The sequence below is a fragment of the Coloeus monedula genome, assembly GCF_965178545.1.
Source record: "Coloeus monedula genome assembly, chromosome: Z".
NCBI lineage: Eukaryota > Metazoa > Chordata > Aves > Passeriformes > Corvidae > Coloeus > Coloeus monedula.
In genome coordinates this window covers 8,384,050-8,456,138 of record NC_138822.1, presented here as the reverse complement: position 1 = coordinate 8,456,138, position 72,089 = coordinate 8,384,050, and the positions used below count along the sequence as shown (strand labels likewise).

Below are 72,089 nucleotides of genomic sequence, written 5' to 3'. Positions count from 1 at the left end.
AGCAGAAGGAAAACAATACCTAGATCCTCAGAAAGGGTAAATCTGTAGAAATCTGCTGAAGTTGGTAGGTCTGTGCTGATTGTACACTCTCTCATTTTCTGTCTCTGGGACAAATTGCTCAGCAGATGTCTGCTTTATCTGTGTTCAGTTGTGTTGCCAGTGTCAAGATGTTCTTGTGATAATATATAGTGGAGATACTTCCAGCCTTAGACTTGAACATTAATTTCTGTATACCTTTGATAAGATATTGTTGTTGTGAAGAAGAAGAGATTTTGGCTTAGAAATTAATTTGATTACAGGAACCAAAATGAATTTCAATCCAGATTCGTGAAAACAGAAATGGAAAAAAGTGTTCTTCAATATAGCAAAATGTAACATGAGCAAAATTTTCAGCTGATAGTAAATTAGAAAATGCCATAAGCATCACACGTGAGGGGAAGCAATAGAAAGAGACTGAGGGAAATTAGAAGCATGATCAAAAACTAACACATTAAAATTAATTCGGAAACTTCAAGATGAAAGATGTAACTTTCTTGGAAAAAAGCCTGCAAAGCAGCAATACTGTTTAAGACCTAAAAGTGATGATTAGCAACTTAATGAGGACTGATAACATTATAAGGTCACAGACACTATACCTTCTCTGGATAGAGTTGTTCAGAGCTACCCACGATGGCCTGAAATGCACAGTTATCTGAATGAAAACACATCAGCAGTGCTGTACCCAGGGTATGTAGCACTCAGTGTGAAAAATTAGCCTTATTTTCTTCAAGATAACATCTTTTTTTGGTGTATTGCACCATATATAGAGATATAGATACATATACACTCTTCTTAAAGCTATCTCAGGGACCTGTAATGTATTTCTGGGTGGAATGCTGTAGAAAGCTTCAAATGTCAATGCAATTTTGAAGTGCATATGGATAATACTATGGTGTGGGAACATGGCAGTCCTGATTCAAGGTGAGATGCTGAACTTCCTCAGCAACTTCCTTAGCAAGATATTTCTACCAGAGAGAGTTGAGAGGTCTCAGCAATTCTGAGACTAATTGGCTAAATCTGGATTTTAATTGGAGATGATGACACGATATGTAGTTCATTAAATTTGTTTTGCAGTCCATTTTTTTTACTGTGACCTGGTCAACAGACATTAAAAAATGTACACTGAGATCACTGGGAGTTTTTTCCTCTTACTGTATTGTTGCTCTTCTCTGCCTTCTCTCTGGTGTCAGAATCACTTCCCACATTCCTGTACTTTACAGTCTCTAGGAGCTCCAAATAGACTTGTTAAAGTATGGCACAGGGTTTGCTCTCCTTCCCTGGGTTCTGTCCTCAGCTTCTATGTAGCAGCAAGGGCTAATCATCTCAAGAGCAGAGAAATAAAAATTGCATCAAATCCTGTGGTTTAATGAGAAGTATCTCTGGCGATAAATCATCTTTGAGACTTTTTTACTCTTTATGGAGCAGTCACATTCCAAGCAATGGCTTTCTCTCTTAAGTATTAACAAGAGCAGATGAGATGCACAGATTTTGAGAATTCTTATATTCGTTTGCCTCTGGAGTCTCCACCTGTGCAATAATAGGAACTTTCATGTGCCTTTTCTCATCCCACAACCCATTTAGATTGCACTATATGGACAGCAACAGGAAGCATGATGAGTGCTCCCCCAGCACCCAGTGACTCCAATGTCAGTTGTGTTACTGCTCTGAGCTCCTGCACAGCAGCTGCCAACATGTCCAGGAAGAAATATTTCACCCAGACTGGGAGATAGTAAGTCGATATGTTACTCATTTACTGCAGTATCTACTGTATTATAGTTTCACCTTGATCTCTGATTCTTGCCACTTTACATTGATAAGCAGTGAAAAAGCTTGAATTTATCTTGTTAGGCCAAATCTGGTAAGTTAAGATAACCATCTGGCTTCTGCACCACATATTGGCTGTGGAATATCTGACGTGCCAGGCTTCTGGTTTGGTTGTGATTCCTCTTTTTCTGTTAGGAACTTGTTAAAATGTTGGTGCATAAGATGTCATGCATCCATTAATGAATGGCCCTTGCTGTTTCAAATGTATCTGAAACTAAAGCTTTTATGCAACCCTTTTTTGTAAAATGCAGGCAGAGAAAGCTAGGTCCTTTGCACTAAAGAATGACATCCTCTACAGTAGCACACAGAAATCTTTTCCTTAAACCAGCTGACACGACTCAAGATTCAGAGCATTTCACGTCTGAATCAAATTATAAAGGTGCGTATCATGTAACTATAAGGACAAATGGCATAGCCATATCCTGCTATCCAGAAAGCAGTTTTTCCCATAGAAGAGATAAATTAAGGGGTAGGAGCAGAACACATGCAAAGCAGTACTTACCATTTGAATACACAGGGAAGTATCTGTGCTTTGCAGGATAAAGTAGCTTACTTAGGATCATTGGCTGGGGGAGCAAGTGCCTTTTCAGCATAGATTGTGGAAAATGACAGCCACTTCATTGATGAAATACTGTGTCCAGCACTGATATTTTTTGCTTCTTCTTTCTGAATGGTGACATTTTCTTCTTCATCATCATCATCATCATTTTCCTCAGATGACTCACAGTCAAAAACATTCATCAAGGGTGAAAAATGTAAGAATGGGACATTCAGCCTCATTGGGGAAACACCTACAACTGCTACACTAGCCACCTCATACTCTGTATTTATATGGTGGGCACCACTAATATTCCTGCAGGTATCTCCACTGTATTCCTTTACTCTAACAAGGAAAATTGCTTTGCTCTCAATCAAATTCAGCTGCTTCTTTGCTGAGAATGCTCAATCTCATGAGAAAAAAAGCATGTTAAATGTCAGTGCAGGATCTACAGAACAGTAGCCAGAATTAATGGATAGCAGGGATGTGGCTGTATGTGTTTCTCTAGCTCTGACATTCCCTTTGCTGCTACTCTGTCATCAAACTGCCTCAACTGACTCTAGCACTCACATTCCAAATGTTGGCCACAGATCAAGATTGCTTGAATGTAATCACTAATGCTTCCTTTATCAAAAGAAACGGATCCTGTCCCTTGTCTTGGATTCAGATTTACAGCCACATATGGACATGCTTAAATTCTCTGCCTCATCTCTAGATATGAAGCTGTTCCCCATTTGTGTAGTATTGCTGGCTTGTGAAGTTGTCCTAAAACTCTGTAAACAGCATTTAATTCTGTTTCAGTGATGGTAGAACAGTGGCCATAAAGAAAATAATGAAGAAGGCATTCACATTGTCTAAAACCATACGTAAAGAAGTAAAGCAAGTGAGGTAAGAAGTGTATGTTCTTCCATTTTTACACTGGTTTTTTAGGGCTTAAGATCTTTCCAAATGTGACTGTAAATTCATATTCCTCTTTCTTTCAAACTTTGCTTGAAAGAAAGAAAAGATCGAAATTTCCTTATGTCTGTTTTACTCTTTTCTTTACATTGTGAGACAAGGTACTTGGTTTTCCAGTTACACTAAAAAAACAGGAGGGACATCAGTGAAAATTTCTGTTGTGCTGTGATTTTTGTTGATTTTCACAGGGAACTTGACCATCCCAATCTCTGCAAATTCATTGGAGGTTGTATAGAAGTTCCAAATGTTGCCATTGTCACAGAGTACTGCCCCAAAGGCAGCCTGAGTGATGTGCTCCTCAATGAAGATATTCCTTTGAACTGGGGTTTCAGGTAAAAAAATCCAACTTTTTAAAAGCTAAATGACATAGACTGTGCTATATGCTATTTAGGACAAAGTGTTAATTTTAGATAAAGTTCTTGTGTAGACAGGCCTGTACTGTGATATAAGAAACAAGAAAGAAAGCAAGAAAGCAAGAAAAGAAAGAAAAAAAATTTGAATGTCTAGTCCAAGTTTTCTTCTGTTTTTTTGAGAAATCATATGTTTAGTGCTAGCAATGCTAAGCCAATGACTTTTCAACTCTTTCTCTAGTTATACTGCAAAACTATTTTAAAACCCTTTTTTCCCATATAACTTTATTTTGTTCCCAAATATCTTAGGCATCCCTATTTAACTAAAACCCACTGCATCTTCGTTTGGGAAGACATATTGGTGAAATGGTTAGCATACCTACAAATGCTTTATTATACTTACCAATACTGGAAATGAGCTCACATTGTCAATGAAACTTTCACAGAGGCAGTGACATCGTTTTTTGAGATCGGTTGTCTTGATATGCCCATTCTGCTTTTGCTGTATGCTTGCCTTCAGCAAAGAAAAAAAGTTTTCAGGAAGGAAACCTTCCAAATAAAGAGAGGAAGGTAATAAAATTGTTTCACTTGTAAACATGTGAACATACTTCCAAGGATACAAAAGTACTGACAATTTCTAGAATAAACTCAACTGTCTTGGCCTGTGAGCTCAGGGAGATAGGGTTTTCAAACAGTCACCTTAAGTGTTTTGGAAAAATGAGCATGGGAACACAAACTGAAAGCTATAGTTTCTGTAAACTTCAGTAGGCTTTGGAGCTATTCTTGAGTGAAAGTGGATATATTAGCTCACTGATTTTTGACTTCCAGGTTTTCTTTTGCTACTGATATTGCTCAAGGAATGGCCTATCTCCACCACCACAAAATGTATCATGGACGGTTGAAATCTAGTAACTGTGTGATAGATGACCGGTGGGTTTGTAAAATTGCAGGTAAAGACTAGAAAAAAATTTCAAAACTGTCCAGCTAACCCCCTAATTACAGATTTCACACTCAACACTCCTCCCAAGTGCTTTCATGTTGACATCTCATGTGGAATTGCTGACTGTACCAGACTTCACTAGCAGTGCCTTGTGCTGAAGCAAGTTTCATGTTACATTATCAAGTCAAGTCATTTAGTATATGTCACTGGTGCACATTTCAGATCCCACAAATTATGCAGTCTATCAACATCTGAGCAGAAACCGCCTCATTCTCAGTTTTGATACACAGAGAAACCTGAGGTATGGACAGTGGTGTAAAGAACTATAGCAATGCTGACTGATTGGTAAACACAAGGTAGTTTAATGGAGAAAAGCAGACTCAGAGCTTTAAAGTCTTGTTCACAGCATTGAATTGTATGCTCCCAGAGATGGAACTACAGGTCAGGTCTGCTCTTGGTACAGGAAGACAGCCTGTGGGAAAAAGAAAACCACTGGAGAGTCTAGTTTAGTTTGCAGCTGCCAAAGGGAATTAAGGGAATGATCATCACTTCTACTATTTGCCCAGAGTAGTCATCATCCTCTCTAACCCATAGCCATCCTAAAAGCACCAGCAACAGATTTGCTTTTCAGTGGTACATCCTATGACTAAGGCTCCTACACAGGGCCAGGCCTGCTTCTCCAACTCCTTCAGTATCCTTTTGCCTTCAGAACTGTCTACTCTGCTTGAAGCCTGTTCTGGAGAAACACATAAAAATTAGACTTAGTTCAATTACATCAACTGTATCACCTTAGCACAGCTCCTCTCAATTAAATAGGATCTCTGTGAAATCACTCAGCAACTTCTGTTTTGATTCTGTTCTGCATCAAACTGTAGTGTTTTCAAATTTTCATGGTCTATTGGGATGAAATAATGTCAAACAAACCTCATAAATAACAAATGTGGGAGGTATTTTAAAAATGACCTCCACATAAAGATTCAATCCCTAGGAACATCTTAATTAGAGGTCACTCCAGGTAAAACCAGATATCTGCATCCAGCCTTTGCATACACTCAGAAGAGTGCTGTTTACATAAGAAAGATAGCAGAAGTCAGTTGTTTTTTCTCCTTCTTCCTGATTCTGAGTCATATGCTGAGAATTCCCTCTATGTTAGGCTAGAAGTATAGACAGAAAGATGTTTCACATCTATGCTGCCTTTGTTCTGATGTTGTTGGTGTTCAAGTAATGCCCACCATCTGATTTTCAGTTGTTACTCTAACTAGTAATTGCTTGAGCAGCCTGCCACCAGAGATAAGGATCAAGGGACAAAGTAGAACAGAAACCTGTGTTTACATGCTAACTCTTGCACTAGATGAGACTATTTGCTGAATATAATTTGATAAAATCATAAAATAATTCTGGTTGCAGTGGGTCACATAGTTCCATTTCCCTGCTGTCCTGCAGTCTTGCCCAAATATTTGGTTTACCAGATGCTATGTTTGCAATAGTTTAGGGGGGCAAGACCACCCAGACCCCACTATTTCTAGACTTAAGATGTGTATTTAGAATAGGGAAAATTAATTTCTTTGGACTAACTGTGTTACTATCTACTACTGCACATGTTTCAGCGAAGTATCCACTGAATAGTTTGCTTCCTGTTTTCTTCCATTTTAGATTATGGCTTGCAGTCATACAGAAGAGAAGATTCTCCTGAGGCATCAAGTTCATCCCAGCAGCATTTGATAGAGATTTACACAGCTCCTGAAATACATTCTCTTTCAGATTTTGAGCCCAATTCTATGTCAGATGTCTACAGGTAGCTATGTTTTCCTGATCTCACTTTTACTAATCTCGAGTACTCTTTAACAATTAGACTTGGTGTATTTCTGTTGTCACTCCATGTATATGTTTGATTGTATTTTTAAAAACATTGGTCCTGGAACACAGAACAGCATAGATATCACAGGATCTTCTCTTACAAGGTAGATAACCAAATACTGAATTCACTGACATTATTTAAAAGCCGAGTTGGCCCAATGTTCTGTAAGGAGTCACTTGACCAGTAAAATAAAAAGGCATAAAAGTCTGCTATTATCTAATTATCCTTTTTTTTCTGTTGCTGTTTCTTATGAAAAGCAGATTATTTTCAATAATGGTGATACTTCAAAAGTTAATAGCATCAATGTTCTAGGATGTCATAAAGCACATATGCACCCTGTAATTCTGTAATTAAATGTCAGTACATTATTTTGAGGCATATACACAGTGTCAATATTTGGTTTACAGAGGAAAAATAAAGTGAAGGGGAAAAAAATTGGATGCACTAGTGAATAGCTGCATTCCTTTCCTTTTGAAAGCCTTTATAGAAGATTGCCTTCCAGTGGCTTTCCCTGCCAGTGGTGGATTTCTTCTATCCAACCACTCTTCAGATAACCAGCATTACAATTGTAAACAAATGTCTGCATATACAATGTGCTTGAACATCATTAATTTTTTTTCCATTCTATCAAATTACCTGAGAAAGAATTTGAAGTCTCAGTAGTATTTGTTCTCATAGGCTCAAATATGTTCTTAGAATTTGCTTCAAAATAGTTCAGCTAAGGCAGTTTGAAATTCTGTTGGTATTTCTGGCTACTGTCATTTGTCCTGTTGATGCCATGAAGATTTTTTTTTTTGCTTTTCTTTAAACCATTTTTATACCTTTTTACAACTTCTGTATTCTTAGTGCTTTTTGCCTACATTCTTGCACTTGTTTGTCAAGCTAAGAGACTAAACATTTTAGAAGCTTCGTAGCTAGGGATCAGTGTGCCCCAGAGCCCAAGGTCCTCTCCAGAACATGTTCTGTAAACCAAGATAGAAGCATCCAGGGGAAGGTTCCTTGGGGAGGGGGGCTCACTTGAGCCTCTCATTGGGGAATCTTTGATAGAGATGCTAATTAGTAAGACCTATAATGTTATACCTGATCTTTTGGGAGGGTGCATTGTGGTGTGCATTGAGGTGCATTCAACCTGGATGTAGTGCACCTAAGGATCCTTAAAATAAATACCGAGGTAAAACCCCTTTTTCCCTTCTAACCGTGTTTGACTCTTGATTTTAAGACCAGGAAAAGGCATCACTGTGTTTTCAACATTAAGTAGTCTTAGAAAGAACTGTGCTCCAACTAAACAATAATTTTATGATTGTCTTATACATTCCAGTTTACCATTGCTCTGCAGCCAAAAGGCATCCCAAAAAATGTTTCCTTGGCTTGTCTGTTCTTACTCTGCTCCTCTTCTGGATAGATATCATTATCTGACTTTGCAGGCAACTTGGCCTCCTGAAGGCATTTTTTGCCGAAGGTCCCCCTTTAAATAGTCCTAAGATCTGATTTGCTCATATCCTGCGTGTTTACAATGAACTTTTGACAGATTCAGTGAATGTTTCCTGGATTTATCTTGCTGTTCATCCACATGTCTGGAAAAAAGAGCAACATGCAGTCAGGGAAGATAGAGAAGTGCCCTGTACTATTGAAAGGGTTGTCTTCTTATCTGGGCTCTTCTTTAGAATTTGCATTTTAACAAAGTTTGAGCAGGAGATAAGCCTTCCTGATACCTGTATTTGGCCCCACTGGCCAGGCAGCATTGATCCAGTCTTGAAATCCTCAGTTTTCATCTGTGCAAAAATTCCATTAATATTCCTGAAGGTAAGGCCCAAATAAAAAATGAGTAGAAACTGCAGGAGTGGGACTTGTAATTTAGTGGGCTCTTACAGATGAATCACTTGCTTTTAAAGTTCTCTAGGGAAAGTGTTGGTCAGATGGGAAAGCTAAAATGGAAATGAGAATAGGAGGGAGCATGAATGTAGCTCCTGTTTTTAGCTGAAGAGGCTGTTTCTAGTCACAGTTTCTCTTACATCGATTCTTCTTGAGTTGTAATCGTTACATGAATTTCACTATCCACAATGGATAGTGAATTTTATTGGGCAGTGCTGATGAAGATGAATTAAATCAATATGACTTTGTCAGAGTTACCATCATCTAATTATTGTCCTTGAAAATCTGTTTCAGCTTTGCTGCCTCCCGAGGATGGATTTTTCTTTCTTCTACCAATCACCACAAAATTAATATAAAAACCTCATCAGATTAATTTCTAAATTATTCATCATGTTTTATATGCATTATTTTATTTTCTAGTCGTGGTCCACAAGTGGGGTGAAAGACCAATGAACATATCCTGCTACCAATAGAATGTCTTACAGAACAGTGCAACCATTAGCAACACAACAGATTGAAAACCAATATTCTCCAAAAAGTAAATGTTACCAAGCTGAGAGGCATGCAGGGTAAATTATTACACTGTTTCGCTTCATAAAGAGGTAAAAGCATCTTTTTCCAGCCTGTTGGCTGGAGGAGGTGCTTGCTTCTAAGAGATCACTGTTCTGAAAGATCTCCAGTGAGTTCAGTAAAAAGACTAAACTCTGTTTTTACTGTATTTTTCCATTCTTCATCCTTGGTGAATGTATTTGACCTTAGTTCAACTGAGGAAGATAATGATAATGAAAATATAATTCAGAAGGAACAAGCAGAAATGCTTACTATAAAATATGTCCTCTGGACACACTGTGTCATCATAGACTTCATGGGCATCTTCTAGAACAGTGATCTTTTCAGTGGCTGAGAAGAAGCCACTCCTCCAACTGGTGATTCTGATGAACCTGCTCCTGCCCCTTGACTGGAGCAAAAATCAGACCTCTATGTTTAACTGGTAGGAATTATGTATATAAACCTGTACATATCACCTCTAGATTCCATTAACTCTTACAGAGAAAATTGCTTTGCATCAACCTCAAACATCTCTGGGACTGATAACCATGAGAGAGGGATGCTATGAAACTTTCAGTAACAGATCTTTGAAATCACAGAGTTGTAATAAGTAGCAGCACCATTGCCATCCTTCCTATTGGGAGACTGGGATTCCAGACATAGAATGGGGAAGAATAAGAAATCATGAAAAGAAGAAATCACTGACTCAATTAACTGTTATTGCATTAAGATTTTGCTTAATTTTTATTCTGCAGTTATGCCATCATTTTACTAGAAATTGCCACAAGAAGTGACCCTATGGCAGTAAGTAAAGACAAATTATCTTTGGAATTTGCATGACAACTTTGATTCTGTTTCTGCTGAAGACACAAACCAAACTTTGAGTTACTGCACCTTTGAGTTACTTTTTGAGCATGCATTTTCCTCATGATTTTCTGGATGCCAGTTCAGTTCCCATGGAACATGCAATCAGGGTTTCCTCATAAATCTACCAGTTTTCCCTTTCAGAGCTTTGAAGAAGAGCATATGATAAAAAAATGTAGCTCTAAAACTGCCTTTTGATTAGTTTTGTGAGGTTTAATGGCTAGGTGGATGCAGAGAGAATGTATGTATTAGCATCTTCCTCTTGCTCCTGCTTCTTCCTTTTCCTGCCATTTACATGCCCTTTTAGTGGAATCTTGCAGTAATAAGAATTACCTAGAAAAGCAAATTAACTGCTCTCCATAAGGAAAATATCCATTTTGCATGTGTCTTTTGATCAGTGCTAAATGGCATACACAAGAATGCACCTTGAAATTGAAAACAGATGGTCTGGATATGTAACCATGTTCTCTCTGAAATAATTTGCTTAAGAAAAATTGTAACAATGAAGCCTTGAAACTGCTATTTTCCCAGTTCTGATAGTTTGTGATAATAGACTAATGTAGTCCTTTTGGTTTCTTAAAGGTTTCCCAATATCTTGCCATGTTTTTTGTTTCAAATGTTGTTTATGTCATATAAACACTGAGATTAAAGCCTGTCAGCCATTAAAAAGCTTTTAGACAAGGTGACCCAGTTTTGACTGGGTTTTATGTTTTTTTATCCTTTTTTTTCCCTTGTGCTCTTATATAAAAAAAGCTGACTTAGAAGTGATAGGGAAGATATTATACAAGTGATGATGATAATAGTAATATATTTTTAGTGACTGGGATGAGAACCATAACACTTGTTTCAACATTGTTTAATCCCTTTTTCTCTAGAAAGATGTCATGCATTCAGCTGAATATTCTTGGTGCCCACCTTTGGCAGAATTAATTTCAGGAAAGACTGAGAATTCTTGCCCATGTCCCACAGATTATATAGAGGTGAGTAAAATACAATATTGTGTACAAAAGTCCTTTATTGAAGTGAATTTACAACGTGTCATAGCAGTTTTATGGCAATGTTACCTTTGATAAATATAAATAACCCAGAAATCAAGAAGTACAAGTACCTCAAACAACGCAAAATGAAATTATTTAATATCCTTAATAAAAACATGTCATTGTGACACTGAAAGATTCAGTTGTCCCCTCAAGTTGCCAGTGTAATACATTATGTTTTTAATATTCAATCATTGATTTTTGTGCAATTTCATTTTATTATAGAGTGTTGAATTTCATACATATTTTATGTTAGTAATATCTAGCTTACTGACAGAGGGCTTTCAAATAACGAAGTCTGTCTCAGGCAAATTATGAGTTTGGTTTGATTCTTATGCAACAAGTCTTTGTCTTAGTAGCCTCAATAAAGTACACCCCCTCCCAGTTTAATTAAATCAGAACAAGATTGGGTCATCCTTATTTCAGTTTCAGTGCAATATAATTCAGCTTTGCTGGTTTGTAATAACATAAATGTAAAAAACTTCTCATTAGTAGCACTGGATTTTAATCAGAAGTTAACATTCCTAAGGGGTACTTCAGCTCTTAATCTTTTGGGAATTTGTGTAAAGACAAGTCCTCTGAAAACAGTATGTGACTCCAACAGTGTAACACTGTTTTACAGCACAAGACAAGAGCTTAAGCAGTGTTCAGCAGAAGGAATGTGTATATCTTACTATGATTTCCCACAGCAGCATTTTCATGAGCTAATATCCTTCATTCAGCAAAAGCCTGTATAACTCCAGAGACTTCAGTACAGCTTCAGAGAGAGCTTCACACAGCCAGCTGGCACCAAGAAAACAGTAGTATTAACTTAAAATACTGCTTGTGCTTGGAATAGTAAAAGCTGTGTGCTTTTCTCACTCTTTCCCTTCTGCAGTTAATTGAAAGGTGCAGAAAAAACAATCCATCCCAAAGGCCTACATTTGAACAAGTCAAGAAAATGTTGTACAAGATGAATCCTGTTAGCCCTGTTGACATGATGATGACTCTGGTAAATTTAGCTTTTTAATCCAATTCAATCTGCTCACTCTCAATAACTTTCACCTCCATCCTGCAGAGGTTTTTTTGATCTTATGCCCCTTGTTTGGTCAGAAAATCCACAGTTATTTGTTCTGCTTTGTTGGGGCTGATTGTAGCTGCAGCTCTGCTTGAAACCCAGCTTTCCTTCTCATTCAATTTTTTAACTGTTTCAACTTCTTTGGGGTTGAACTTTTTTTTTTTTTTCAATCAAATGTTGTTTGCAAACTATATTCCCCCTTTCCTGTGGCTCAGTGGTCTTACACTACCATGGATATAGAATACCTGCATGCTACAAATACCATGTTTACAAATAATTTTGAGCAGAGTATCTCAAGCCCATCATCAGAGAAACAAGATTCCTGCCTCCACACACTATTGCCTCACACAGGGAAGGGATGCAAAAAGTACAGCGTTGACCAGCACAGCAAGATAGTTTATGAAAGAGCATTGTGAGCTTTTGCTAAAAGATTGAGACTTAGATACCTTTTGTTTTGGTACGATTTTGATCCATGTCTGTACCTTGCTCTCTGCATTGGATTTGGCCCCTAAAGTTTGCATGAAATTTGAAAAGCCTGAAATTGCCTTCTACCATTTTACATCTAAGCAACAACCTCAAATCTAGATTTATAAATTTACCTAAGGAGAAATCTGATCTTTGGATTTTGTAAAAAAGTGTTAGGTGTTTTAGACCTATGCCCTTTTTTATCTCTGAATGTTTTCAAAAGAGAATCATTCAAATTCTGAAACCCTATCCAGCTAAGCATCTGTTTCAGTAAAAAGATGATTTTAGAAAATTCTCTGTTATTTAGATGGAGAAATATAACAAACATCTGGAGATACTGGTTTCTGAGAGAACACAGGATTTAATGCATGAAAAACAGAAGACTGATCGTCTGTTGTATAGTAAGTTATAAAGAGAAAAATAGTGGATATTCTTCTCAATAATAATTTTATTTCAGCTGTCTAAATACAAACAAGAACCCTTTGATAAGTGATTATTTGATAGGTAACATTTAGCTAGCAAAGAATGAGTACACTTTTTTCTTGCAAAGATGGAAAGATAGCTACGTTCTATATTTCCCCCTTAGAAATTAGTACACTCATCTGAGAGCTATGACCCCAAAATCCATAGTGCTTGGACTTTGAATCCATGTGGCAGGCCTTTTGCATAGTTATAAATGTTATGGAATTTTAGTTGGTTACTTTTAAAGGCAGTGTATGTTCCAGAATTCTGTAAGAAAAAAGGCATAAAGGGATGGGAATAGCATATAAGAGAGGGAAAAAAAGGGATGTGAAAGTGCAAGATAGGGAGAACAAAGGCGATTTAAAAAAACCAGAGAGGAGATAGTAAACAAACCTAACACAAGTAGAAAGCACTAGCAAAGAGCTGACAAAGAAAGAATTAGTAAAAGCCCAGCTCACACTATTAGAATCTAACCTTACTCCTTCTTGGAATGTATAGATATTGATTTGTTTGAACTAAAAGTTATGGGCCATGTGAAAAATCTGGATGTGTTTTCAGTGAGATTTATTGTGAATTCTCACATTACAGCAGAGCAGATTTTGATGCCAAAGTGTGTTTTCACCTTCATAATATTTTGCATTTATGAACATATTTTTGTGCCTTTAAACAAACATATTATATTTAATGTGTTCTTTAATCCACATAAAAAGATTAATAATGCTCTACTTTCTACAACAGGTATGTTGCCGAAACAAGTAGCAGATGATCTCAGGCAGGGAAAACATGCACAAGCTCAAAGTTATTCAAGTGCCACCATCTTCTTCAGGTAAATAAAAATGAAAGATAGGACTAGAACTGTCTCCTACAGAAGAAACTTCTAGGCTTTTAATGGAGGTGAAGCTCCTAACCAAGTACAGAATTTCTATCTAAACTTACAACAGGTGGATCTGCAAAAGAGTGTCTTTCAAAATTCTCACACCTCCCTATTTTTCATTATAATTACTTAAATAAAAAATGGCATTACTCTGGAGCTCTAACAAACAGCAGCACATCCCTTTACATGTGTTACACATGCATGAATGTATGTTTCATAAGATAGGTCTAAGTAAAAAATCCACTATTTAGCCTGTGTAAAGAAAATTCTTCTGTCCTTAGAGTCCACATGGATTTACAGTCCTATTTTTTTTATGTGTGCAGGAAGAAACATATAAATGGCATGCCTTCACTTGTCATAAATGAGCAGATATCAAGTTATCTTTTTTCATTTGAAAAACCAAAATATGACCCAAAATAGAAGACTGCTTAGTCTGTTACAGATTAAACTCTACCTGTAAAAATGCTTTACTGCATTGGTAAGCAAAAAGACTCAGGTCAATCTGTCCTTTTAAATGGAAGAAGTCTTTTGTCAATTTAAATAAATGAAGACAAAACTATCCTACAAGAATCTTAGTGAAAGAATTATTGAAAAGAGAAGGTTGATGTAATTGCATTGAGAAGTTTTTACTGTGTGTTTAAGATTACTAATCAGCAATGATTATGACAGTGGATGAATATGCTCTTTCTGTTGTATTTTAACAGTGACATTGTTGGCTTCACTGAGCTGTCCAGCAGCAGCACACCATACCAAGTGGTAGATCTCTTGAACAAGCTTTATACCACTTTTGATGAGATCATAGATAACTATGATGTCTATAAGGTGGAGACAATAGGAGATGCCTGTAAGTTCCTTAAGCTGTGGGCAGTGATGGGGCCTGGTGCATCAGGATAGTGACTCTCTGATGATAAGGAAGAATAGCTGGAGGAGATTTGGAAAGCTTCTTACCACTGGCAAGGCCACATAAAACAATTAGGAGATGAGTCCTACCAGAGCCCTAGCAAACTCCAGGAACATTTTCCTGCATACCTTTAATCATTTGTATGATTGATGAGTGTTGTAAATGGGACAAATTAATTGAGTAAAACACCACTGCTTTTTGTTTGGTTCCTATGACTAGTAAGGTCTGACTTTAAGTCTTGGCTGCAGATTAATCCCAGTTGGCAACTTCTGTATCACACAAACACAACTAAAAAATTTACTTTTTACGTGGGATCATAGATGCCATACCCTAAGTTTTATAATCTGTCTTTTTTGCAAAGGCCATAACAATCTTCTTTCTCCTAATACACTGTAGGGGCTTGAGTGCCTCTTCTCTTTGAGTTTATAGGAAAATGGCTTTATATTTGCTACCATGGGAATCTGCTGGGGATTGATTACCATTAAAATTGACTTCCATAAAACCTAAGGTAATCTAACAGGGCTTTTGGATGAGACAGACAGAAGTCCTATAAGAGATGTGGAAGAAAAGCCCCACTATTTTTTCTCTGTGGAACTGTTGAACAAATTCCTGAGCATAAAAGTCCTGAACAAATGCACCCCTAAAAGACCTGTTTCTTGCCCTACACAGCAATAGAGTCAAAGAATCACAGAATATCCTGAGTTGGAAGGGATCAACAAGGATCATCGAGTCCAACTCCTGGCTCTGCACAGGACATCCCCAAGAGTCACACCATGTGCCTGAGAGCATTGTTCAAACACTTCCTGAACTCTGTCAGGCTGGTGCTGTGACCACTTCCCTGGGGAGCTGTACCAGTGCCCAACCACCCTCTGGGTGAAGAGCCTTTTCCTGACATCCAACCTAAACCTCCCCTGACACAGCTTCAGGCCATTCCTTCATGTCCTGTCACTGTCACCACAGAGGAGAGATCAGTGCCTGCCCCTCCTTTTCCCCTCACAAGGAAGTTGTAACTGCAGTGAGGTCTCCCCTCAGTCTCCTCTTCTCCAGGCTGAACAGACCAAGTGACCTCAGCCACTCCTCACACGGCTTCCCCTCAAGGCCCTTCCCCATCCTCGTGCCCTCCTTTGGACACTCTCTAACAGCTCAGTGGCTTTTCTGTGTTGTGGCACCCAGACCTGCCCCCAGCACTCGAGGTGAGGCTGCCCCAGTGCAGAGCAGAGCAGGACAATCCCCTCCCTTGCCCAGCTGGTGATGCTGGGCCTGATGCACCCCAGGACACGGGTGGCTCTCCTGGCTGCCAGGGCACTGCTCACTCATGTTCAACTTGCCATCAACCAGGACCCCCAGACCCCCTTCCCACTGTGCTGTTTTCCAGCATTTCATTCCCCAGTCTGTCTGTACATCCTGGGTTGCCCCATCCCAGGAGCAGAATCTAACACTTCCTTTTCTTAAACATCATGAAGTTGGTGATTGCCCAACCCTCTAATTTACCAAGGTCTCTTAGCAGGGCCTCTCTGCTTGTGAGACAATTTAGTAGCATTGGCAGACTTGCTTAGTATCCCTTCCAGTCCTGTGTCCAAGCCATTTATGAAGATGCTGAAGAGCACAGGGCTGAGGATGGAGCCCTGTGGAACGCCCCTAGTGACAGGTCACCAGTCTGGTGTCACCCCATTCACTGTAATCCTTTGTGCCCAACCTGTGAGCCAGTTGTTCACCCACATGTGATGCATTCATCCAGCCGTGTGCTGGACAGTTTGTCCAGAAGAATCCTGGGTGGGCCAGTATTGAAAGCTTTACTGAAATCCAAAAAGATTACATCAGCTGACTTCCCTTGATTAGCTGGGTGGGTTATCCTGTCATAAAAGGAAATCAGATTTTACAATCAGGACTTTTCATTCATGAAGCCATTCTGGCTGTGACCATTTACCATATTGTCCTTCAGATATTTTTCATTACCTCCCAGAGAAATCTTTTCCATAATTCTACTGGGCACTGAAGTGAGACTGACAGGCCTGTAGGGTGCAAGGTTGTCCCTCTTGCCATTCTTGAAAATTTGGACAATATTTGCCAGCTTCCCATAGACTGGAACCTCTCCAGATTTCTATGACTATTCAAAAAGCATTTTCAGAGGTCTTGCAATGACTTCACCAGTTCTTTGAGTACTATGGGATGAATCCCCTCAGGTGCCATAGATTTACAGGGATTGAACTACAGCAGCAGGTCTCACGTAAATTCAAGGTTTATCATTCTCACAATCATGGTTCTCCAGGTCAGCACCCTGGGACCCCCAGAACCCATCATCAGTGTTTAAAGCATAGTGCAGGAAGCATAGGACAATGCCTAGCTGGAGTCATTGCCTTTTTTTATTATATCTGCCCAATGACAAAAGGTACTGAACAGCCACATTTGCACTGCCTGTCCCACTTTAAGAATTCTCAGGGGAGGGGAGGATGGAGAAAGAAAGGGTTGGAGGGAATAAATCTTATGTAGAAGTAAGAAGGAAATACAACATTTTTCAGACGTAAGTGTACCAGTTTGGCCAAATTTAGAAATATCCTCTGAGAGAAGGCACAACCACCCCTCCCCCACCAGGTTCGGGAAAAAAAAAATTTTCCTCAAAGGAAAGTGAAAGAGATAAAAACTATTTATTTAACAAACACACAGGAAAGGAAAATAATGCTAAATAATAAAATCTCTTGCTGTGGAGAAAAACCTGGGAAAGTGTTCGAGTCCTCCCTTTGGTCTCCTCGGAGCTGGGGCTTGGCCCAGGGCCAGGCCCTCTGTGCCCGGTGGAAAGTCCTCCCGATGTGCTCTGAGGTTGAAGCAATCACGAAGTCCAGGAGAAAAGGGGAAAAATCCGAAATTCCAGGGAAGGAAAAATTTAACTCTCAGTCTCTCTCCAGAGAAAAAAACCCAGCTGAACCACTGGCCAAAAACTGTCCTTGGAGCAGCAAGCCGGGTGCTTCCTCCCTCCCCTGCCGCAGTGGGGAAAACCCATTGCTATCTGTGTGTGACCTTGAACAAGCTGCAAACTGCTTTGAAAAAGTTTTGCTCTGTTTTTTCCTTCCCCCTCTCAGGCTCAGTTTAGAGGCATAGAAAGGCACAGGAATTAATTTTTGGGCATAGGGCAGCGATATGGGATACACATCATAAAGTCACCCCAAGACATTAAGGCAATTCCACACAGGAGCTGTTGCCCTAGCCTTCATTTGTTTCTGGCTTTCTTTGCTCAGCAGGCACAACTGTGCCTTGGGACATGAAGAAATAGGGCTTCTTTCTTTTTCTTATCCTTTAAATTTTTTTTTATTGTAGGCAGCATACTTTAGTAAATCTGTGTGTAATGCCAAAGGTTAACACAGTTGCACTGTTGTGTTAAGATATGGTGGTGTCAGGAGTACCCAAGGAGAATGGGATCCTTCATGCTGGTGAGATTGCAAGCATGGCTTTAGACCTTCTGGACGTCTGCAAGACTTTTAAGATCCCACACAAGCCCAATACCCTCCTAAAGATAAGAGCAGGAATACATTCAGGTATGTTGAGAAAGCTGCAAATGAGTCTTCCTCTGGCTTAACAAATACATCTGTAGTGGTCATTTCCTCTCCATTTAAAATAAAGTTAATTTTTTGATATGGGATGGAACACATCATAGAGGTCATCCCAACAGAGTAAATTATTGGATACTGGGATATTGGTACCTCAGTTTGGAGTACAACATTGGAAAGATCCCACAGCTCCAGTGCATTTGCTGATGTGAGTTAGAACTGCCATTCTGTATCTGTTACTTGTTCTTATCAGCTGTTTTCTCAAAACAGTGAGTTTTTTCTTGACACTCTGCTCTAGCCTTCACTCTCAGATCCCCAGCTCCCTGATTTAATGTGATGTATGACTGCAACTCCTTGATAGACAGCCAGAGTTGGACATGTCCTGTGCAGTCCAGCCTCTCCCAGTTAAACAGCTTACACTGACTTAACAAGAAATCATATTTTTTATGTTTTAAATCACTTGTAAGACAGATGTGTAACCCATGTAAAGACAATACTGACAGTCTTTATCTGGTTAACAAATTAGATATAAGACGGTGTAGGAAGCCGCCATAAGGCTGTGTGACCATGTGATTTATAAACACAAAATATCTTGTTTTCTATTTCTTAACAGGGGCAGTTGTAGCTGGAGTTGTTGGAACCAAAATGCCACGGTACTGTTTATTTGGAGATACTGTGAACACAGCTTCCAGGATGGAATCTACCAGTGAAGGTAATAAGGAAAAAACTGCAGGTGGGGTTTTAATCATCCCTGAATTAGTTCTTAAAAAATGTTAGGCTGAGTTTTGAGTCCTGACCTATTCAAATGATTGCAAATCCTTTAAGGATATAAGGAGGTTCTTGATTTCTGGGTCCAGTCTGCCTAGGGACAAATTATGAGAGTGATATTCTCTACAACCGTTTTTGTAATCAGATCCTCTTATTTCTCAATTCTCTGAAAGGGATTTTTGTGGCTTTGAAGTCCTCTACAGTAAAAAAGGTAAGAAAAAAATAAAATGAGAGGCAAGTGGTTATGTTCACTGTTTCTATTTGTTGCTCACACACATCTGGATTTATGGTAAAAATATTTTCATTACTCCTCTTTTATTGCTGATAACTTTCTCTAGTGGAGAACAAGAGAAATAGTAGAACACCATGGGAGCTGTGTCTGTGTTTAACCAGTATAGAAGATTATGTATGTGTCCTCTAGCAAAGAGTTTAAACAGAAATTTTGTGGAGGTATTCTCACTGCTTCTTCCCAGGAGATAACAGAGCTCCAAGTTTACTTAGCAAGCTTCATCTTTATCCAATATGAACATTTGAACCTCAGATTCTGAAATATTTTAGCTGACCTACAAGAACTGAGAGAAACAAAAAATAGAGTGATTCAACATCAAAGAACTCTGATGTCTTGTTTCCTTTCATTCATGAAATGAAGCTGTAGTAGTTTTATGGCTCACATTGCAATGCATTGTAAATGGATTTGAACTAGCCACATACAAGATTCTTCAAGTTTAATTTCATGATAAAAACTGCTGCTTTCAACATCTATCATGATCCACTAAAAACAAGGCAGAAAGGCAGGGGAATGGTCCTAAATGATGTATTTGAAAGTTTTGAAAGGATTTGAGAATCACCAGCATCCATTCCTTCTCACCATTTTTATTTTTCCAAAGCAAATGCTAACCTGGGTGGAACAAATATAACTTCATTTTCTTTCTGTCAGTCTCCAAGATAACTCCTTTTATGCTCCTTGTGTCAACTTATCTGAACTCCTTTAAAACTAATACATTCAAAATCTGCTTCCATCATTCATAGGTTATCTTTTGTTCTGTATGCCAGTCTCTTTCTCAGATGGTGCATCAACACTATAGACTTAGGAATGAAGACAACATTTTATCTTTCAAGCCTTTATTTTCTCTCCCTCTTTTTCTGGCCACATACATCTGAGGACCTCAAATTACATTACCATGTTTTAAACCTAAGATGATTGCTTTAAAATAGATTAATTACTAGCAATATGCATTAGAAATGCTATCACCTGGAATCTGAGTGCTAGTGTCTTGTTGTCAAGCAGGATGGCAAGTTGAAATATAATGTATTTACTGCAAGGAATATTTCTGAGATATGTATCTATGTATGTTGACACATATATCTCCTGATCTACAGGCAATGTTCTGAGACTCTAAAAAACATTTAAACAAATAAAAGTGGGAATATAAACTGTCATTTTCTGCTACAAGAAAAATCAATTACACAATCTTAGCCAGTCCTACTATCATCTGGGATGTTTTTTAAACAAAAAAGCATAATGATTGACTCTGTGTCACAGAATGTTACAGGTGAAAAAACCTGGGTTTTAATTTTTTTAAATTTTGGCAAAATTTTGCTTTCCAGCAAAAGTAGAATTTCTTCTAGCTGTCCTGCTTCTTGGTCCTTCCTCCATCATTTTCACAAAGCAAGACAGGTGAGGTTTGCGTGGTTTACATGAAGATAAAATCTCAACTAAGGAAAAATCACCTTTTTTAAAAAAATGTGGAATTATGTTAGTATTGTCTCTTCCAGCTGTCTTAATTTACAGGTTTGGAGTCAGAGCAAGGATGGCTGTATCTTTAATGTTTAGACTTTGCTGAAAACTATATATGCAAAGAAAGCACTGGCTCTTATTTATCAGGAGGTAGAACTGTATATGGTTTTCTTCACCAGATGAAAAGAATGCTCATCAGTAGCACAGACAGACAACTGTGAAGAGTTACAGAAATATTTTTAGATGCAGAATGTGAAGAGTAGTGTTTGTTGAAAGCTCCATATTTGTCCTGAGATGCTCTCACAAACAGTCCAGGATACTGGAGCTTGTGTGCAAACATTTGAAATAACAAATAACAAGGAATGAAAGCAAAGACCTGGAAAAAAACCCAAGGGGGAGTTCATTAATGAGTCTTGAAATTTTTGACACACTTTAGGAGATTGATCTGTCTTAGATGTATAAATTGCTTGCTAATATGATATTTATCTTTCTTTCCAGCTCTTAAAATACAGTGCAGTTCAAGGGCGTACCAGCTGTTGGAGCAGATTGGAGAGTATGTGTTAGTATGCCGTGGGAATTTACAAGTCAAGGTGTGTATGCAACATTTATACTCAGCTTTTCAGAGAGGAGAGTGTGAAAGTACTCTGAAGTCCCTAAATTTTAACCCATGCAGTCCCCTATATCTTCTAGTCCTCTACATCTCAAAGTGCTTTGGTTAGACTAATTCCTGTGCCTGAAGAGAGCATGTTCAAGTTCTAAGACAGGAGCAGTTCCATGTTCACAGGACAAATCTGGTAAGTCAGAGATGAAGGACTTAGTCAAGCTTGGAAGTCCTGCATGGCACATTCACTGTCACAACTGCCTGAAATCAAAAAAAGGTCTTTCAGAGACATCACAAATCATCATGGGAGTTCCACAAGAGAATTAACATACTTGTGGACCCTGTTTTGGATGGGACTTCAAAGAATTGTTTTAACTGATACTACTGCTATTATCTTTTAAGGAAAGGTTTTATGCCTCATTTTTCCTCTATGTAAAGTGGCTGACAGGCACATGTTTCCCGTTTTGGGATTTGTTTTGAGTTGTAGTAAGAAAATTATTTCATAAATGATGGATAGTGTTATAACCTCATGACTAATATTCTTTCTTAGGGGAAAGGAGATATGGTTACATACTGGCTTGAAGGTAAGAAAGCCTCTGTTACCCAGAAGGCAGTCACCAGCCCTTCTGTGACTCCTCAAGATGCCAACAGAGCTTCATATAGTCCGATACCAGCTGTCCTTCCCGGTGATCCTCTCTGAAGTCCTGCTTCCTAGTCACTCATTAACTCCAGTATCCCTTCTGCTTTCAGTCTGTTAGGTCATCCTGCTAAATTAGAAAATTAGAAAAGAGATAATACACCCCTTTGGCCTTGTGAATGTATTAGCTCAGGCTTTATTAACAGGTGTCTCTCCCAGAAATGGCACTGAAAATACAGAAAAGCAAAAAACTCATCTTAAGGAATAATACATAGAACTGCCCCACCAGCTACCAGGGCAGAAGGTAGCTCCCAATGTTACTTCTTGATTTGGTTTTGATGGGAAATCCTCTGCCAGCAGCCACCATGACTTCAAAATCAGCTGGCTGGACATTCCAGCCTGTGAGGTGCTCCTACAGGAAAGGAGACAGCGTAGTGTTGCTGTTTAGTGGTATCAGAAACCTTATGGGTGTGGTTGGTTTTGTGCTGTGAAAAATGAGGTGCGTATTGTGTGACAAAGTAAGAGCCATCAAAAGAGGAGGATGAAGCAGAGAAATTATAGTGGATACAAACTGAAACAAGAATCTGTACTCCTACTTTCCTTTAATCTCCATGGTCTGGGGCATAGAAAAAAGAATTAAGAAGAAAGTCTGCTGTTTCCATGCAGCCAATTCCTAGTGACACCTGCCATCTTGTTGTAGAGACATAAAAATCTTGGGAGAGAAGTGCAAGACATTGTATGCTGTTACTAAACAGGATAAAGTTCACTACAGCTGCTCTTGTCTTTGGCTGCTCTGGGATTTCTCTGAAAAACAACTCTTAACATTAGCTGATGTTATGGAGTTGCTTTGATTAAAGTGGCAGTGAACCTACTGTTGCTGGATAGCTGTCTGTCAGTGAAATCAGGCAGCCCTCTGAGTCACTGTGTAATTTAGAACACAGTTTAGGAAAGGTCATTCCTGAGCCAGCATTTCCTGTAAAGAGAGAACTATCACTACAAGTGGAGTAATCTCTAGATGAGCATGATTCTGTGAGCATTGCTGGTGTTGGCTTTCTTTAAACACTTACTTTTCAGGGCTAATATATTTTGAAGAGTTTAGCCAGTTCCAGTTTAACTGATTAGCAAACAATCTAACAGCATAAGTGAAACAGAGACAAAGGATATCAAGAGTCACAGCCGTTCCACCATAATGTGAACTAGACTGGATAAAGCTAACTGGGTGGAGATGAGAAGGAAGGACTTTGAGTGACATAGCACCACTTACTCCTGCTTATTCTGCTCCCTTACCCTCCAGTCTGTCCCTGATCCTAGGTACAAGTACAAAAACATGCATGAAGCTGCAATTTTTCTGGTATAAATTTGTGCAGTTTAAACAAGCAACTGACTGCTTGTTCATGTTCCCATGTAGCTAGCATAGCCACAACTTTTAATTGCAAGTATGTGCTGTGTGATTGTGATAGTGATAGGAGGGTTACACTACAGTCTTTCTTTGGCTTCTGTGAGAATTAAACGCAGCAGTAATGATAGATTTTTCAGGGATGCCTAATAGAGGTAGAAAGTTAAATCCTTCCAAATTATGGGAGATTTTTTCAAAACACATAGAAAAGATGTAGAAAATTCTGAGTGAATTTATGTCTCAAGAAGTGTGTGACATTCTGTATCTGCCATGTTGGATACAGAATGGTTCTGAATGGAACCAGAATCTCAGCACAGGAGTCAGAGATGACTTTGGCACAATGAGATCCCAACATAGAGTCATGCCAAATTTTTTAAAATCAAAATTTTTAATTGGTTTCACATTTTTTATAGGCTTCCAAATTCCTTTCTCTGTTTTTAATTTTCATATTAGAAGGTACAGTAAATTTACTGTTTTTGTAATCTTAGCAGAATAAACTTTTCAGTTATCAGTAGTCCAGAGATATCCTCTAATACAACTATTTCCATTATCCAAATGCTATCTAGAAATTGTGAAACTCTCTGCTGTATTATAGTGCTTCATGTTGTATTAAATAGTTTACATTATTCTTTCAATGAGTTTGGATTTGTTTACATTTTTATTTAAAAGGTGCATATCCTTATCAAATGTGGATGTGAAAACATATGCTTTGTCTGTATATTACAGTTTTAACTCCTCTGCTCTATTTTAATGTTGTCTGTAGAATAAAAACTTTAAAACACATGTCTTATGAGTTTAAAATCTTCTAAATATAAATGAGTGATGAGGGACCAATAGAAAGCTTGCTGGATTGACAGCTTTCACCACTGACAAGTCCTTGGGTAATATTCAAGTTCTGCTGAAGACAGCAGAGACTCTTGCTGACTTCAGGAGGCTTAGAGCCTGGTGGTTTTCTGTAAAAGAGGTACAGTTTGAAGAGTGCTTGTGTCAGCCTACCTCAGTTTTATTGTTACTTCCTGATCCTCTCCTCAAACAGAGCATCTCCAGAATGAGAACTAGATTGTTTTCAGGACTGTTGAATCTGTCATATGTTTCCTGCAACTTCAAGCAGTAGTCCTTATTAATGTCTGTTTTTCTGATGACTGTGATGATATGATTGAATTTGGAAGATAGAAGTACAGTAGTGAACATTACAGATAAAAAAAGAAGTGTCCTCAGTCAACTTACAAGTATTTTAATTTCAGACATTTTGACAGATGTAGTCAATGACTACAGCCATATTTCAGATGCAGGAAAGCATTTACCAGCTGGTAAAGCTGAAGTATGATAACCAGCACAGTGCTCATCTGTGAGATGCTTTAAATCCACAGAGATTCACATCCCAGATTTGGAGCTAGTCAGCTAATTCTAGCAAGCATTCTTTTCTAAAATGGTACTCTATACTAGAAGTATGTGATGTGTTCTTCCTTTTCTTGATGATTATACCCCTGCCAGAAAATGGGAAAGCAATTGCAATAACAGAGCTGAAGAAGTGAAGGTGGTATGTACTTTATAGATCACTTCATTTCTTCACTCAGTGGCCATTCATTTTCTACAGTCACGCAAGATAATACAGAGGATAGTAACACTCTATTCACGATGTGGTGATTTTATGGAAAGATTGTGCATTCTGATTATTGTTTATTGCAGTTCTATCTACCTGGCAGTGAGAATGCAGGCAGGAACATTAAAAAAAATCACACAACACAAAAACTGACTTATGAAAGTCTTTTATTAGATTGATAAACCTTCACTATATTGTTTAAACTTGAATATTGAGGAACAGACTGAATAATCACAATATTTTAAAAAATCACAACAAGTAAAGCCAAAAATTCATTAATGTATTTCCAAGTGTAAAACTTCCTAGATTTTATTCACACCATGGGCATTGGAAAAAGACTGTGTTTTGCCACCAAAAAATTATTCTTTATCCCCTAGACAAGGTAGCAAACATATTTTAATTAGTTTGTTATTGGTGGGGGGGGGGGGGGGGTCTCTGGTTCCAAGGCTCTCTTTTTTTTGTAAACAAAAAAGTTATCTGCTTCCTTGTACGGCTAATTAGTCAAATGAAATAAATTAATTTATTTAAATAAAAGTGAAGTGAAATCAGGTGTCCTTTGCAAACAATGCAGGGGCATAAAATGAGTGTTAAGCCTGACTGTGCTGTCAAAGGATGCAGCATCTCTTTAAGATCTATGTCTGATCAGTATGATATTTCCCCAGCTTGTAGAACATCTCTTCCACCCACTCAGACCCCTAAAAATTACTAATAGCCCTTCCATCTGAATTGACCTCAAAAGTAGAAATCTTTGGTTTTTTTAAGAGTGTCTTTCTGGGGCTGTCCTTTCAAACCTGTAAAAAGACAAGGCTATGCAAGATTGTTCTGATTATACTCCAGCTGAGTACCATCTGCTTTTCAGCTAATGAGCACTTCATCTTCCTAATTCCTCTCCCAATTCTTCCCTACTTCAGTATAAAATGTTGCATTGTACTTTTTTCTAAAAATTCTAAATTGGAATTCAAAGATAAAATGTTTTGCAATAAAATATTCTCTCCAAATAAAATATGGGAAAGTTGCCTTTCCTCCCAGTGTAAATTTTGGTTTAAATTTAAATGCACTTTCTGATGTAGAGACATAAAACGACCAGAGTTTGAAATGTGAAAGAGTGGGTGTTTAGAATTTGTTTGAGTGGCAATCCTAATGACTGAAACCTTCCTAAGAACACCGATGAGTCTACATGATATTATTTAATGTCCCACAGCACAGTAACCACAGTCCTCTGGTTCACACAGCAAAACAACCTCCCCCACCTTCTTTTTGTACATCACCTTTCCACTGCACTATGTCTTAAATACATATGCTATCCTTTTTGGAACTGAATTCCAAAGACTGGATTCAACAGTTTTCATAAAGCACTAAGTTTGACCTTCAAGGTCCACATGAAATGCTTAGTGTTACACCTTCGTGAAATCTGCCCTGGATTTCAACAGCAACAAAACAAGAACTTCCTACCAGTGAGCGCCAAATATGAAGCTAATGTGGGTGCATCCTTATGTTCATGACTGTGCACAATTGCTGATTACTGCTGCATTTCATACTAAAAAACAATGGTGGGAAAATAAGTGTTTTGGTGAGATCTAAAACCAGCTCCCTACTACAGGGTAATTTCTTTCCTGTAGTTCTTGTATCATGCCTTCGGGCAGGAAAACACTCTCTGTCTCTACCTGAGGAGCCATCTGGGTAAGCTACCTAAGATACAATGCACACATGGAACAGAGCACTAAACACACTGCCTTTGTGACCAGAATTTAACACAGTTAACCTGACAAAGTAATGAAATTCTGTGTGTGATGCCTTTTCGGTTTCTTTTGCTTTTATGAAGACCTCTTCTGTTCTACTCTTACTAGAATATGTGAGTACAGAGCCAGATTTTCAAAGGGGTTAACCCTTTTTTCACTCCCTAAAGAGTGAAAAGGACACTTCAGGTTGAAAAAAATGCTAGAACTGAATCTTTCAGAATTGACTAAAGGTTCAGGGCTTTTATGAATGGTTTGAGGAAATGCTGAATGCAAAGCACTGGAAAAATTCTGATTTCAAGTACCAGGATTTCCTGGTGGCCATACTGAAACACAGACCTGGCATGTCTTAACTCTGTTGGAAGAACTATGTGTTCTTAAAGAGCCACAACAGAGTTGTTCTTAGAAAAACTTTTTTTCTCCTAAAGAACAGAAGAAATTTTAAATTGCACCAAGAAGCTTGAGGCAGAAAAGTTGGGTAAGGTGTTGGAAAAACACCTCTGAGGAGATCTTAAATTAATATGTTGCTATGATTGTGCATTCTGTTTCCTGCCCTTGCAGACAAATGTACAGCATATATACACACACCCATTCAGGGTACATTTTGTAAGCAAAAACATTAAGCATAAGCACTTCTGTGTATCTGACACAAGGCTAATCCATGCAACTGTTCTGAACACAAAATACATAAAGATTTAAAAACTAATGAAAACTGCATCTCCATATCTGGTAACGGTACAGAAGGTCTGAAATTCTACCACTGATAGGACTGCTAAATTAAAGGTAATGCTTACCAATGAAAGCTTGCCAGGGTGCATGAAAAGTGACTTCTCAATCCACTCTCTGTGTTTTCCAGACATAAAAGAGCCCCTACCACCAGAGAAGTAACACACCCGCTGACAGCTCTCCCAGTAGGGATTGCATGTTCACACTGGCTGCAGAATGGAAACGGGCTCAGCATGAGCTGCTTTGCAGCTGATGCCCCATGCTGTGTGTCAAGAGAACACCTCTAGCCTACATATTAGGAAACTCCTCCACAAGTTTTAATACAATTGATATTAGAAGCATAGATAGAAACCTTTCAGGACTCAAAAGTTTCCTATGCCATGGTTTTACTGGCAACGTGCTGAGAGTCAAGGTCCTGTGTGCTGATTGTGCTCTGCAAGTAAATAGGTTAGTCTCTACATGCACACGAAAATCAGGTTGGAAATGCTCAGTGGCCCGACAGTCACCCACCTCTAACCCATCACAAAATTCCAAGCTTGTGCTGCAAGAACTGACAATATAATTGAATGTCTCAACATAACAGCTTAGATTGGATGGATGATGTAGGGTCAAATTCTACCACCCTGGCCAAAAGCAGGAGTTCAGTCTGCCAAGTCTGGTCTATAGCAGCAGAAATGGTGAGAGGGGGTCACAATAGCTGTTACTCCAGTAATTACAGCATAATAAATAGTTACTGGAGGCACAACTGCAGAGAGTTTGGATCAGAGGAGGAGGAACTGCCTCTGCAAGCGTATGACATTTTTGCAGAACACAGATCAAGAATACAATACCAGTCCTGAGGGACACATACTCTAAGCACACTCACCTCTTGCTTGTTCAGTTCCAGGCCAAAAGGACCAGCTATTATTTTGCACTCAGGAGGACAAAGTGCATGCTGATTAAAACTTCAAATTGTCTGTTAAAGACTTTACAGTGATCAGCTTGTACGACTGGAAAAATACTACTTGTGACAACAGAAGTTTAAACAAAGCTACACAAAATTGCCTTTTGTTGATCTGCATATCATATTGTCTCTTAAAAGAAGTTATACTACACTGTAGCACTATGATAAATGCTATTCCAAAAATAAAGTTTATAAATCTTAGGAAACTTCTCTGAGTGTCCAAATTACTGTTTTCCTTTAAATGCTTTATACACCGTGTCATCCATACTTTAGGACCAAGCAATATGTGGTTCACAAGGCATTTATCCCCTAAGACTTTTATCCCCCAAACAGAGCTCCCCTACAACTTCATGTGTTATTTCGAAGAGAGCATTGAGGAGAGAAGTGGGACTTTGATCTGGCGGTTTTTTATAGCAAGAACAGAAAGAAGCTCTCATCTCTGGTCACAGTTTAGAATCACTCCCCAAGATGTGGTATCCTGAAGCCAAATTCTGACTAGAAGCTGCCTCTGAAAAGCAAAGTGATTATTCCTGCTTGCTCAGGTACTTGATCAGCACAGGTACCACAAGTTCTGGCGTCCACATGAGCTGAGTGAAAATAAAGTCCAAGGTGCTCTCTGATCTGGGCATGTTATCTGCATAAAAAATTTGAAAATGCTGTCATGATGTCTGTGATCAAATATGCAATAGATTTCTACTGGCAAAACTGTAAAAAGTTCACTTTATTAAAAATAAACCAAACCAAAATCACAAAACCCCCCAACAACAAAAACAAACAAACAAAACCAAACCAAGCCCCCATAATATTTAACCCTCCCTAAAACCCAAAAAATTTAAAGCCCTTTCATTTTCAAATTAACAAATTCATACTTTTAAAATGGCCAAGTTAATCCATTTCCATTTCATTCTCTGCTAAACTAGCAGGAGAGAATGGAAAAATAAAGAAAGAAGTTTCAGAGGCAGTACTAATTTATTTCTCTAATTTCAAATTCTCACACATTCAATAAACAAATTTAGTGGATTATGGTATATTAGCCTGGAAATATTGCTTAAAGTTGTATTTTATTATGAAATCTTACCTCAGCTGAATGCATGGAGGGATGACATTGCCTGTAAATATCACATTTTAAACACACATTTTTTTATACCTCTTTCTGTATTATGGGAAGTTTTCACTCCCATTAAACTTTGCTTTAATACAAGCATTCTCTTGTTTTTACACTGAGAATGGAATAAAGCACATGACTCAGATATGCATGTCTGTATATCAAGTTACATATTTACTATTCCATTTGTCACTAGTTTGCTGTCTTGTCTTGAAAAAATCCATGTAACTTTTGACAGAGAACATCTAATCCTAGACAAAATGGAAAAACTTGACTGCTTCCTATATATATTTGCAGAACTGTACAAATCTAGGTTCCCAGCAGGCTGGTGCTTTGCTCTCTTATGCAAGGCAAGCGATTACTCACAACCCTGTCAAAGGCAGCAGGCAAGACCCAGTAGCCTGTTTTCGCATGGTGGGTCTGATTTTCAGGGATGCTGAGCACCCCCAGTGAGACCCTCACCTGCTTTTCTCAGAAACAGAAAGCAAAAGACCCTACTCCTCATCATGTTCATCAGCAGTATTTTAGCTGTTGGCTTCAGAGGTCATGAAATCAAACTTCCTAGTGCCAGTAAAGACCTGCTCTGTACATTGCAGAATAAGGTCCTGCAGTGACTAATCCTAAGCAGGAGGCAAGCTGCTGACAACAACTGAGTACTTTTATGTGGAAATTGAACCTGTCAGGGAGAGGGTCTGTTTTTGCAGAATTCCTCTGCTCATTGGATAAAACCTGTGCTGTGCAGAGTGCAGGTGTTAATTTATTACCACAGTACTGTTGCTGCATGCCTGAGCAGCAGAGCTGCCTGTAACCACCTATTCAGAGTCTTTGCCTGACTTAAACTAGCTAGTGTTTACAGAATTTATCCTAATAGTATCCAGATGCCCCACCAAAGCCTGGCCAAAGTGTTAATATTTTATTTGGTCTGAAAGACACCAAGTTCTGCAATGTAAAAAATTTTCCTCCTTCTGGAGACCTCTTCAGAGACTGGTTGTCTGTTACGATTTGATGCAAGTTTCTCAGCAAACAAACAAACAAACACATACACACACACAAATATATGTATAAAATTTACATTCACTTTCCAAACAATTCAATGGGCATTGAAAGCCTCATTTGAGTACAAAATTCCTTTCAATTTTCTGCACAACATCTCAGGTTGCTATAAATGAAAGGCCGTTTTTCTTATTTCCTACTCTGGTAACTCAGTACATTTCTCCAGTACAACTTATGGTTGACAAAAACCAGCTAAGTAGGAACAATTATTAAGACTTTCATCACACAAGAACTTTTTGGAGTTCTGGGAGTTTACTTAGAGGAACTGGGGCTTTGTGAGATGCTAGCAAATTATTCTATGCTTTAGCAACCATTACCCTAAGTCCTTAACACTTAGCGTAGCTGCTTAGCATGCCCATTGTGTTACACCACATCTCTGTTACCTACACCGTAGAGGTCAGGTAAGATGTTTATGCACAGCATGGAACATGCAATATAGTGTTGGACAGAATAGCCAGGATTTGTATTTCAGTATGTAAACTGCAGGCTCTGAATCTGAGTGGTTAATCCTCATTACTCACTTCACATTTTCTTGCTATGTATCCATAAGCTGTGACAAAAACATCTATCAGTCAGGTCCTCTGTTCCCTTCTCCCAGCAAAGCATGGCTTTGAGACCCCTGAGTGGACTGTCACCATGCATTCCCCATACAGAAACATCTGGCATTTTAGAAAAGGCACAAGAAAATGGCATTTTCAGAAGAGTCAGATCCCACTCTGAACATAGCTCACAGAAGTCTATTCCTGAAGCGATTTTTGAGGTACTGAAACATATTTTAAAGACCTGAGTTCACTGACATCTGCTCCTAGTCTCTGCAAGAACTGTGTCAAGTTAATGTTGCATTCTCCTTGTCAAGTATGCCTCTAAAAGCCAAAAGTGTTAGAAACATTCCAGTGAACTCAAGACCAGTGGAAAATTAAGCTAACACCTTTATGTTCATGCTATTGATGATGGGTTAGTCTTTGAAAGCCTAATCTGGTTCTTTGAGCCCATCTGGTTCCAAGGAGTCTTTCAGAAGAGCCCATGGGGTTAGGATATCTATTCCTTGACACAAAGGAAAATAAAATCCTGCCAGGATGAAGGGAGAAAAATGACTTCTACATTCCCTAACATCAGCCAGCTATTGGAGTTTATGCTGACATCTCTCAATCCCTCCCAAAAGGAAGTGACAGTACTTCAAACACTTATTCAGCCATAGAGCACCACATTCTTTCCTACAGACAGCTCCAGAGTTTCATTCAGCTCTTGATCTCAGCTGACAGCCACTGCTGCCCTCAGTGTGCCTACAGGCTTGGGTACAATAGGCAGCAGGAAAACAAAAGGGAGGAAAAGGGAGAAAATGAAATTAAAATGCAATTTCTTTTTTTCCAAAATGAAAAATTGAGTTCTTTAACCTTTAAACATGCTTGTTTACTTACAGAAAGTGTACTTCAGGCACAAGAGGTTTGAGTATCAGTCACATAACATGTTAAATTGAAATAGTATCGGGATTGTCCCATGCAGTCAGCTATATTATCCCCTATCAAGAAGTCGAAGTTGCAGTTTTCGTATACATACATATTTATAAAGTATGCATCTTTCACACAATGGTCTCCTGGTCTGAGTTGACTCCAGTGGGGTTTACGTAACAACAGTACCTGTCATAAGGGCTGCTATCCTTGTAAGAGCAGACAATGATACTGTCTTTAGGAGCCACAAAAATGTTGTCTTCAATGTCAGGGCAAGGAGTGCTGTCCCTGCTGGGAGAAGAGCTCTTCTTCTCCAAGGCACTGTATGTGGAGCCATCTCCCACGAACACGTTCTCTGGCATCTCTGGGTAACAGCTCTCCAGGTATTTCAGCATCTCCTCCTGCTCCACCTTTTTGGTGAGGCTCTTGCACTCCGCCGTGGCAGCGGCGGTGGTGCTGGTGGTGCAGATGAACACGGTGTCCTCTCCCCTCAGCCCTCTCCTGTCCTTGCGGTAAGCTTTCCTGGCCAGCTCGTCACAACTTCCCTTGCCAGACTCCAGGTCCGAGGGGGTTCTTAGCAGCTCCATGACATCCCGGTCCTTGATTTCCTTACAGCACGGACGCATGTTCTCGGGACATTTGGTGCAGCCGTCGGTCTTTCTGGTGAGGGCAATGGCGGCGATACCCGGCAGGCAGATGGCCGGCCCGATGGCCAGCAGCGGGATATCTCCCAGGGTCTCTCCCTTGATGCCAGACACGGTGAACATGAAGCCGAACACCAGAAAGACGCTGACCAGAGCCACCACCAGCCCCGTCCGGGGGTTGATGTCATCGGGTCTCAGGGTCCGCGCCATCCAGCTGGTGCGCACGGGGACGCTTCCCTCCACCGGAGCGCCCCTCGGGGCAGAGGACAGGCGCTCCCCGGCAAGCTTCCGAAGTTTCCCGGACAGTGAGGCGCGGAGGACCCCGACCGCCGGCACGGCTCGGCTTCCCTTCGGTGCATCCGCAGACGGAGGGCGGGCCGGGGCCGGGAGCTGTCCTGCCTCCTGCCTCCTCCCTCGCTCCCTCCCTCCCTCGCTCGCTCCCTCGCTCCCGAGAGCCGGTCGGAGCGGATCCCCCGCTTGCAGCCCCGCCGCGCCCTCCCACGCTGGCAGCGGGCGCAGGGGGCTCAAACCCTGCCGGAGGCCGGGGGTAGAGAGACCGGGCGGCTTCCAGCAGCAGCGGCCGGGGAGGCAGCTGCCGCGAGGGTTCACCTGCCCGGCCTCCACCTCCTCGTCCTCGTCCTCGCCCGGCCCCACCGGAGCCCCGCACAGCCGTGAGTACGCGCACCGCCCGGCGCGGGATGCTGCGGGGCCGGCGCGGGGGCTCGGCGGGGTTGCCCCTACCTGATGGCCACCGCTGCTTGGCCGGCCGCTGCCGCCACCCCGGGCAGCCTCTCCCTCTGGGGCGAAGGGGAGCGGACCCCCGACGGGCGTCCTTCCTCGGGAAGCCGGGATGTGCATCCTCCGCAAGGACCCTCGCACTTAAAGCCTCTTCTTCGGTGAGGACGGGGCTTGCGAAGTAAATCCTCTCCCGGACAGACGGCAGTCCTGCCTCGAGTCTTCTCCCGAGTTAGGCACAAGTGGAGAGCAAGGCTTCAGGAGATGCTGTGCTGCAGCTGGATTTCATCCTGAAGGTGGCCCTTAGGGATAAAGCCTCTCCTGATGTTATTCCCTGCCCAAGAGTGAACATAGATGTTGGGGTTCCCTTGGTATCCATGGCCTGCCGACTGTGATGGTGACGTTCTGTCCCTGTGATTTGATGCACTTCAGTGATGGTAATTTGAAGTAAGCACCACCAGCAGAATGAGTATAGAAAAGGATCTCAAACAGGTGGGAATGTGGAAAGGCAGCAGCATGCTCAGGCAGGTTGACAGTGATACAAAGGACTGAATGCTTTCACCTGGGGCAGAGATACTGGGAGATAAAAAAGAGTGATACCAGAAAGCTTCCAAGAAAATAAAGGTAACAGAAAAGGACACTCTGAACTAACAATCGTGAAACCATGGCTTCTCTAAGTTCTCCCATTAACATGATTCATTTTCCTCATACTACAAACTTGGAGAGCTCAGAGAAGACAATTTAGAAAGCACTCAAATGTTTCTCAAGTCATGAAAAGCATGGGTTTTATTTACCCTCCCTACAGTACAACATCAACAGAGTACCTCTGTGTTCGAGGTTTCCAACTTGACTTGCAGAGAGCAAGTCCAAGAATATAATTTCATAAGTAGGAACAACTCTTGCCTTACAGGACACTTTCTTCATAAACGGGGTGTCAAGATATGGTGTTTACTGTTTAATTTGAAGGATGAGTAAATAGGAGTAGAAGTATACACTGGGGAGAGTTTTTAAGTCTGTGGCAATGGCTTGTGTTTGAGATTAAAAGTTTGTAATGGATCATGATCATTGTTTCAACTTGTCCTCCAGAAAACTGTCCAATACAATTCACACTGAACCTCTCACCTGTTGCAGAATGGGCTGAAACAGGAATGTTCTGGACTCTGCTAGAAATACCTTTCTTGACTGAAAGACTTAAAAATCAAAGCCTTCCAGCTATCACAAGTTAACTTCTACTTTTGCCGCTGCAGGATTTAGCAGTATGAGAAATGATGGTAGTGGCTCAGCCCCTATTTTCCAGAGTGAGAATTTGCTGTTTCTTTCCATCTGCTGTTATTCAGACACAGCTTTTATGTTCTCACAATGGAATGAATAATGCCTTTTTTTATCCATCAGCTAGATTCTGGATGAAAGAAAGTGATTAATCTTCAGCAAGCCTGTCCCACATAACTAAAATGTTGTAAAGTGTAAGTTATGAAGTTATGAGTATGTTGGTAACTAATGTCATGAAAGTCACTGTTCCTGCTCCCTGACCTTCCTTCACCTCCCCTAGTGCATTTGAATAGTCTTTCAAAAAATTGGAAATTGTTCTTTTGTTGAAAAACAAATTATGATGCCTGGGAAAAGCAATTACCTGAAGCTGTATTCATCAACAGTCCTTCAGAGATAGAAAAAGAACACAGAAATGTAAATATTAGTGGCATTAGTGGAGGGGAAAATTGCTGTAACAGCTGAAGTACATGTCAGAATATCTAACAGGAGTAAAAATGGCCCTTCAAATTTAAGCAACAGGCTTACTGAGATGGAAGAGGGAACATCTACTTCAGAACAGAAAGCTGTTAGTGGACAGAAAAACACAGAAAATGTCAGGACAAAGGTGGAACTAAATGTCTTCAATTTGTCCCTTTGTGAGTGATTTCAAGACAAGATTATGTGCTTCCAGTAGGAGGGGATAGAAAGGGAAAACAATCACCCAGTTCCAGGAAAGCATGCCACAATTGTTAAAATTGTCTTTCCAAGCTAGAAATCAAGAGATCAGCAAGTGCTACTTAACACAACTGAGCAACAATGCAAATGGTTGAAATTTCTATCCTGTTCATAACTAGAGAAAAAAAAAATTACTTCTTTGAGGTGAAGTATGTTTCTGTTCTGGTGCTGTACACAAAAATTAGGTACTCAACAGCTTTTTAACCTCAGTCTTCAATGGCAACATCTCTTCCCCCTTCTTGAGTGGATGGACAGCAGGATGGGGACTGAAGGAAAAAAGTGCTCTCTACTGTAATAGGTCAGGTCTGTGATGACCTGAAGAACCTGAATGTGTCCATGGGATCTGATGAGATGCTGAGCTGGTTTTGTTTGGGATAGAGTTCATTTTCTTCACTGTGCCTGGTATGGGGCTATGTTAGTAATGTAGAGGTACTTACACAAAGCCAAGGTCTTTTCTGCTTTTTGTGCTGCCACGCTGGTGAGGAGGTTGGGGGTGCCTGGGAGGTTGGGAGGAGACACAGCTGGGACAGGTGATCCCAACTGACCAAAGGGACATTACAGACCATGTGACATCATGCTCAATATATAAAATGGGGGCAAGAAGGAGGAAAGGTGGGAAATTTGGGGTGATGATGTTTGCTTTCCCAAGTCACTGTTATAGCTGATAGGGCCCTGCTCTACTGGAGATGGCTGAACACCTGCCCACCCATGGGAAGAGGTGAATCCATTCCTTGTTTTGCTTTCTTTGCGTGTGTGGATTTTAGTGTCCCTATTTAACTGTCTTTATCTCAACCTGTGACTTTTCTACCTTTTACCCTTCTGATTCTCTCTCCAATTCCAGTGGTGTGGGGGGGGGGGGGGGGGTGAGTGAGTGGCAGCTGGGTCTTGGCTGCTGGCTGGAGTTAAACCGTGGCAGATGCATCCCAGAGTCCCAAGGGAATTAGTTCACATAGTTGCCAAGCCACTCTCCTGGTGCTTGAAAAGTCCTGGCAGTCAGGTGGAGTCCCAGGTGACTGGAAGAGCAGAAATATTGGACCCATGTTTAAAAAAGGTAGGAAAGAGAACTCTGGGAGCTACCGATCTCTCAGCCTTCCTGGACTAACCTTTCCTATCAAAATCTATCCAGTGCTCTCTAAATTGTCTAGAGAAGGATGTGATGGGTGGACTGTTCAGTGGATAAGGAACTGGTTGAACATATCCAGAGGATAGTGGTGAATGGCTCAATCTTCACATGTAGGTTGGTTATAGATGGTGTCCGTTAGGGATCTGCCTTGGGACAAATACTGTTTAATGTCTTTCTCAGTGATGGAGAACCACTGGCAGATTTGTAACCAACCTGCTTTGAGTGGTTTGAGTGTTGCTGTTGATGTACCTCAGGGATGGGATGCCATCCAGAGGGACCTGGACAAGCTCAAAAAGTGGACCCATGGGAATCTCATGAGGTTAAACAAGACCAGGTGCAAGGTGCTGCACCTGGGTCAGGACACTCCCAGTACCAGCACAGGCTGGGGATGAACAGATGGAGAGCAGCCTTGTGAGAAGGATTTGGGAGTGCTGGTGGGTGAGAGGCTGGACATGACCCAGCCATGAGCACCCACCCACAGCCCAGAAAGCCAAACAGGCCCTGGGCTGCATCCAAAGCAGTGTGGGCAGCAGGGGAGGGAGGGGATTCTGCCCCTCTGCTCTGCTCTGGTGAGACCCCACCTGGAACACTGCACCCAGCTCTGGGGTCCCAGCACAGGAAGGACATGGACCTGCTGGAGTGAGTCCAGAGGAGGCCTCCAAGATGATTAGAGAGATGGAGCACCTTTACTACAAGGAAAAGCTGAGAGAATTGTTGAACCTCATGAGATTCCTGTGGGCCCACTTCTCCATCTTGTCCACATCCCTCTGGACGACATCCTGTCCTTCAGGATTGTCAACCACACCACTCACCTTGGTGTCATCTGCAAATCTGCAGAGGGTGCACGTGATCCCTTCATCTGTGTCATTAATGAGATAGTAAACAATGCTGGAGCCAATATGGACCCCTATGGGATATCCGGGATATCCGGGATACTGATGTCCATTGGAACTCTGAGCTGTTGACCACTACCCTCTGGATGCGACAGTCCAACCAACTCCTTATCCATCTAACACTCCGCTCATCAAATCCATCTCTCTCCAATTTAAAGAGCAGGATGCTGTGAGGAACCATGTCAAAGGCTTTGCAGAAGATAAATGACATTCACAGCCCTTCCCTTGTCCACTGATGTAGTCACTCTATTCACTCTCTATTTCCAGTCACTGGGGATTTCTCCTGGCTGCCATGGCTTTGCAAATATGGTGGAGCGTGATTTGGCAACTATATCAGCCAGTTCTCTCAGGACTTACTGGGATGCATCTCAATGGATCCCACAGACATATATCCTCAGGTGATCATGAACATGATCTCTTAAGGAAGGAAGCACTTTTCTCACCCAGCCCCCACCTTGCTGTCCATCCACTCAAGAGGTGTGGGAAGAGAGACTGACAATGAAAAAAGTTGCTGAGTATATCAGCCTTCTCTCATCCATTGTTACCCATTTTCTAGTCGTGTCATCAGAGGAGTATGTTTTCTTTGACCTTTCTTAATTACCATGGAGCAACCAAAACAGCTATTTGGATAAGCAGCTTTAGATGTACTGCATTCTTTTTGGTTTTCTTATGTAGGTTTGAGGACAGAGATCAGAAAAAGATGGACCGAGCTGGATGTGGTGAAAAGAGTACCACTTAGATGACAGGTAATTTTTCCTGGTACTTCTTTCTTAAGCCCTTTCTTAAACACATCTGCTGTTTTGTACGTGTGATTGTCTGCTTCAATGGCTTTTTGCAAGAGCAAAGCCTTACTCTGAGCAGGCAGTGCTGCAAAATCCATGGAAAAGTATGTATGCCATATCTTTTAGTATCTTAAAGTTGAAAGATCAGGCAGAAGGAGTTTTGAATTAATACATTGCAATGGACATCTGGCTTACTTGTAAGATCTCAGCCATACCATGCAAGGACTCCACAAGCCCTTAATAACATCACAGGTAAAATTAGACTAATTTTCACCTTCCAAGCTCTGTGGCAATGCTAAAACTTGATAGTGTTTCTGTGTATGGGATCATGTAAGTCCTATCTATAATTTGGATATGGAACATGGGACTTGTTTTGCTAGCAAGTTCTGTGTGGATTGGGATACTCAAGTTTCAAGCTTTTACACTAATGCACTTGTGCACATATTTGAGCCACCCCATTAGCTTGAGGAGACAGTCAGTCATTCTGCTGAGGTCACTGGCAGGCACTTCAAACCTGCTCAAGAGCTGCTTCACAAAAGTCCTTCCTGTCTGCAGCAAGTAGTCCTTACTGAAAGTGGATGCTGAATGCGCAACATCCATCTCCAGGCCTTTTTGTACATTGTGTTTTCTTGGCAACACATACAAAAGGAAATACTTGACAATTTCTTTGTAATGTGCAACTATGTGCTGTGATCCTCATATACCTCAGTTAAGAGATTTTTTTTTTTTTTATTTGAAAATGCTTATTGTTTACCCAGTTTCACATACCATAATTATCTTATTTATATTTCTTAGCGGGTTTGTGTAGCCACTTCTGATGCCTCTTCCATGCCTCTGGACTGCTCTCAAAGCCCCAGGCATTTCTCTGTGTCTTCATGTCCTCAAGCACAAGAAGTTCACCTGAAGGAGGATTTTTGTACTCTGTTCACTCAAGCCCCTGGGTCTCGCTCTTTGTAGACAACCATTTGTGCTTCACTGCTGCTTGCTGGCCAATTGGCCAGATGTGGAAGGACTCTGCTGATGAGAGCATCTGATCAATAAACAAGGGGCAAAAGGGAAATAACAGATGCCTGAAGGGCTTGTGTTTTGTCACTGAGCCATCACACCAGGAGTGGGATTCAGAAACCCTGGTAGTGAGTCATGCATCCGTCTTGAGGTGACCTCGGGGACTTAGCAGGATTGCTGTGGAAGAGGTACAGGCTGCTGTATGAGTCATGGCATCAGGCAATAAATTAGCCGATATAATTCACTGGGAACTTTGTCTATCTGCATCGCTCTGCCTGATGTGCTCTTTCCCTTTGGGAAGCTTCTGATTAAATATACTTTATTTCTTCTATCGAAAATTGCTCACAAAAGATGCAATAAACTCAGGGGAGTCACCCACAAGTACTGTGTGTTATGCACAGTGGTGAATAATGGGTGGCTTGCTTTGTCCCAGAGAACATAGAAAACATTTCTTAAAGGGGGTCTCTAATTGAGTTGCTTGTCTGTGGAGAAAGGAAGGGAAAATAGGTCATCTTGACCTACCTCTGCAGAAGAAGCTAATAATTTTTGATATGCTGAAACACTTTTAAAGCCGTTTCAAGCATAATCATGTAGAAATGACCATGTATTAGCGTACTTGCAGTGACTAATTCTTTCTGTGAAGCTTGCTGGCATCCTTCCTGTCTGTTTAGGAAAATTTAGTACAAAGCCAAGGGAACTGATCAAAAGGCTATGCGTGTTCCTTGCAGGCTCTGGAAGACTGGAACTTCCCAAGCCAATTAAACTTGAGTCAAATTTAAATGGGAATGGATATGATCAAAGCCTATAGCTCATTAAAACAATGCAAATATATCTTTAAAAAAAAATCATCCTATGCAAAGAAGCAAAGAAATCTTTGTCATAACAGTCCTGATTTCCTGGCCCAGTGATTATGCCACACCTGCACCTTTTTGAAGATGTAGCAGCTAATCCTGGGAAACATTTCCAGGCATATGAATGACAAGAAAATAATCAGGAGCAGGCAGCATGGACTCACAAAGGAGGAAGTCATGCTTGATCAGCCTGATAGCCTACAGTGAAATGGCTGGCCTGGTAGATGAGGGGAGAGTTGGTGCTGTCTACTTGGACTTCAGTAAGGCCTTTGACTCTGTCTCCTGTAAGATCCTCCTAGACAGGCAGTTGTATGGCTTGGGTGAGCAGATAGTGAGCTGGACTGAAAACTGTTCAAATTGGCAGATCCGAATGCTGATGATTAGTGGCACAACATCTACTTGGATGCCAATGACTAGCAGTGTACCCCAGGGGTCAATACTGTGTCCTTCAACAATCTTCATTAGTGATCTGGATGATGAGGCAGAGTGCACAATCAGGAATTTTCAGAAAAATAAAACTAGGAGGAGCAGCTGATATCAGAGGGTCATGTTGCCATCCACAGGGACGTCAACAGCCTTGAGACATGGGCTGACAGGAACCTAATGAAATTCAGCAAGGGGAAATGCCAAATACTGCACATGCGGAGGAAAAAAAAATATATATGCTAGGTACTGCCCACCTGGAGAGCAGCTTGATAGAATAGGACCCAGGGACTTGGTGGGCACCAAGTTGAACATAAGCCAGCAGTGGGCCTTTGCAGCAAGGAAGGTGAATGATGTCCTGGGCTGCATTAGGAGGAGTATTGCCTGCCAGCTGGGAGGTGATCCTGCTCCTTTACTCAGAGCTTGTGAGGATATCCCTAGAGTACTTTGTCCAGTTCTGTGCTCTTTGTTACAGTAGAGCCATGAACATATTGCAGAGAATCCATTCTTCAATGGACCCTTCAAGGGAAGGGTCATTAAGACATCTCAGGGACTGGAGCACCTCTGCTATGAGGAAAGGCTGAGGGAGCTGGACCTGTTCAGCCTGAAGAGGAGAAGGCTCAGAGGGATCTCATCAAAGTCTGTGAGTGTGTGCAGGCAGGTCACAAAGAGGACAGAGCAGAGCTCCTTCCAGTGGTGCCCAGTGACAGGACCAGAGGCAGTGGGCACAAACTGAAACATGGGAGGTTCCCTCTGAAGTTCAGGATACACTTTTTCATTGTGAGGATGACCAAACATTAGGGCAGATTGCCCAGAGAGGTAGTGCAGTCTCCATCCTTGGAAATACTCAAAAGTCATCTGGACACGGTCCTGGGCAACCTGCTGTAGATGACCCTGCTTGATTAGAGGTTTGTTCCAACATGCACCATTCTGTGATTCTTTTATGGCAGATAAAATGATGGATGAATGTAAACATGTGTGCATGCACAGGCTGAGAAGTCTCTCATCACTGTGTGCAGGGCACTGGAGAGAGGTAGGCAAAGCATTTTTTACTGGAGTTGGGGATGCAAGCAGCTGTCTTTGAAGGGGGTGAAATCTGCATGGTACACCAGGAATTCTCTGGGGGAAAGTGTGCAATGGGGCACAAGGTGTGCACACAAGTCACAGGGCATCTGTGTTTTTGAATAGCATGAAATCTGCTTTTTTCGGGAAGCAGCCTGTCCAATACCTGTCAAGTGGTGATGGCTTCCCTCCACCATCTGCTCCAGCAGATCATCAGCCATCACATGGCTGGAGGCACCAGGAATGGCTTGCTGCAGTCCCATGGTAGCTCCTCACTCTCAGACATTTCCTCGGCAGCCCCCCTTCTTGCTGCTTGTGGGAAATACCTGCTACTTCACCCTCTGACACCTCACAAGCCGAGTATCTGAGAGCAGGTTTCTCAACCACTGCCCTCCAGCAGCTGTGGGGCCACAGACACTCCTCAGGGGACACCTCACCTCAGCCCAGCTAGTTGCTGCTGGTGGCCGCTGTGAAGATCTTCAGGGCCTCTCTAAAGATCCAGGGGAGAGTGGTGAGCTATGAGATAGGTATTTGTCAGCTCTGCTGTCCCAGTGATCGATACCTAGCAATAAGAGCAGCTGGGGATCAGACCAAAGCATGTACACACTCTGAAATTTCCTTTTTTTTATTTGGCTTTTGGGTGCACCAGAGACTGAGGTCACGGAGTGATGGAAGCCTGTCCAGGCTTCCTTCCAACACTGAAAATGCTGCTGAAGACTGCGTTCAGAGGAAACACTGTTTGAGTTTGTACCCACAGGTACCCTCCATGAGGGGTTGTGAGGAAGAATATGCAGACATGGTTGTTAGGAAGATCTTGCTCTTTTCCTCCATGGGTGGTGAAATGAATGGGTAGGAGGCGGTAGTAGCGGTAAGGCCTCTGTGATGGAGTGGGGAAAAATCAGATGTTCTGTTGTCCAAAGAAAAATTCATGTACACCACCATGGTCCTTGCATGTACACCACTGTCTAAAAATTAAGAACTGATTGGTACAGACATCACTCATAGGAGTGGCTAAATGTGTACTTGATTAACCTTAGTGCCCTACCAACTAACTGGGCAGCTTATGGGGATGGCTTCACAGATGGTAATATTTCCTTTCTATGGACTTGTTCCCTTTTCCCATAGGAGGCACCCATAAGTATCCATTATCTAACTAAGCCATCGCAGATGGTGAGATGACAACAACCATGAGTCAGTCATGGTACTGTACTGTGTCAGGGAGCAGTACTTAAGGGAAGGGTTGTGTGTTCACTGTGCCAGGATCTCAGCTCTGTGAATGTGTTAGGTATAGACCAGATCCTGGTGTTTCCTACATGAGGAAGTGTGTAACCCCAAAGGGCAAAGGATGTGATGGGGGGAGGACTTTGCCAGCATTACACACCTTTCAGTGCAGTGAGGTGTTCTTGTGTTTCAAAGGCATTTGATGCAGAGGTGTAATAAAGTTTTTATTGCTGTACGCTTGGAGTGCTTGCAATGCTTAGAGTTGGTAAAAAACTTGCATGCTGATATCAGGGGATATCAAATGGCTTCTGATTGCAAGCGTGGGTGTAAATACTGCCTTTCACTCCCTTTCTGTAGAACAGACCTGTCTCTCTAAAGAAACGGGGAAAGATGCTGTAAAAATAGCTACATATGTTGCAGAGGAGGAGCAGAGCACGTGAAGGTCTCCAGCCATCCCACAGGAATCAGGGGTTGGTGCAAACCAAGCTTTGACCACAGGCTCAGACCTGTTCCTCTACCACCCTCATTTCCCCTGCACTGTACCTGGAGCAGAGACAGCGCAGGCCACTTGGGGCAGCTTCATTTGAGCAGGGATGTTCCTTTCCACATCCCAGACATACTGGGTTTAGAGGATCCCAGCGAATACTTACCCAATGTGTTTACTATTGCTGGCTCTTCACAGGCCATCATTCCCTGGTTGAGGCTCCATCTCTACATCCAGCATCAGGCATCAGGTGCCCTATGTCCTCTGTCAAGGGATCTCCAGCCTACAAAGAAGGCCATGTGGCAGATTATTTATTGCTCTGCAGGTTGCTGTGAAATAGTGTCCAAAGCATGTGCAAAACAGTTTAAATCACCTCCACCAAAGAACACATTTTCCATTGGTATTGTGGTAGGGAAGACATGGTAGTAGAAATTTTGTAACTTTTTGCTCCTTCCTGCAAAATGCAAGTGGTTCCTCAGACTGACAGCATTTTGGGTCACTGTGGTGTGTGGGCACTGTCTCTTTAGCTGGCCTACTCCTGGAAGCCCTGTTACAGCAGGACAGCTGTCAGAGGTCTAGCCCCAAGACCTGCAGGTGAAGACACTGCTAAAGGAGAAGCCAGCGTGCTTCCTGCTTCCCTGACTGCTGCACCACAAGCAGATGGGCACAACCTGTGCAGTGTCACCCTGACACAGGATAAAGACCTTTGGGTAAGCACATCCTTGGGGCTTCCAGTTGATTCCAAATGCCCTCCTCCCAAGACTCATTTTCATTTTCCATCCAGGAAGCAATGTTCAGCTCAAGCAATAGAATATGGGCATCAGAGACTCCTCCTCTAGACAGACAGCTTATCCCAGACACAGTCACCTAGCTTGGACACCCCCTCAAGCCACCTCCCTATGGAAAGTGAGCACAGGCCAACCCGGAATCCTCCTCTGCTGCTGTCATGGTCTCTGAAAAGGAGCAACCAGCCATTGGTGTGTTTTGAATTGTACCTTGTGCTTTGACAGGAAGCTGCAATGTGGCAGGATGAGTAATTAATTAGCCTCATGCTGCCACAAGCATTTCCAGTCCCAGCTGACAACAGACTAATTAAGAACCTCCCTGTGGCATCTATTTTAGATAACCATTTACTTTGATACAATTTAACAAGGGCTTTTCTAATGGTTTATTTCACAGGCAACTCATTAGATTAATTTGTGTGGCAAACAGCAGAAACTTTAATAGACATTTTGAGTTCCCAGCTATGGCAGCTGGTGTGGGGTCAGTAGCTCTGACCGAGGAAGCTGTGACCGGTCCGGAGAGATGGTCCCGAGAGAGATCGTCTTCCCGGGGCCCGGTGTCTTCCCTCAGCTGCTGGCCAGGAGGGCCCATGCAGAAGCTGTCAGCTCTTTAGTGATTATCAGCTCGTGATTTCAGCTCAGCTCTGCAGGGCAGCCTCCAGGCCAGACCAGGGAGAGAGACGAGAGGCCCATGTAGGTGTTCCACATGAAGGGAGCTTTACTGGTCTGTACCCGGCGAAGGGAGGCCAGGGACGAGCATCTCTCTGCCCTCACAGGGGCAGGGGGCTAGCTTTATAGGGATACAGGGGTGGGTGTCAGAGGGTAAAGGCCAATGGGCTACAAAGGATCTGCATAGGGTCTCCCAGAAGATTCTGGGTTTGTCTTCTTCTCGCTGTAACTGCAAAGTGGTTGCCTTTCCAGGGAGTTCTGCTGGGAGATCGAGCAATCTCCTTATCTCAGCAGATGTCCCTCCAGGGCAGTGGCTGGGCATACCCTACACCCAGCCACCAAAAGTCAGGATAATTTTGCCAAAGAGTGCACTAATTTTATCAATGCAAAACATATGCTTCCTTCTGATATTTTGTGTCATGTTATTTGTTTTCAGATGTTACCTTAGCCTAAGTCCAAAAGTTTTGAAAACTGAAGGTGACCGTGTAAGTGCTGGTTCTTAGGAGCTGATTGATTACTGCCCCTGTATGTGATTTTCCCAGAATAATTTGAGGTGCTTGCAGACTGAGCACCAAGAGTGCTAAGTGCACCCCATTATCAGTGTTGTCTGTTTCAGTATCTCAGTGAAGACTGAGGAACCAAACTTCCTGCTAGCCCAAGGATCCCTGCATCTATGACTGTGAAAAACATTGATACATGTGCAACTCCAAGGCTTTCACAGGATCTCCCACAAAGCCCAAGAGAATCAGAAAAGGGCCCTACATCCCTCAAATGGCAGGAAGGAGTGTCTTTCCTTTCTGCCTTAACTTTCAGACGTTAAGCTTGACCCTACCTAACAACTGCACAAACATGGTTTGTTTTTAGGGACATGCAGGAGTGCCAGATGTAGTCTGGACCAAAGCAGAGACATGGCCTGAAAATGAACCCAGAAGCAACTTGGTTTTCTCCACACAGTCTGTCCTAATGGGAAAATGTGCAGGAGGATTTTACCTTCCCTTACTGTCTCTGCAGTGTCTCATCTTTAAAAATTACAGTTGTGAGGGTGAATATTTGACTCCAAATTAAGAGTGAGTGGATGGCAGCAAAGATGGCAAGTTGGACCTTACATGGCATGTGACTGCACAGCTTGGAAAGAAGACTGGGGCTCTGGACAGGGAAGGAGAGCAAAGAACATGAGCTGAAAGGCCTTGCCAGGGGAATAGGGTGGTGCCACAGCAGCAATTAAATACTCTGCATAATTTTCAGCAGGGTACAGTTCTCCACATGATTGAGATCAGGTTTTTTGTTATCACTACACTTAACTGGGAAGCTCTCTTTGAAATGAATATTTGAAATCGAATACACTTTCTTTTTCCCTAGTGGGATACTAATCAGTTCCCTGTTTTCAAACAACATCAGAAACTTAGATTTTAAGCCTCGGGGATTAATTTGCTTCCGAGTTTGGTTACAATTGGCTTTTGGATTTGGATACATAATTTCATTGGAGAAATTGCTTGTACTGGGAATGCCTCCCTACAAGTCATCTGCTCAGAGCCACCTGCTCAGAGGCACACAGATAACATTGTTGATGAAGAGGAGTGTTTCCACACTTCTCTTTCTAAAATGCTGTCCCAAAGTAAAATCCCTAGATTCTTGTCTAGGCTAACATATAGGAAGTGAAAACTAAAAACATTACTGGGATTATCACTTTGCATTTCTCAGCACCTAATTGTTTGTAATTCTTGCTTCACTCTCCCCCACTCCCAGAAATCGTATGTGACCAGAATTTGGAATATTTCCCCTGTTTCTTGGCAACAGAGCTATGCTGTAGAGGCTACACACGTTATGATTTTTATCCCTTGTTGCAGGCTGGCGGTGTGTAAACACTTCCTTCCCGGTCCTGTCTGACCCTTTTTGGATGCAAGCAGCTACACTGAATATCAAGTCTGACTTCATTTGCTGTAGCTATCTGCCCTCTGCCTCCTAATCCTTCAGGCTGTTGATGATTTCCCCTATGGCTGAATGCTGGGATGCTGGTGACCCACTTCCCGAGAGTGAAGGCACCATGGAACATAGCGTAGCTACAGTGCCCAGCAGCTCTGTTGAAGCTGAGTGCTGACAGCCAGAAGGCAGCAAGGACTGAATGCAATTGCCTCTGAAATGCACACTGTGCACTTCCCCCAGCAGATGCTTCTGCCATAGCTGTGTGACAGAACGTGCTCTTGACTCACAGGGCCGGACTCCTCAAAGGTGAATACTGGCTCAGAGCTATCCGCTTGTATTTATTACTGCCAAAAGCCTCCAAGGACCCTATTAAGCAGGGGGCTTCCAGAGCTTTTTTTCTGAGGAGTAGCCTGTGTCACATCGATGAAATTTGTACTGCTGTCCTTTTCTGGCTGGTCTTCTGAGCATTTCATGGTGGCTTCCTGAGGTCACTGGCACTGCTCTGCTGACTCCTACCTGGCATGCTGCTCCCTTGGCAGAGCTCAGCCTGCCAGGAAAATAATTTTGTCTACCAGGATGCTCATGTCAACTGCTGGATGCAACTGGATGAGCTGCAGTTGTCATTCCTTTTGAAACTATCAGGTGGTGATTTTTTTTGGTACTCTTTTATTCACTGTTAAATATCTGTTTCCAAGAATATTGTGTGGTTTCTAAGGATACTGTGTGTAAGAGCCCCCAGGGTGTAAATTCATGTGTCCTTTGTGCTTTGGTGTATTGACAGATGGGGTACTTGGGCATGTTGCAGTACCTGGAAGTCTGTCTGGCTTCTGAAGCTGACCTGGTATCTGCTGATGATTTTCCAAAGCAGAAATTCTTTATGGGATCATGAGGCTAAGGCAAGGTCTTGTGGATGAGCTACATCTCAGCACCAAATGACCAGAACCCACCATCCTACATATTTCCCTGCAGAAGCTTGCTCAGACCCAGCAGGAACAAACAGCATGTTGTACCTGACTGTGCAGTTTTGATTTTCTCACCAGACATGTGTCATTGATTCCTAGGTATTCTCTAGCCCTGGATGTTACAATTGGTTTCTTCTATACTCCTAGCTCCCTCCAGAGGCAAGGCTGTCCTCAGGGATAACGTAGTCTCCTGTTAAGCACACTGGGAACAGCCCACGAGGCATGGAGTCCTTGGGCTTAAACTACAGAGAATGATCCTCTCCCTCTAGTAAGGGCATTGGTTTTCCTATTGTGAATTCCTGCCCTAAATCCCACCCTAATCTGCCAAAGGGAACCACCAGCTGCCATGTTATCCCATGGCTTTTTGCAAGGTTGCTGTTTTCAGCAAATAAAGCTGTTTTAGCATTCATGGAGGCTCTGCATCTTCAACCCTGACAGTAAAGATCTGTCAGGATCTTTTCCACATTTCCTATTCAGGTGCTACCTGCAAAACATATAATCAGTCAGGGAAACAAAGACTGGATAAAAAATTCCTCAGCAACGTTTATTCGACAGATTCATCCCCTGTGATCAAAGGCTCTGTCCCTATCCTGTTAAGTTTAATGGAAATTTTACTAATAACTTCAGAAGACCAGGATATTACTCTCCCTGATTAGTGGACAAAACCATTATAACATTATAACTTCAGCAGAAATTAAATCCCTTCCCCTACTCTTTGGGTGAGGGGAAAAAGGCATGTATTATGCTCCCTCTTTGGATGATGCCTATTCTCACAACTGGTAATCACCTGAGACAGGAGCTGGTGTCCTGTCAGAGGAGTGTGCTGTAGCAATTTCTCTCATCATCATATATTTAGCCCTGAGTTTGGAAAATGGCTACTGCTAGATGGAGCTGAGCTAAGTTTACCTCCATGGTTGCAGCTGCATTTCTAGTGCCTGTTACCATTGGTGCTGCAGAACCCAGCATTTAACTTCCACTACTTTTTATTCTTTCCTAGGAGACTTGTTGGAGGGGTGTTGAGATAATTTCTCTGTCTTCCCCTGAAATTTTTATTTCTGGAGTGTGTCTCAAATGTACTTAGAGAAAAGGAATGAAATTCAGCAGTATGACTGTGCTAGCAGAGCAAATGTTTTGCTGGTGGTAGCTATTTCCCCTGTCATGTTAGCACTGAATTTGTTCTGGTATTCCTGAAATGCCTTTAAACACTTCATTTCTTCTTTAGAGTGAGCCAAAATGGTCCCTTGTGTGAAAGCTAGCCCTGGGAAGACAGTGCTAAGCCTCTTATGAGAGCAAAGCTGTGCCTGTGTTTAGCCTTATTCCATCACCTTCTGTGGCATTTGAGCTGATTCTACTTTTTATGCCTATCACTTTCTCATTTCCTTTGGCTAGGATCCCTCTTTCTTTCTGCTGAAATGTTTGGAGAGCAGGCAATTCCATGGCTGCCTGCAGATGAAACCAGATCAGCTTTCAGCATTGAGTTGTGTAACAGCTGTCCACTGTCACTTCAGAGCCAATTTTGGGACAGTGTCATCAGCTCTGTCAATCCACACGTCCCAGGCAGATTTTTACTGGATAAAAGCTGAAGTGTGTATTTACTGGATCAAATTCTTAAATGTACATCCAAGACATGAAGTGTCAAATGGGACACCCAACTTTCACTAAACAAACAAAATTGTAATTCATTGATATAAGAATTCCATTAATTCCAGCTATCCATAGGCACATGATATATAAAAGATTGTCCTGTGTGCTCACCCGAGTCTGTATGTGAATATGTGAGAATGAACAAGAAAAATTTTAGTACTCTTTTTTCAAATTTTGCTATTTTTTTTTTGTTGTTAAATAAAGATTTTAATTGTCATGTTCGTGTTTGTCAAAAGTATGCAACAAAAAAGCCAGTATGAGTAATATCGGAGTTTTAGTTCCACAAAGCAAGTGTAAAAAGGATCCAGTGAAAGCTGGCAAATAGATATCATAGCTTTCTAGTAATAAAAATGTCCCACTTGCCTTAGATGTGGGACACCATGTCCTGGAAGATGTCCTCTTGCTACCTAACAGCAGAGCCTCCTCCAGTGAGAGCATCCTCTAACGTGCTCTCTGCCCTTGCATTCATTTCTGAACAGGACAAGACCCCAGGGCTGGTAGGTCAGCAGCGCCCAAGCTGCATCAGATCCCAAGTGGCTTCTGGCAGGAGGTTCAGCACCAGCCTGTCCTGTCGGCGCATGCCAGGCGGCTGATGGACTCTCAAACAATGAATGGAGCTCAGACAGCTCGTAGTTTACACAGGTTTGCATAGACAGCTGCATAACTGAAGTACCATGTGCTCCAGGTGAGTTGTCTGCAGAGGCCCTGCTACTGAAAAGTAAGCCTCAGGACTGAGTTTGGACATATTTCTCTTTGTCTAAACATAAAAGCATGATCAGGTCAGCTTGCTTCACTTGCCTGGTTTGTACTAGTTAAATTACTCACTAGCCTAATAGTAGGTTAACTTCATCCATTACCTTAATATTTCTTTAACTAACTCAGTTTAAATAAGAAACCAATCACATCTGGTGCAAAATTTGCTGAATGATAAGAGAATTGTGGCTGCTTAGTAGCTCACAGACTGACATTAACTTGAAGTCACTTCTCAATAGGCTTCTGAGCATCCACAATATGACAGCTGCCTTGAGGGTGGCCAGAGGAATGAAAAAAATTCTTATTTATTTTATTTTAAGTAACTGTCTCATGATGTAAACAAGCTAATAAGCACACCTTAGCCAGGCATGCAGCATTTATAAATCAGTGTAAGGAGCTCTGTTGTTCTGATAAAGTCAATTGGTATACAATGATTTGCATTTTTCACTGATCAGACCTGCCTGCATGAGATTAACTCCTTGCAATTATCTTCTATTTGAAAAGTGTGTTTACGGCACTGGATAGCTTTTAATAGGACATATCAACCCAGCATTCCGGGTCCTTTGGAACAATGGATTTTGCTATGGAAGTTCACAGAGTCATTTTTTCCAGGAATAACCTGGGGGTTTTTTCAGGTTGGATAAATTCCAGCTCAAGTAATTACACTTTGCCTTCCTCAATTCCCCTAAAGGTCCAATTAATTCCGGCATTCTTAGCATAAAACTGTTACACACTGCTACTGTACATGGCTAAACAGCTGTTGTACTTCCCCCCAATGACAAATACATCTCAGTGGTGTGTGAGCTGATTCCCTCACACCACTCTGATGTGGTGTGCCTGAACGATTCCAGTGCTCACAGTCCTCCAGGAAAAAGCGCACTGGTTACAGATACTTTTATCATGGTCTTCTTAGACCTGCTAATCTTGATCATCCTTCTTTGTCCTGCTGATTAAATTCACTCCTGGATCTTGAACTACCAGAGGTGGGTAGGGTCTCAGAGCAGGGGATGTGCCAGGTGCACTGGCAGGCTGTACTCACACGGCACATGTTGTTTTGAATACCTGAGAGGGCACCCCCACTGAGGTAATTAGTTACTTCCTGATTGCTTAACAGGCCTGTGACACCTGTGCTGCCTGATGTCTGTCTGTAGAGAAAGTAAAGTTTAAAATCTCAGTGAGCGAATGGAGATGGAAAGTCCATAGCTGCAGTGGTGCCTCTTCTGCTTTTTCTTTTGAACGTGTTTTTACATCTGTTTTTTTGACTAGGTCTCAGTCCAATCATTGCATCAAGAGCATGTTGCTTTGATGCCCACTACTTCCTAGTATTGTTCACTCTAATGATCTAGTGTGACTCCTGTGGTTTGTAAAATCAGCTGCAGTGCTCATGTCTGACCTTTGTTGTCAGACAGGAGCCAGCTGTCACATCAGAGAATCAGAGCTTCTGAATAGAGGGTTTTCCAGACGTCGTCCAGCTTCAGAAATCTTGCCCCTGTTGTAATCATTGTGGTAGTGAGGATGTTTCAACACCAGGGTTGAAAGCAATGGCCTCTTGCTTCTGTCGTTCAGCTCAAAAGCAGTGTGAGGCCCAAAGGTAACCCCTGGCTACACCATCTTCTTGGAGGGACCTCTGCACTGCTGGAGCAGCAGCTAACAGTAGCAGAGCTACGATGAGAGAGGGTCCCACAAAAAGAAAGCTGAATATGACAAGGATCAGAAGGGGGCAGTTTCTCTACCATGTGCTTTGCTGTTTGACCTCCAGGGATCCTTTTGGACATGCTGTAGGATTTCCAGTTGTGTTAACTCCCAGCATCTGCATCCAGGTCTGCAAGATAAAATGGGGACAAATTTTTTGTGGTGCTGCTGTGAGATGGGATAATCCTCACTTCTGTCTTATCTGCACCTGTGGATGCATTTGCCCTTCAGCCCACAGGGGGCTCAGTTCAGCTTGCAGTGCTTGAGGGATAGAATTTCAGCTGGCAGCTTCTGGGTCCAGCTGGCGTTGGCAGGTGGAGTAGCTCTGGGAAGGAGGTTGTTCAGTGACGGCTGTCCTACATCAGTCTGTCTCTGATGTCCATCAAGGTTTCACTCAGTGCCAATTTACAGCTTCCTTCCTGCATGGCTGTCAGGGGTAGCTGTCATTGTACCAGGCCCTTCTTCCAATTGTGACATTTGCATCCTCTGACCATGACATGAAGCAGTGGGTAAAGGCTGCAACAGGGAGGTGGCATGTGCCTGCCTTTCCTGCATGTGCTACCAGAGTCAGCCAACTCACATTTCATGTGAGCTCAGTCTGGAGGTGGACACATTCAGTACACGTCCTTCTTGGGGAAAGGCTGCCATCCCTGAAATATTTCTTCCTCCAAGCCCATTGGCTTCCAAGACGTGGCATGGAGTGTAGAAAGCAAGTTAAAGCATTAGGAAAACAGGTTTCATTTTACATATGTAATTGGGCAAATTGACATTCTCCAGAATGGGATGGGGAAGAGAATTGAGAGGATAAGAGTGAAAACACCCATGGTGAGAGGGACCAATTTGATTTTTATTTATGCCTCATAAATATGTTATACATGAGGTGAAAAATTAGTCCAGGGGCTGCACACGTGATGAATGGGGAGCCCTTTCCCTAGGGAGGCTTTGCCTGACAGCCGATCAGGGCAGAGAAAGCTTCCACAATCGGGCTGTGAATGACCCCCTCTTACTGGTGGGGCAGATGGCCAGATGCCAGGAGAAAATGCCTGGGAAATCAGGCTGTGGGAGGAGGCTTAACACAGAGAAGCAGTTAGCTGCGACACAGCGGGGCATAGCGGTAATGATCTGTCCCTGTCTTCTGTTTCTTTCTCCATCTCTCTTTTTCTCTCTCTGCTCTCTTTTCTATCCCCCGTTGGTAGGAACACTTACCTTTCTTTATCAATAAACAGTTCTCAGATAGAATATTGCTGTGTTTGCGCTTTATTTTTGTCCAAGAAGCAAAACAAGGAATTAACTCATTGCTTCCCATAGGCAGGCAGGTGTTCACTAATCTCCAGGAGAGCAGGACCCCATCATGAGTAAGGATGACTTGGGAAGACAAATGGCATGACTTTGAACTTCCTCCCCTTCCTTCTTCTTCCCCTAGATTGATATGCTAAGCATGGCACTGTGAAGAAAGTGAACTCTTCCCCAGACAAAAGCAGCATGCAGACCATCCTCTTCTCCTCATTCTTAGATGCCTGCATAAATGATGACAAAGTTTTGCACATGCCTGAAACCTTTTTAGAGGGGGGCCTCACCTGATCTGAAGTGCTGTGCCGCTCTGGTGCCTTTGTATGGATATGCCTCTGGTTCAAGGTGGGCTGCAAAGCTATGCCTGCCAGCCTCCTCCCCGCACAGCACCCACCCCACAGGCAGCAGCTGGGACCTTTCTCTGCCAAGGAGAAGGGCCATAAGGAGCTGAGGCTGCATTACCAAGGGTCTGGCATAAGGCACAAAAGGTGGCTGGTGCCCAGAGGAATACCTGAGGGATTAGTTTTGGATTATGGGCTGCCCAGCCAGAGCTTAATTTGCTCTTTACCTTGTGCCAGACAGGGAATTCCTGTGGGGAACAGACACTGGAACCAGTGTTTGCACCTGGGCCTAGGGTGTGGGCATATTAAACTGCCATTTTCAGGGTGACCTCCTGCCACTAAGAGGTAGTCACAGAAACCAGTGGAGATGCAGCTACCCTCCTTCTCTTCCTCAGCTTTCCCACTCTCGTCTCCGTTTTCTTCATCACCCTGTCCTCTTCTTCCTCCTTAGTGTATGCATGACACTGATCCATATGGCTTTAACAGAAGATCATTAACCTGCAGCACTACAGAATACTAGTGCTTTCTTAAAACCACTTTCTATTTTTACAGTCTCTGAAGTACAGGCACCTCAGACCAAGCTGGGGGGCTGACCTGCTGCTGTGTACTGATCTTGGCTTCCATATCCCTGCACAAGTTTTATTCTGCTGGTGCTTCAGACATGGTTTGGACTCCAGGTTGTGTCTCTTCAGACCGTGGGCCCATTATGAATTTGTACAATATCACATCTAAAAGGGTAGAAGTACACTTGCATTTTCATGCAAATGAGGATGCCTTTGAAACTTGGAGAATGGGGTTTTGCTCTGTTTCTATATTTGAAATTCCCTTCTTGCCCCACCCTCATCTATTTTTTCTCCTGCTTTCACAAGTGCTGCAAGAAATGAGCTAACTTGCCTTTACAACACAATGACTATGATGTGGCACAGCACGAGTGTTCTTGTGCTCTCCTTCCACCACACTGTCACTTCAACTTGTTCACATTATCATGTGAACATTAAACATACTCTTTTAGCATGAGTATGATAATAGTTGTATCATATGAAAAATAAGGACTCTGAATTTTTGTCTCGCTCAATCTACATTGTATTTTCCTTATTTAGTGGCTGGATAAGCAAATCTTTGCTGCATTTATTTCATGTGGTTGCCTTCTGCTCAATGATTATGTTATCTCTTTATGTAGTACTATGCCATGTAAATTTGGATGGAGGGGGTGTAGATTTTTACACTGCAGGCTGATTGCAAACCTTCTCAGCATTTAGCAGCTGTTTTGCTGGCAGCCAGTTTAATCACATGTCCATGGTAAAGGAAAGTACATGTGATTGTATTTGTAAACTGCCTTTTTGTGAATGTCAATATAAGTTTTTTTTTACCTCAGAATTTAAAAAAAAAAAGTCTGAAAACTGTGGAATCCAGCTGGACACCTAACTTTTGAAACTCCAGGAATGCTAAAATCAAATAAATTAAATAAAAAATCAAATCTTTCAACCTTCTCAAATCACCAAGTTTCATCGTAAAAGGTTTCTCAAATATCCAAAGCTCAAAGCATGTAGATTGTACCTTTGTGACTGAAAACCTTTGGGGGTTTTGCAGCAGTTTTTAACTTTCAAACACTGAAGCAGAGGAACATAAGGCATAGTACCAGATTTGGACATTTTATATATTCTCCAGTGAAAGTTGCTTATATAACTTAAACGTGCAGTTCATGCCTTGCAGCATCAGCCTGACTCTGAGAACTTGCCACGGTTACAGAACATGCTGGCTCCCAAAACCAGGCTGTTCCATATTGGTTGTTTAGATGTCCAAAGTATATCCAGTTAAAAAAACCCCTGAAATTAATTAAATGGGCAAGTGGCTGCTTACCTGGGAATACTCTGTTCTTACTGAGAGCTGCATTTTGAGTGGGACCTCATAATTTATTGCAATTCATTTCTTTCATGACCTGACCATTTATAGGCAAGTACAAAAAGGGCTTATTGGTTTTTTCTTTCTCCAGCTGCAACATAATGATGTGGCATACAACAAAAGAAGCATTTCTACTGCATACAAGGAGCAGAGGAGGAAACCCCAGAAGCCTTTCTCTGTGTAGGGCTCAGCTGTCATGGAAGCAAGACAGGATGTGAATTACCTCTGTTATCCTCTCCCTTACGGTCTCTGCTTGACCTGGCTTATCCTCTTTTTCAGAAGCTGCTATTGCAGTAGGATGTCACTTCAGTCCCTGTTCACGAGTGTTGGTTGGTTTTTCCCAAGACATAAGGACAGATAATTTTGGGGTAACTGGATAAGGCTTCTAGTAAAATCACTGTGCCCTTTGTATTTCTGTACAAATGTCCAGGTAAATTTTTCAGTGCAGGATTCTGGTATTGTCTTACTCCAATTCCTGTAGTCTTGGGTTGGAATGCTTTTTCTGACTTCATCCCACCAGGAAAAGTATGGGATGTCTTAGTAGTGTTCACACCTGCCATGCATCTCTTTTTCCAAGGTTCCCTGTTTCTACACTCAGTGCTGTGTGCTCTGAATACATTGCAATGAAGGACCAGCTGCCCAGGATCACAAAGCAACACCTTTTTAAGTTCTGAAATGCCTACCAAAGGGTATTAGAGGGATCCTTGTAAGTACTGTCCTGCTAGCATCCTTCTCTGAGGAGGATGGAGTCACTGCTGGTTTTACTGCTCTTCTTTTGAGGCATTAGGTTTAGACTTTGTGTGAACAAGCTGGAAGCTAAGATGTTGTGACCTAAGAGGACAGTATACATGAAATCCTTGGAAGGTTAAAAGTTCTGTATGTGTGGTTTTACCTATTAGTGAGTATGGAAGATTTTCAATGCTGTCTTGCCTATCTGTGAAAGCATGTGACATAATTTCTTCCCTTTTTCAGGTTTGCTGGTTTTGCTTTTTCCTGCTCACCTTCCTGCTTTTGTACATGGCTGTTGCTCCCAATGCAGCTTGCATCTGCTTTGTACAACCTCTGCTGTCTTACAGTTCAAAACTACCTTTGGTCTTGAGCAGAGCCAAAAGCAAAGCACATCCTGGCCACAGAGCAATACTGCTGCATGGACCATTGCTGAAATAAAACCTTGGTTTCTCACTTTGCTAAACAGCTTCTATTGCAGGCCCTTTTGACCCAGTTTTCACATAGCTTGAGAACTCATTGCCTGCTTTACTTGATGTCTGCAATATGGCTCACTCTGTTCAATGATTTCCACTTGACCTTTCCAGTTTAACTTGCTTCTTTGCCATCAGCCAACGAAAGGGCAGGCGCTGAATATGTTTAAGGCGTCAGGTTGCTAATGTGGGCACTGTTTGGCCAGTGGATGTGCATGCTTGCAGGAGTGTGAGGAATGACAGGAGGATGTACAGCTTGCTGGTAGAAGACAGGGCATTTCAGAGCTTGAAGGCTTTGCATAGGAGAGCCTGTGCCAGGGAATATTAAATACTGTTCCATGTCCAGGAATAAAAGTCTGCAGAGCATGCTGAAATTCTTTGTATCTTCCCTTGGAATTGTTACTCAGAGAACTCCTCAAGAGCAGCATGCAATTTTGCAAATATTCAGTCCCTTTGGTAAGTGACTGCATGGTGTACATACTTTGTCTTTTTGATTATGATGCTGGTTTAGATTGTGTATGTCCTTTCATGTCCGCAAGACTGAATCTGTGTTTTTGCTTAGACAATAATAATTAATTTTCTTTTGAAACAAAATTTTTTTTTTCCCTTAGAACATGATTATTTTAAAAAGTAAAATAGCTCACAACTGGGTGTATTTGTGGAAGCTAAACCTTTGTTTTCCAAGTTGCTGACTCAATTCCCTTACACATATTAGTGAGCAATGCTGCCATCCAACAGCTGCCTGCAGCTCACATCAAGATGAGATAGTCACTTAGGACCAGTCCTTGAGACTGACAAGGAACTAAAGGAAAGAAAAAAAAGAGCCTTTTATCTACTGCAAGTTGGGACCCTGTGGGCACTCTTTGGCTAAGAGCCAAGAACAGAGATGGGAGATGCATGCACAGCATCTGCTTGGAAAAACTCCTTATCTCAATGAGTAAACTCAGCCCGTCCTTCACAGGTCAGGATGTGACTCATGCTCCAAGGTGCTCTGCAGCAGGGATGACCTGACTAGCCAAATGGTAATCTTAAAATGTAGGAGATACTTGGTGCTTTCTGTTAGCTGAGAGTTTGCAGAAGATAGCAATTTTTCGCCAAAAGCCAGCACCAGTAAGCTGCCAACAGATGCATCTCCCGACTCCAAATGCCCCATCTGCCTGGATAGATTTGACAATGTCGCATATCTAGATCGCTGCTTGCATAGGTTCTGCTTCCGCTGTGTCCAAGAATGGTCAAAAAACAAAGCAGAATGCCCCCTCTGCAAGCAACCCTTTTTTTCCATTTTCCATACAATTCGTGCTGAAGATGACTTTAAGGAGTACATACTCAGCCCCTTAGAAACCAGCTCTTTTGCCAGCCCTGATGGCCGGAGATTTCGTTACCGTACTACCTTAACAAGGGAATGCACGCTCATGTGTCGCAGCAGGGTGCTGATGGAAGTGCTGCAACATTCCAAAAGCGTCTCCAGGGGAAGCCGCTTGGCAAGGCCACCACACGCGCACACATCACACTGGATAGCTCCAAACATACCGATGATATAAGAAGCAGGAAGGGTCTCCGTATGGGGCTCCACAGGGGAAGTTTATTCCAGCCACACAAAGGGGTCCAGAGACAAAGACCAAGAATAATGGAGAGTCCAGGTTTATATACGGGGTGGGGAGAGCATGAGGGACCAATGATCTGAGGGTGCAGGGGCAGTACAAAGGGGGGCGGTTGACTCTGTAAACAAACTGTTTAGGAAATTGATAGTAAAAAGGGCCTTACAGAGCCTCTCAATGGGAGGACTAGTCTCTGTCCCTCCCCGCTGCTGATCAAGGACTCGCTTGATGGTGCCATGGGCCCTCTCCACAACTGACTGTCCGGTGGGAGAATGGGGTATGCCAGTGCCATGCTTCAGCCCCCACTGGTTGAAGAAGTCTCAGAGTTTGTGGGAGGTGTAAGCAGGGCTATTTTCCATTTTTGTTTCTTGTGGGACACCCAAGGTGGCAAATGTGAGGAGGAAGTGCCTGGTGACATCTTTGGCCTTCTCTCCCGCATGGGCCGATGCAAACACTGCTCCAGAAAATGTGTCTATTGACACATGTATGTATTTTTGCCTGCCAAAAGCAGGGTAATGAGTAACGTCGGTCTGCCACAACTGACAGCTATTCAGACCCTGGGGATTGACCCTGGAGCCCAGCAACAGTAGCTGGTGGTGCTGGCAGTTAGGGCAAGTGGCTACTATTGCCCTTGCTTGGTCCTGTGGCAGATGGAACATGCAGACCAAGGCGGGCACATTTTGATGAAAAAAGCCATGGCTCAGCTTGGCCTGGGAAAAGATGTCCAGGATGTTGGCACTCTGGACGGGCATTGACAAGGCATCTGCTCTCGTATTGCCTTCCACAACTGGCCCTGGAAGATTGGTGTGTGACTTCATATGCATTATGTGGTAGGGTTGTTCTCGGTAGAAGAGGAGGTAGATCAGTTTTGAGAGCAAGTTTTGTAAATTTGGGTTGGTCATCTCCTTTAACAAAGAGTTCAGCCCTGGTAGCTACACCGGCTACATACGACAAATTGATTACCAAATTGATGGGTTCCTTGAACCTCTCAAAGGTCCTGACGACAGCCACCAATTTGGCAGTTTGTGGGGATCTTTCAACAATCTGGACGTCAGACTCCCACTTCTGCATCCTTGGATCCCTCCAAGTCATGACGGACTTCTGGGATCACTCTGAGCCATCGGTGAAAACTGTCGGGGCTCTTAGGGGCGTCTGACTTTGTAGTGATTTTGGGGCCAAATGGAAGACCGAATTAAAAAGTTGTGACTAGGTTTATGTACAGAAATTTGGCCAGTGTGGCTGTCTAGGTTGAACAGGAGGTGCTCATTGGTTTGGAGCAAATGCTCCAGAACCCATGTGGTTAACGGTAAATAAATGCATGAGAAGTCACACCCTGCAAGGATGCGGAGGCGTGCCCTGGCCTTGATCAGCTGAGCCATAAGATCTTGTGGGGTGGTGATGGTTTTAACTGGCTGATTGTGGAAAAAGACCCACTCGATGATAAGGAGTGGGTCCTTCAGTGTTGAGTCCCATTGGAATATTGAGGAGTGACGCCAGGGTGACTTACCCAGGACCACTAGGTGGAATGGGAGGGTGGGGTCAGTCCAGTATGCCTGCCGTGAAGTTAGTGCCTCCTGGACATTGCAGATGGATTCCTGGGCCTCTGGGGTGATGGTATGGGGCAAGTCAAGATCCTTGCTGCCTCGGAGGAGATTGAAGAGTGACGCAAGATGCTCTGTTGTAATCCCTAGCAGGGGACGTGCCCAGTTGGATGGACCCACAGAACTGGTGTAGGTTGCGGAGGATCCTCGAGTTGTCCCTGATGGAGAGATGCTGGAGTACGATGGTCCACTCGCCAATCCGGAGACCCAGGTAAGTTCAGGGGCAGACCCGTTGGATTTTGTCTTCACAGATCTCAAATCTGGCTTCCTCAATGGTTTTTATTGTCTTATTTAACACAATGTCCAAGCAAGACTGGTCCCAGGAACAAATTAAGATTCCCCAGATTAAGATACAATGGAGAATGATGGCATCTGGGAAGGTCTTTCTTATGGGTGAGAGGATGTGGGCCACATACCATTGGCAGATGGAGGATGAGTTCTTAATCCCCTGGGGGAGAACTCACCGGTGGTACCGTTTAAGAGGGGCCTGCCTAGATGGGACTGAGAAGGCAAACCGGGGTGCATCTCGAGGATGGAGGGGGATATTAAAAAAGCAGTCTTTGATGTCTATGGCTGCCAGTCTCCGTTAGCGCGGCCGCATGGAGGGAGAGGGCAGGCTGGGCTGCAAAGGACCCATGTGCTCAATGACCTCATTGATTTTTCTGAGGTTCTGGAGGGGCCTCCACCTGTCCTTGCCAGGCTTTTTAAGGACAAAGACAGGGGAGTTCCAGGGGCTGTTGGTGGGGACTATGTGGCCCTTGGAAAGCTTCTTCTCTATGAGGGACTCTAGAGCAATAATTTCTCAGTAGAGAGAAGCCACTGGTCCACCCACACCAGATCATTGGTTTTCCAGGTTAACGGTGGGGTGTCACGCTCCACAGTGGCCCCAAATAGAAATCCCAGGGTGGTGTTGGGATTTCTAGCCAAGTCCCCCATTGGGACAAGAGATCTCTGCCCCATAATGTGGTACCTGCTCTTATCATGTAGGGTCAGATGGTAGCAATCCAACCCTTGGGTCCCTCCATGGTGATGTTATTCTTGCTGCACATGGAGACCCCAGCACCTCCAATCCCTGAGATGGGCCAAGATGCTGGTGTCAGCTCCCAGTCCCGCAGCCACTCGGAATGGGCAATGATGGTAACATCCGCTCCAGTGTCCTCCACCATCCCTGGAATGGTGACATTATCCCCCTGGAAGATAATATTTAACACCTTTATTGGACAGGCCACACTCTATCAAAGGTCTATCACAGCCCACAGCCTCAGCCCAGCACACCATTGGGTTTGCCGGGACCCAGTCTCTGTGTCGTGGCAGAAAAAAAACCTGTGCAATGGCCATCCCTTGATACACGAACCAAGGGGAAACATTGCATGAGACAGTCAGGTAAATTTCATCACTGGGGCCGACAGTCTGAACTTCTGGAGTAACGTAAAGTTCGTCAGGCCCATAAAGTCCATTGCCTGCGATCAGAATGTCACATGGGCCATCTGGGAGCCCAAACTGTCCTGTGGGGATTCTGTATATGCTCTCATCATCAAATTGGATTGATAGGGCACTCACCAGTTGGTGCCACGAACATACCTTTAGGTGCGGGTAAGCCTTGGAGACTTGGAGCTCCTGGTCAGTGTACTCCTGAACATACCTTCTGATACCTGAGTCTCCGCGATGATGGGCAGGGTAGGACGCAACTGCTGTGCATTTGATGTCATTGTGCGGGACCATCCCAAGTAGTTTCCCCACCACCACTGATGGTCTGGGCGGTACTGGTGAGGCCAAGGGCATTCCCCAGGTGGTTTTAAGTCCTTTAAAGCCCGGTGTTCTGGGCAGTCCTTGATAAAATGAGCAGGCTCACCACAATGGAAGCAATGTTGCTTGTCCCCAGATGAGGCCATGAGGAATTCCGCCACCCCCTTAGAGACCGCCATGGCTATCATGTGCCCTGTAGTTATTAGTTTGGCACAGGCTTCTATCATCTGGTCGATGGTAGCCTCTGGGTTGAGAGGCAGAGCCCTCAGTATCTTCTTGCAGTCTGCATTATAATTTGCCTTTGCCAAATTCCGCATTCTCTATCTGCCTCTTGATAGCATTTTTTAGGTTGTCTACAAACTTAATAAATGACTCCTCTATACCCTGACAAAGAATGTCGGCAAAGTTCGGGGGGGGGTGGCATCATCAGGTGTCTGGAGACCCTTTTGATGTCCTTGAGGACAGCTTTGGGGAGGTCCTGTGCCTGGTTTTGGGGTCTTTCAAAATCACCTTCTCCACTCAACTGCTCAGATGTTAAATGAGCCCTGGTACCATCCCCCTGGTACGTCTGTAGGAGCTCCCTTAGATGTTTCTTCCAGGTTCTCTCCCACAGCATATACTCCGCAGAAGAGAGGAGACACAACATAACATTCTTGATGTCATGGGGTACCAGGGTGTGAGTGGAGAAAGTGACTTGAAATAAATTTTTAAAATAAGGTAACCCCTGCCCAGTCTTTTCTGGCCTTGCACAGCTCCTTCAACTGCTGGTAGGGGATGGGTTACCAATGGGAATTCCTCCCCCCCCCCCTCCATAAATAACTGGGGCTGCGTACAGCGATATTTTATCTGCCAGCTCCCAGTTACTGTCCCTGGCCACCTGCCTTCTCACCAAGGCCCAGTGATCCTCTGACCCAGCATCAGAATCAGAGGAATCACTGCTCTCTTCCTCCAAAGAGAGGGGAGAGTGCCTGGCAGGGGTGCGGGACTTTCGGCATACCAGAGCTGCCTGGTGTTGAGCAGCAGTGGACACCAAGATGGCATCCTTCCGCTTGCCACCACACCCACTTCCAGTCCTAGTAGCTTGGGAACTGAAAGCAGGTTGGTTCCCATGGGTGGAACCACCGGTGGAAGGGGTGGGAACATAGGAGGGAGAGGCAGGGTCTGCAGCCAGAAGAGGATTCCCAATGGAAGGAGAGGGGCCCAATGCAGACACACCCATCGATGCTCAGGAGGAGCTAACAATGGAGGAGGGGCTGGGCGCGATGACATGTGCGAGAAAGGGCAGAGGGGGGTTGTGAATCTTGGAAATGGCCACTGCTGTGTGATCGGTGCCATTTCGTGTGGCTGGAGTAAGGGCAGGAAAGCATGGAGAGGGAGAGGACAAGATGGCAGGGCTGGCCACGTTGCCAGCACCATCTTGGGGGATAAATGAGGGTGAAGCAACTGGGTATGTGGGCATTGGCAAGAGGGTTAGGGAAGAGCCCAGGACAGCACAGCCAGTGCTGTCCTGGGAAGGGGACAGAGGAGACTTGGGAGACGTCAGGAAGACGGTAGCAATCCTGTGCCCTTGGGCGGGATCCATCTCCCGATCTCTCCTGAAATGGGGAAGAGGGTCCCGGGACGTGGGGAGAGGAACATGGCGAAGGGGTTTTTAAACTGGGGTTAACATTCCCCTAACATTCCCCAATACCCTTAACGCATTTAATAATTCTTGCAAATAAAGGATAAAACTTCCCCACTGAAAAATCCCCTCTGCATTGTAAAACACCCAACTTGATCCCAACCTCGTCCCAAAAATCTTTTGTAAGAACTAATTTCCAAGAAACATTGGGAAAATACTTAAATAACCAATGAAGAAAACGTTTTAATTCCCCCCTCAAAAAATGAAAATTTCCCCTAACAAGGGCTCCCTTAACTTGGATGTAAACTTCCTGCTGGGGATACATAAGTTTAACTCCTATCTCCACTCTTCCCAACACCTGAGATACAAGAAGTAATGAAAAAGAGATAGAAAAGTGACCCAAAGCACACTCACCAACTCTCTGGGGTCAACAAAAAAGTCTTGGGGTGGCTTGCTTCCTTCAACCGATCCTCCAGTCTCCCAGAGGGTTGCCGGTTGCCCCTTGGACCACTCTGTTATAATGCAGAGCACTCTTTGGGGAAGTGGCAGCACTGAATGTTGACTTCCTGCAGTGCAGGCTACTGGAGATGCTTCCAGGGACGCTTCGAAGAGGTCCCTGTTCGGGCAACACTTGTCGCAGCGGGGTGCTGATGGAAGTGCTGCAACATTCTGAAAGCGTCTCCAGGGGAAGCCGCTTGGCAAGGCCACCACACGCGCACACATCACACTGGATAGCTCCAAACATACCGATGATATAAGAAGCAGGAAGGGTCTCTGTATGGGGCTCCACAGGGGAAGTTTATTCCAGCCACACAAAGGGGTCCAGAGACAAAGACCAAGAATAATGGAGAGTCCAGGTTTACATACGGGGTGGCGGGGAGAGCATCAGGGACCAATGATCTGAGGGTGCAGGGGCAGTACAAAGGTGGGGCTAGGGCACGGGAACCAATGGGGAAAGTCTGGGGGAGTGGCAAAGGGACAAGGGCCAATGGGAGAGTGGGGAAGGGAGAACTTTCTCGATTAGGGGCATATTAGGTAGAAAGGGGCAGGGAGGACAGTGGGCCAACCAGGGGAGCAGAACTGGGGTACATCAACATAATAGAACAAAGCATCCTGGGGGAAGCCTCTTTGGTTACCCTGACCTGGGGAGGATCTCTGGACTTAGGGAAACGGTTCCACCAATGGACTCCCTTTGTTCTTTGGTCCGTAGGCCCATCGGCCTCCACACACGTGCAGTTCCCCTTCCCGAAGGATGCTGTCCCCTCCAGATAATGGGATGTTGTCTGAAGGCTTGTCAAGTGAACCAGCGTGACGCAGGCACAGAGAGATTCAGCAGATGATCAGGAGGCTGGCCTCGAGGAGAAAGGCTAGCGCAGAGGGCAGATCTCTGAGGCAGATTCAGGAGGAGGACATGATCAACTTCCGCAGGGCTCTGTACCGCACTGGTGTGCGCATCCGCAGCATTCAGGATGGTGGCCGATACCGAGACATTTCGGCAGAGTTCTTCTGCTGCAATCCTTGTTGTCCTTTTGACTTAGAAGCATATGATCAACATGCCAATTATGACTGTCCTGCACCATCATATGAGGAAGGAAGCCACTCAGACTCATCAATTATTACAATATCTCCAGATGTGGCATACTCACAAGGGCCAGATAATAGTTTGTCTGTACCTGATCTTGGCCAGGCCCCCTGGGATGATGAAACTCCAGGCCCTTCCTATTCCATTTCAGAAGAGGTTCGTGCAACCATAGCTTCTCCTCTGGAGTCATCAGAAAGTTCTGATGAGGACTCTGCTACAGGGAGTCGAAGAACCAAACTGCAGACTGAGTTACAGGCTACTGTTGACTCAAATGACAGTGGCTCTTCCTCAGACAATTGTGTCATTGTTGGGTATGTTAAGCCGTTAGCTGAGAGGACACCAGAAGTGGTTGAGCTGTCCTCTGACTCTGAGGAGTCCATCAGGGAAGAGAAAAGGGAAGATGTGAAGAAACAGCGACCAGTCCAGTGTCACAGCTGGAGTGACAGTGAACCAAGCAGGAGCTTCTCACCACATTCCCCAACATATAGGGAAGATGTAGGAGGTTGTAGAAGATAGATACAGTGCCATTAAAAGACCATATGAGCTTGTCTTTAAAGCTTAACTTTAGAGCTTGCCTGACATCAGAATATTGCCAATTTCATGCCTTGATTTCAAGTTACTAAAAAGGTGCATACACCTGCTAGGAGATAATAAGATTGAAATGACTGAACTGGGCAGCACAGGAAAAATATTCAGAAATGCCTGAATTCCAGGAAACAGAAACTCCTCTCTGAAAATGTCTTTTCAATCAATTGTAATTACAGCTGTCCACTGATAACCTCAGGACCAGGATGAGACATGAGATTAATGCCATCAGGTGTGCTGGACTTCACAGCCAGACTGATTTAATGAGTTGCCTCAAAAGGTGTTATAACGGATGTGAGTTAATCTTCTCACTTTGTGACTGGACCTCATTGTTTGAAATCAAATTGCCTAGTCTGGCAGACAGTGCAGCCTGGAACATCAGCTCAGCAAGCAAGGCTAAGCCACTGTAAAGCATCTTTTCTAAAGGCAGAGGTGTGGTTCTACCTGCTGCTTGCCAAATGAAATATTATTTTACTAATTCTTTAGTTCATGAAGATGTTAGGGGATGCTGCCTAGTATTCAGGACAAACAAAATCAAACTTTGTTACAGTTATTGATCTTCTCTGGGTGAAAAAACAGAGCAGAAAACCCTACCTCACCAAAGTTTGTCCATTTCCTCACTCCTGTGTCCCCATACATTTTATTTAGATACATAATTCACATGCCAGCTTTCCTTATGAACTGGTTAGTGACAGATGCAGTTCACCCCAGATAAGCATTCCTGACATTTCCTTCTTATGCTAGCTTTGTTCTGACACAGGAAAAGCCAACATGGCAGCTCCTGTGTGCACTGGAGGATTTGGGAGCAGAGGGATCCAGAGTCAGTGTTGGGAAAGAGAGATGAAACTTAAAAGCTAACAATATGCTTTTCTGTTCAGCTTACAGTCCTACTGTAGCATCAGCAGACCCTGATGAAAGGGTGTTGATTTTTGCACTGTCAGTTGAGACTGTCTAGGAAATGGAGCATATTTTATAGTATGTACCTGTGTAGGTAGTTGAAGTGTGTTGGATTATGTTAGGCTTTGTTAGTGGTAAAAAGTACCTTCTTGATTCTTTGTTACCTTGTTCTCACTGTAAGTCATTGGGAAATTTTTCACTGAAGCTCACCTGGTATTTTTGAAGAATTTAGACAGCTTTGCTGCAATTTGCTACTTTCAAGGTCAGTAGGACGCCATAAAGTATGTGACTGATGCATAATTCTTAGGGTGAGGCACCAGGAACAAGTCAAGAATGCCAGCTGTAGAGATAACTTCCTGGTTATACCTCATATGCCACATGGTTTTCTGTAAATCAAAAGGCATTATACATGAACGGAAAAATGTCTCTACTCTTATTCCATGCACAGGTTAATTCCATATTGTTCTCTTCCTCTTCATTCTGTTCAACAAAAGCCATGGTTTAAGGTTAATTAGGTTAGTTTTGCACATTTTGGAAGCCGTGGAAAGAGGAAGAGCAGCAAATGGATGAGGTGCTCAGGAGAACATCACTGGCTTTGAGGATGCATCTTCCCTGTGGCATCTCTCTGCCATATGTCCTTTATGAAAAATCCATTAACTCGGGTAACTTTTTTGTTAAAGCTTTTGCTTCAGAAGACAAAACATCCACACTGAGTCTATGCAAGGAGAAGTCTGTGATCTTTGCCTGTCACAAACAACTTTTGTATGTGCAAGCCTGGGCACTTTCAGGGAGAAAAAGTACAGATAATGTCGCAAATTCAGGCAGTGGTACATGTATTTTCCCACCTTAAACTGGTTAAGCTGAAGTCACTGATGTATTTTGGAGTTAGTGGTGCTCTGGTGTAGCAAAACCCCTTACAGCTCTTACCCTTAGATGTTTGTACTCTCATGCAGGCAATAAGTGCACTGGTGACTTATGCCTGATTCACATTTTTAAGGCACTCAAAAGAAATTTGAGAACAAAGCATTGAGTAATAATTCATTGGGCCAGACTCAGCTGGCCCATGGATGAAAACCAAGTCACCGATCTTTCAGCAAAAACTAGATGGCCTAGAAAACCTTGTTGGCCAGTTTAAGCTAGATCTCTAGTTCTTGGATGGCTGTTAAGACACAATGTCTGTCTAGGTTCTCATATGTTGGCCTAATCAGTTTCATACTAGAGTAATTCAACTTATCCATGCAGACATGAGAGGACAATGAAGTCCTTAATTACAGATTTGTAAATATGGAATATGAAATAGGCGTTATCTCCTGGCTTTTAATTGTGTGTTAGTTCTTTATGCTGCTTGCAAGCCTCATTCAAGGCTTTTAATAGCATTAAAGTACAATTTTTACACCGTAGAATAAGAGTCTGTTGCCTCTGTTTTTCTTACTTGCATTTCAAAACTTTTACTTTACTATTTTCAAAGGAAATTGTGTGAACTTAGCAAAAACCTGACTTCAATTTCAGTTTTTAATTTTAAACTTGTGGCAAGTTGTGCTTAAACTTATTATAAATGTAGCAAAGGAAGACACAGGCTTTTTTCTACTTTTTTTTCAAAGGCATGACTTTGTGTCTGCTGAGCTGATTGTGTCAGGAAAGCGAGTCAAACTTTAGTTTGGTGGATATGGCCTCATTTTCTAAAGGGCAAGTGGTTTCAGAAGTCTCTGTTTCGCATTTTGTCCCCTGGGAGGGATGGGGGTGTGTGCCTGATTTAATTTTGACAGTTTTCTACATTCACATGCATACCATCAATCTTTTTTTTTTTTCATTTGGGTTTTTCACAGAACATAGCATGGAAAGAAACATTTATTTTAGTGAAAAATATGACTGTGAAAACGTAAATTATCAGTGGGCTGCAGGCACAGCTTGCTGTCTTCTAAAACTAATAGTAACTCAGTTCTATATAGCAAATGACATTGCCCATTTAATTCAGCACAGAAGTTTTATACAGGTTTCTAAAGCATCACTTACAGTTTCATTACCTGACTTAAATAGCAAAAAACAAAGGTGAGTTATGCTTGACCCTAAGGAAGCAATAAAAGAACATATGCTTATTAATAAGAATCCTACTGAGCTATTTTTACAACTGCTTTCAAAACTAGAAGTATGTACTCTTCAAATGAGCTCTTTTCCCAGAAGCCGTTTGGAACCGTGGCTGAAAAAGATAAATTGGCCAACAACAGGCTGAAGCATGAGCGAAGTAGTTTTGAGATGTAGTTATGCTTCTTTCTTCCTCATGAGTAAAAGCCTCCTAATTAAGAAAAATTGACAGTGGTATTTACTTACTCATAGACTATCTGTGGGTGAATCTTGCACAGAAAACACAGACAGTTTATTCTAGTCTATCAAGATTTGTTGTAAGAAACTGTGTTTTTCTAAGCTTTTACTATTTCAAGAAATTGCAAATTATCTTTATTATCCATTCAAATATAAAGTTAGTGATTTGAGATACAACCACTTTATAGAGCATATTAAATTACATATTTGTACTTTTTCCTAATACATATTAATATATCTCATTATATCTGGAATAGTAATAAAAGTTGTTTCTGAATTTGTGGGTCTGTCCTACTACTTACTGTAAAACATTTCTTTTTACCCAAAATCAAAATTCCCTATGCAAGTTTGGTTTGTTGTTTGGTTTTTGCACTGGATTTTTTTTGCTGGAAGTCAAAATTAATGGACCATTCAGAAAGAAACAATCTGTCAGGAAAAATACAAGTCAATCATCTATGAGTGGCTGATGTTCCCATGCAGTCACTTGTACTGGATAGGCTAAGGAGGATGGAAAAATACCCCCCTCTGCTGACTTGCTTCATCTTGAGGAGGGCAGTTTGCCATTGCCTGCCCAGTGGAGCTATTTCCCTTCCTATCCTACCCCTCAGACCATGGTTGTCCACTGTCCATCTTGCTCAGATTTTTAAATATCAGACTCATTGTCTTTCAATCTGGGACAGTGCACTGTAACACCACAGGTTTTATTTTCTGTTAATCTCTACAGTCTTTCACTGTCATCCATTTGTAGCCCACACTTCCCATCACAGCAGTGGCTATGTTTCAGTACAGTTTCAAAAGTCTTTAACAAAAATTATATGTTAGCTGTGTTTTCAAAGACTCTTTAAAACCTTGTCTGGCTTGGGAGATGCTGTGTCATCACAGGAGGACTGTGGTCAATCACTGGCGCTCACCTTGCCTGTGAGCACAGACAACTTTCTTACTAGCTCATCTCCTCAGCTTCTGCTCAGGGAAACAGGCACGACTGTATTTCCCTTCACTTGTTCTTTTTGCAGCAGTTCTACATAAGACTGAAAACTCCATGGGGTGTATGCTCTCTTTAGCACCCTCACAAAAATTTGGCAATCTCAGCGTTACATTTACACACGGCTCTAACAACAGTTCTGACAGACCTTCTTGAAGTTTGAGATCAAGCCTAATGATCTGCAATTATTTGAGGAGGGGTTTATTGCTGACACCTTTGGCACTAGGCTAAATCGCTCCATTTTTTCTGAGGCAAAACCCTTCTGGTTGCAGGAAATAAAATCTGTAGGCTGTGGCCCGATGTTGCATTGCCTTAAGCAAGGCATATTAGCTTAATTGGCTACCTTTTGAATTGGTGTATTAGGTGCCATGTATCAGCCCAGGAATGGAAACAAGGACTGAAATGTTAACATTGCTTTGTTTAGTTCTCTTGAGGTGAAATACCTGAACAGCTCCTCTCTGTGGAGAAGAGAGCCCAGCTTTACAAAGGCAGGGGTTGTTGAAGTCATGGACTTTCTTCTTGTAATAGGTGATGAGCTGGTAAATAAGCAAATACATTCAGCTGCAAAATTCACATAAAATGTAGTCCACAAGCCTTTGGAAAGCAAATAGTATAAAAATTCAGTTGGAAGCAGGTTAGCTCCACAGAGAGATCAGCTGAACCCTGCATGCTGTCAAGAGTTTGACATCCACTTTTGTGTGCCATATTGTACATTAGAATGTAAGTCCTTCTTGGAGAGTTACAGTACTTGGGTAAATATCATCCCTGTAGTCTGATCCTGCAAAGAGAGTATGGTGATGTCCCGTCCTGCTGTAAAAGGGAGAGTCGGGGAGGATTCTTTTTGACAGATTTCTCAGACGAAAATAAAGCACAAACACAGCAATATTCTATCTGAGAACTGCTTATTGATAAAGAAGGGTAAGTGTTCCTACCGACGGGGGATGGAAAAGGGAACAGAGAGGGAGAAAGAGAGACGGAGAAAGAAAAAGAAGACGGGGATAAGATTGTTACCGCTGTGCCCCGGGCGCCCGGTTAGCGTCAACTCGGCAGAGAGAGCTCGGCAGCTGCGAGCTGCGGGGAACCTGCGCGGCGCTTGCGAGCGGCCGGGCGCGATTTCCGAGCGGCAGCGGCAGCGTGTCTGCGGCGACGGCGAACGACGGCTGCGGGCTGGGGCTGCTGCGGGCAATGCGGGAAACGCGGCGGCTGCTACACGCTGAGCGCAAGCAGTGTCTGCTCCGCCAGGAAAAGAGCGGAGCACCAGGTTGTCGCGGTGACGAGCTGCCTCGGGGAAGCGGCAGAGCACGGCAGGACAGGCGCAGACAGGGAAGCAGGACTACAAGGAAGGAAAGGCGAGGGGGAGAGGAGAGGCAAGCTGACCCTCCACGTAAGCCCCTGATCCCTCCAAGGAACTCAAAGCAAAATGGCACTGGTTGTGTCGCAGCTAACTGCTTCTCTGTGTTAAGGCTCCTCTCACAGCCCGATTTCCCGGGCATTTTCTCCTGGGCATCCGGCCATCTGCCCCACCAGCAAGTGGGCAGTCGCTTGCAGCCCGATTGTGGAAGCTTTCTCTGCCCTGATCGGCTGTCAGGTGAAGCCTCCCCAGGGATAGGGCTTCCCATTCATCACCTGTACAGCCCCTATAGGAAGCCTTCGTATGTAACATATGTTGAGGCGTAAGTAAAAAATTAGATTGGTCCCTTCAGGTACGTGAATTTATGATTTAAAAGGTACCACATAGTGGTACATAAATACTGATGAATGAATAGCAACGCTGAAAGGATTTTAGTTTGGTGCTTGTTTGTAGCTCAAACTGAATTAATTTGCTTTACGTCCTGAACATGGAAGTTCAGCACATGCATTTGTATGTGAATAGTCATCTTGAAATCACTGGAAACAACTATCACAGTTGTAGAAAGCTTCATGTCTGCCACGGATCTGAAGCTTACCGCAGATGTTTACACAGAGCATGATTTTTAAAATTGCATGTTTTTATTTACATTGATAGGATTACTTGCCCCAAGTCAGGAGAGTAATTTGTATGGATTTGGGATTTAATCTTCTAAAGAAAGGAAAAGGGGAAGGAATTGAAAAGGAGTCTGTGCTATGAATTTCTCCTTCTTGCAATAGGCACTTCTACCTGCTGCAAAATGTATTGTCCACCCACAGTTACATCTGAAATATGACAACAGAGAACACAGAGTATGTTTTCCTGTGTTTGAGAGCCTTTGTAGCTATCTGGAGTGACAGCAGGATGACTGCAGCTGATGAAAAAAGATAATATATGATTATCAAGCTGCATAACCAGCAAATTATTTAACTTGTTAGGGTTTAAATTTTTTTTCTTTTGTGCTCTTATGCTGGCACTGAGCTTTTGGTTCACAATTAAAAGCAATTAATTACAGTTCATAATTTTAGTAATTTTGATTACTTTGCTACTTGAATCAGCACAAGGATAGAATCACAAAGTCATTTATATCATTTGCAGTGGAAGACTATGAAAACAACTCTACCAAAAAATGGTTTGTTGAGTAAAAATACGTTGTCTTATTGACTATAATCAGTACCACACAAAATATGAATGAAGTAAACGCTGTCTTTATTTGTTGGCCATGTTGTGTTCTCAGCTGCTGCAATTATTTCAAAATGCGTGGAAGAAAATGCCTTCTCTTTTGCCTTAGAGTGACTGTTGTCCTTCTGTTCTTAAGTGTGATGTGTGCCACAGAGGAAGGAACTAAGGGAACTAACTGGCTCTGTTTTTCCATCTCACCAAGTCCAGAAATCACTTTTAGAGCAATCCTGAATAGCCACACAGCTGTACCCAGTTAAAAGATTATGATGACATTATTATTATTAGAAATTGCTGCAGCAACAACTTGCCAAATGAACCATTAAAACTCACTGAACCACAGTAA

General features: G+C 42.7%; 2 protein-coding genes across 2 annotated transcripts; one reads left to right on the top strand and one right to left on the bottom strand.

The window, feature by feature from the left end:
- Positions 1-32,014: 32,014 nt before the first annotated feature.
- TMEM215 (transmembrane protein 215) lies at positions 32,015-32,737 on the bottom strand (the record flags this gene model as incomplete). The annotated part of the gene is made up of 1 exon (XM_082300969.1): positions 32,015-32,737. The coding sequence occupies one exon, from the start codon at positions 32,735-32,737 to the stop codon at positions 32,015-32,017; it is 723 nt and encodes a 240-aa protein (XP_082157095.1).
- A 534-nt stretch (positions 32,738-33,271) lies between these two features.
- Positions 33,272-64,910, top strand: LOC309584847 (E3 ubiquitin-protein ligase Topors-like; the record flags this gene model as incomplete). The annotated part of the gene is given in 5 exon segments (XM_082301145.1): positions 33,272-33,423; positions 37,937-37,989; positions 57,315-57,673; positions 64,047-64,121; positions 64,125-64,910. Coding segments are annotated over 5 exon segments (1,425 nt in total).
- Positions 64,911-72,089: the final 7,179 nt, after the last annotated feature.